The sequence below is a fragment of the Papaver somniferum genome, unplaced genomic scaffold (assembly GCF_003573695.1).
Source record: "Papaver somniferum cultivar HN1 unplaced genomic scaffold, ASM357369v1 unplaced-scaffold_99, whole genome shotgun sequence".
NCBI lineage: Eukaryota > Viridiplantae > Streptophyta > Magnoliopsida > Ranunculales > Papaveraceae > Papaver > Papaver somniferum.
Genome location: NW_020653081.1, coordinates 3,997,553 through 4,067,676, shown reverse-complemented (window position 1 = coordinate 4,067,676; position 70,124 = coordinate 3,997,553). Strand labels below are relative to the sequence as shown.

The 70,124-nt window shown below is 37.5% G+C and overlaps 4 protein-coding genes across 6 annotated transcripts; 1 reads left to right on the top strand and 3 right to left on the bottom strand.

Moving 5' to 3' along the window:
- The first annotated feature begins 32,734 nt into the window (after window positions 1-32,734).
- Window positions 32,735-40,839, top strand: LOC113346433 (ubinuclein-1-like). 3 transcript variants are annotated; one of them, XM_026589973.1, is made up of 13 exons: window positions 32,735-33,344; window positions 34,144-34,230; window positions 34,409-34,501; window positions 35,315-35,391; window positions 35,535-36,105; window positions 36,410-36,509; window positions 36,594-36,703; window positions 36,869-36,952; window positions 37,089-37,214; window positions 37,550-37,690; window positions 37,786-37,833; window positions 38,313-38,414; window positions 39,926-40,839. In XM_026589973.1, exons 1-13 carry the CDS (start codon window positions 33,000-33,002, stop codon window positions 40,514-40,516), a joined length of 2,475 nt encoding a protein of 824 aa, XP_026445758.1. In that variant the 5' UTR covers window positions 32,735-32,999; the 3' UTR covers window positions 40,517-40,839. The 3 variants fall into 3 exon arrangements, with proteins under 3 accessions (XP_026445758.1, XP_026445757.1, XP_026445759.1); XM_026589972.1 differs by having other exon boundaries at window positions 36,866-36,952; XM_026589974.1 differs by lacking the exon at window positions 39,926-40,839 and adding an exon at window positions 38,584-38,915 and having other exon boundaries at window positions 36,866-36,952.
- Window positions 40,840-41,005: 166 nt separating this feature from the next.
- On the bottom strand, window positions 41,006-42,905 carry LOC113346200 (BTB/POZ domain-containing protein At4g08455-like). The gene is made up of 2 exons (XM_026589772.1): window positions 42,425-42,905; window positions 41,006-41,703 (listed from the first exon to the last, which is right to left on the bottom strand). Exons 1-2 carry the CDS (start codon window positions 42,719-42,721, stop codon window positions 41,242-41,244), a joined length of 759 nt encoding a protein of 252 aa, XP_026445557.1. The 5' UTR covers window positions 42,722-42,905; the 3' UTR covers window positions 41,006-41,241.
- A 596-nt stretch (window positions 42,906-43,501) lies between these two features.
- LOC113346241 lies at window positions 43,502-46,011 on the bottom strand. The gene is made up of 5 exons (XM_026589800.1): window positions 45,806-46,011; window positions 45,309-45,690; window positions 44,811-44,931; window positions 44,102-44,695; window positions 43,502-43,998 (listed from the first exon to the last, which is right to left on the bottom strand). Exons 1-5 carry the CDS (start codon window positions 46,009-46,011, stop codon window positions 43,502-43,504), a joined length of 1,800 nt encoding a protein of 599 aa, XP_026445585.1.
- Window positions 46,012-55,582: 9,571 nt separating this feature from the next.
- On the bottom strand, window positions 55,583-57,188 carry LOC113346240 (fibrinogen-binding protein-like). Its single transcript, XM_026589799.1, has 4 exons — window positions 56,650-57,188; window positions 56,556-56,565; window positions 55,864-55,965; window positions 55,583-55,777 (listed from the first exon to the last, which is right to left on the bottom strand). The coding sequence occupies exons 1-4, from the start codon at window positions 57,186-57,188 to the stop codon at window positions 55,583-55,585; spliced, it is 846 nt and encodes a 281-aa protein (XP_026445584.1).
- Between the last annotated feature and the right edge of the window lie 12,936 nt (window positions 57,189-70,124).

Sequence of the window (70,124 nt, the reverse complement as noted above, 5' to 3'; positions counted from 1 at the left end):
CTTAAGAATTTACAGTGGGCTTTTGTGACAGAAAATAGAATTGAATTTGGACAGTGAACAGAATCAAAAGTAAACAGTAACTATGAACAAAATGAACTAAACAGAACAAAAAAACAGAACAATGAAACTAAACAGAATGGAAGTGAAACTAAACAATGAGACTAAACAGAAAACAAAAGCAAAACAGAGTGGAACAAAGTAAAAGTTAAGGTGACAATGAAAGTGACAAAATGTGAGACAATGAACAAGTACACTAAAAAAAAAACATCAAAGAAACTACTAGGTGATGACAGTGACAGGAAACAGTTACATACCAAGGCCTAAGCCAAGGGCAGTGAAGATGAGAAGCTAACAGTGAACAAAACATGAATTTAAACACAATAACATAACATGGGAAGCACATAACAGTGAAGGTGAAATGGTGAAGGTGAGCCTAGGCATACTACTAGAGTGGGAAGAGAACCAGCTTGCTCACAGTCACTAGTGAGCACTAGTTTCTCCCCACTGCTCAATCAATCCAATGCTCTAAATGATTTAGCCTAACATTCACACAAAACAGTAAACATGAGTGATGAAAGAACACTAGGATGTTGAATCCACCATTAACCTAGGGGATATTCTACTCACAGCTAAAATAGTTACCAAAGTACTAATTGTCTGATTAAAGTACAACTAGTCTAAGGGCTTAACAACATTGGACAAGAGCTGCACATGATGAAGACTATCTTATTGATTCATGGTTTCATCTAGTCCTAGCATTTGAGGTTTAGAACATACATAACAAGAACATTACAGAACATGATACAAACATTACAGAAACATAACATAACAGGAATATGGGAGTGACAGCAAAGAACAAACATAACACAACAGTGGAGTTCATAACAGGAACAACACATAACAACATCACAGTGACATAAAATGGAGAAAATCAAAACATTAAAATGGATAAACAGTGAACAGCAAAATGAACATTTAACAGAACTAAGTTCTGGACGCCGGCTATTCCAGGCATACTCTCTCACACACACCCACAGTCCCAATTTATACCCACAGACCCCATTTCCCCAAAATACAAAATTAGGGTTCTTCACCCAAATCCCAAAATCAAACAACACAGAAATTAGGTATTTGATTCTACCTAATTTGATAGTACAATTTGAACCCATGTTTCTCTCTATTCGTCTCCAGGCTTTCCCTAACAGAAATTAGGGTTTTCTATAAAAATCCCCAAAACCTAATTTGGACAGTTGAAATTAGGGTTGTTGAACCTCACCTAAATTGATGCAATTTCTTCCAATTGATGTCGACCCATACCTTGTAATCTCTTCCTGCTCCATTCCCACGCGCCAATTGCTTCATCTATCAACCTAATTCACCAAATCCAACCCTAACAGTGATGAGGATGGTGGAGTTGTTGAAATAGATTAATAGGTGATGGGGGTATTGAGGGATATGATGGATTGTGGTTGTTGTGGGGAGTTGTTGATGGAGAAGGAGGTGGCGATGGAACTGGTACGGCAGAGTAGGTGGTGGTGGTTCTGCAAACAGGGTATGGTGGTGAAGGAGAGCTCGATGGAAGAAAGAAGAAGGGGTAGTTTGTTTGGGTTATATGTTTCTGGTACTATGGTGTTAAGCGGGCGTATCGAGTTTGATGATCTGCGACGCTGAGCCGTGGGGTGTGGAGATGAAGATTGATCTAACGGATAAAAGTGAAGATGCTGGCAGCGACCGTTGGATGCAGATATACAACGAAATTAACGGCGCCAGATGGAGTTAGGTGTTGTAGTGTTAAGCGGAAATATCGAGTTTGATGATCTGGCAAAGAAGCGACCGTAGGATCTAAATGTGATCTAATCTGAAGGCTTGGAATTTAGGCACTATGGTGTTTTGCAGGAGCTTCAGATTTTGATGCACGATGAAGGAGCGACCATCGGATGATGAGATGGATCCAATCTGACGGCTGAGAATGGAGGCGGTTTTGGTTATAGAAAATGGGTTTGGGTAAGGGTTTTGGGCCTTGGGTATGCCAAGCCCATATCTTCTTTAAGAACAATTCTTCCTCTTCAAGCCCACTTCTAGCCTTTTGGTCTTGCGCTCCATTCTTTGCGGCTTCCTTGCGTAATTTCTTCCGGCTTTTCACCACTCTTCAACTCTTTTCCGCTCCGCAAGTTATCCAGACTTTATTTATTACCTAAAAATGCAAAATTAAGTAAGAAAAATATTTATTCTTGAAAACAATGAAAATACAGAATATGGGATAAAATGTAGAATTAATGCACAAAAGATGAGTTAAATGCCAACAAAAAGGGATAGATATATACAATATTTGGCACTTATCATTTATCTGTGGGAGACAGATTGATCCTTTGATAGACTTTTCTGAGTGAGACAGATTTGCTTATTATCAAAGCCTGCGATTTTGAATCGTAGCAACTCTTAGTTGTGGGTGAGATCATCTAAGGGAATCAAGTGCGCAGTATCCTGCTGGGATCAGAGGCGTGGGAGCATAACTGTACCTTGGATCAGTGGGAGATTGATTGGGGTTCAACTACAGTCCAGTCCGAAGTTAGCTTGGAGTAGGCTAGTGTCTGTAGCGGCTTAATACAGTGTGTGTTCAATCTGGACTAGGTCCCGGGGTTTTTCTGCATTTGCGGTTTCCTCGTTAACAAAATTTCTAGTGTCTGTGTTATTTCAATTTCCGCATTATATTGTTTTATCTTTATAATTGAAATAATACAGGTTGTGCGTTAGATCATCAATTAGAGTAATCCAACCTTTGGCTGTTGATTGTCATTGATTGATCCTTGGCTATTGGTCTTTGGTACCATCCAAGTTATTCATTGTGTTTGATTAAAGACTCGCTGATTTCTATTAGCTCGAGTAAATAAAAACAAGAGAGAGATATTAACTCCTCGATATACTTTAGTCTAGATTGAGTCTGACTGTCTAGTTGATTCTCTAGCAAAGTATATTGGAGTTAGTCCATACAAACTGCTAAGCGAAATATTGGGTGGTGTTGTTAGACCCCCGCTTTTTCAATTGGTATCGGAGCAGGCAAACACGTTTAAGACCTCAAAAGTCTGTGTTTGTAGCAATCTGACTAGATGGACCATAAAGTCTCAATTGACGCTTCACCAGGTTTAAAAACCAACAATAGAAAAAAGTTTGATTAACTGGTTACTCTTCAAAAAAGGTTGGATGAACAAATCCGGATCAACTCTGGTCTTGTTGCAGAAATTGCAATTCTTAAGGATTTGATATCTGGTAACAGTCCCTTAGTGAATCTGAGAAACTCCAGTCGTTCTTCTTTAAAGAATAGTCATAAATCATATAGTAATCAACGACCGGTTGTTGTTAAAACTGATATGACTAGGAACCACTCAGACAAAGTTCACGGTTTTGGCCCGTATTGTTGTTGTGATTCTTCCAATCACCTTCAACAAGTTTGTATGTTGTCTCAAAAGAGTCTGAATGTTGCAAGTAAACTTTCTAAGAAAACTAAACAACTTTTTGATACTCTGAAAGGACATACAAAACTATCAGGAAACTCTAAACATAAAAGTACTAATAGTATGGGTGCCTTTGCTTTAAGATTTACGTCTCCGTTTCAATGGTTTCTTGATAGTGGATGTAGTATACATATGACATGTGATCTCACATGGTTTGTTTCGTCTATTGACTATGAAGGAGGTCATGTAACGTTTGGAGATGGGAGTTGTTGCTACATCAGCAAGAAGGGAACGATCAAACTGACCGGTGTTCCAGAAATCCATGATGTAGTATATGTAAAAGGTATGACTGCTAATCTTCTTTATATTAGTCAAATTTGTGACAAAGGCCATCGAGTTGTCTTCAATGCAAATGGATGTGACACTGTAGACAAAACTGGGAAAGTAATTTTTCAAGGAACTCGTGGTAAAAACAATTGGTATCTACTTGATACTCAGTTTAGCAACCGTTGCAATTTGACTAAGGTGGAATCTACACATCTTTGGCATGAGCGTTTTGGTCACATCAATTATCGTCTTCTAACTAAGATCATTAACAACGAACTTGTTAGAGGCATGCCCAAAATCAATGCAAAGATTGAAGGTGTATGTGGTGCCTGTCAAAAGGGTAAGCAAACGAAAGTTCACCACAAATCATCTCGAGATAGTCTCACTAAAGCTCCACTTGATTTAATTCATATGGATCTCTTCGGACCAATTCAACAACCCACTGTTGCTGGTAAGAAGTATGCTTTAGTTATGGTAGATGATTACACCAGATTCACTTGGGTTGCATTTCTATCTCATAAGAATGAAACTCTTGGTGAATGCAAGATTATTGTTAAAAGGATCCAAAATGAACAAGGTCGCAAACTAAAGAAAATTAGAAGCGATCGTGGAACTGAATTCATAAACACCAAGGTATTTGAATTATGTGACGAACTAGGGATCATTCAACAATACTCACCACCTATCACTCCTCAAGCTAATGGAGTTGCTGAAAGAAAGAATAGGAATGTTCAGGAAATGGCCAGGTTAATGCCCCACAACAAAAACTTACCATTAAGATTTTGGAGAGAAGCTGTCTTTACAGCATGTTACTTGATCAACCATGTGTATTTACGGTCTAAAACCCTTAACACTCCTTATGAGTTATGGTACGGAAGGAAACCCAACCGACACTATCTCAGGGTGTTTGGAAGTAAGTGCTATATTCTGAAAGATCGAGAACAGAAAGGGAAATTCGACACCAAAAGTGATGAAGGTATCTTTCTTGGCTATGCTTCTGATAGTCGTGGTTTTCGAGTGTTTAATCTCAGAACAAGTCATGATGGAATCTGCTAATGTTATCATCGACGACATTAGTAAATTTCGTCATGATAATTCTCCTGCTGAATTGCCTCCAACCGAGAAAATTGAGAAAGTCAAAGAAATTCCAGAATCAGTTGAAGTTATCCCAACGGTTACTGATCCTGACATTTCTAGTGACAAGGAGAACAACACTGATCAAGCCATTCCTGACGAGCAAGAACTTGTCCCTCCACGACATCTCTGGGTTCAAAGGAATCATGATCCCAACAGTATTATTGGAGGAAGAGATTCTACAGCCAAAACAAGAGGACAACTTCAAAATATGTGCAATTTTGGTTGTTATCTTTCACAAATAGAACCAAGGAATTTTGATGAAGCTCTGAACAATCCCTTTTGGGTGAATGCAATGCATGAAGATTTAAATCAATTTCAAAGACAAGATGTGTGGGAACTTGTACCTTGTCCCTCCAATATCTATATTGTTGGTACCAAATGGATATTCAAGAATAAGTATGATGAATTTGGCATGACTGTCAGAAACAAAGCTAGACTTGTCGCTCAAGGATATTCACAGATTGAAGGGATTGACTTTGACGAGACCTTTTCTCTTGTGGAACGCCTTGAGTCCATCCATCTTTTGTTAGCTCATGCTTGTTTTCTTAAAGTTAAGCTGTTTCAAATGGATATAAAATCCGCATTCCTAAACAAAATTTTAAAGGAGGAAGTCTATGTCGCTCAACCTAAGGGGTTTGAAAATCCTGATTTCCCAGATCATGTGCTAAAACTCAAAAAGGCATTGTATGGGTTGAAACAAGCACCTAGAGCCTGGTTTGAAAAACTTACCACTTCTATCATTAGAAAAGGTTTTTCAAGAGGCGGAGCTGATAAAACTTTGTTTACCAAACGGAGTGGGAAAGATGTGGTTATTGCTCAAATCTATGTAGATGATATCATCTATGGATCAACTTCTGAAAAAATTTCAAAGGACTTCCAAGTCTCTCTTGCTAAGGAATTTTAAATGAGCAATGTTGGTGAATTAAAATTCTTCTTAGGATTACAAATTCAACAACATAAGGATGAAATTTACTTATCCCAAGAGAAGTATGCTCGAGACCTTGTGACAAGGTTCGGTCTGGATAAGTCTTCCCCAAAATTAACACCTATGCCCACTACTGGTAAATGATGAGTGCCAAATATTGTATATATTTGCACCTTTTTATTGGCATTTAACTCATCATTTGTGCACTAACGCTCCATTTTATCCTATATTCTGCGTTTTCGTTGTTTTCAAGAATGAATACTTTTCTCAATTAATTTTGCATTTTTAGGTACTAAATAAAGCCTGGTTAACTCACGGAGCGAAAAGAGCAAAGAAACGGCAAAGACTCCCGCAGAAAGGCAGCGAAGATTGATGTTTGCAAGAGCCGGATCAATTAAAAGTGGGCTTGAAGAGGAAGAATTGTTCTTAAAGAATATATGGGTTTGGCATACCCAAGGCCCAAAACCCTTACCCAAATCCATTTCCATTATCCATACCCATTTCCATGAGAGCCGTCAGATTGGATCCATCTCATCATCCAACGGCCACCTCATCATTGTGCATCAAAATCCGAAGCTCCTGTCAAACACCATAGTACCTAACTCCATCTGAAGCCGTCATTTTTGTTGTATCTCATAATCCAACGATCGCTACATACCTCTCCATCGTAGCCGTTCGATTCAATCTATATGGGATCATCCAACGCTCTTTACTCGTTGTGCATCAAAGTTCGCTACTCCCGCTCAACACCAAACGCCAAACACCTACACCACAAACCAAACACTCCCTAACCCATTCTCCATCGGGTTCTTCTCCTCTTCTCCCCAAATTCCTCTGTTCCATCACCTGCAACTTGCGCCACCACCATCTACTGCCATCATTGCCACCACCAGACCTCGAACCACACCACCACCACAACCACCCGGCAACTCCACCATCTCTCTACCTAGCCTAGGTGTTTCATCAAATTCACATCCCACTGACCTAGGGTGTGGAGTTGATGAGACGACTCGAGCTGGGGTTCACAGTTCACAAAGAAGAGCAGCAAAAGCAGCAGAACAAGTGGGAAGAACAGAAGAAGGTATGGGTCGAGGTGAAATCGCAAGTGGGTACGTAAAATTGAAAATCCCCAAATCAAATTTTAGGTTTTCAAAAATTAGGGTTTAGAAATTTGGGGATTCTGCACTATAAATATAACATGGTGTTTGTAATGTTAGGGGTATGCCTGGGTTAGCCAGAGCAAGCCAATAGAGGCCTGGACTAGCCAGTGCCCTCAAGTGTTTATGTCAGTTGAATTTCAGTTAGTGTAAAATGTTGTTAATGGGTAACATTTCAAGTTCAGTTATCTGTATGTATGTTATCTTCATGTTCTAAGTCAGTTGCTAGGGTTTAGATGAAGCCCTGATATGCTTCTGTGCATTGCATTCTGCTTATGTTACTCTTGAATGTTTAAATTGTTCTAGAATAAATTCAATCTTAGTGCTTCAATACTTTACTTTCACAATGTATGTCAGGCATCCATTGTAGTCAGGATAACACTGTGTTGATTGTGCTTCAGCTCATGCCTTAGAGATTGTTGTTAATCGCTTGACTAGTTGTGCTTAATTAGACAGTTAGTGCTTCGGATTGATACTTTAGTTGCGATTGAATTTTCTATCGGTGAAACACCTTAGATATAGGGCAGACTTGAATCTTCACCCTTATCTGTTACAAGGACAAGAGTCATATGATCAGTTGAATACATAGTGCAGGTTAGTGGTGGATTCGACAATCCGAGTGCCTTCACTCTCAGTGTTAACATCTTTACCTTTTACATCTTTGTTTTACTAGTCAGTCACTACAAATTCTGTTCTCTTGTTTACTTCATTTGTTCTCTGTTCTCCTGTGCATCTTAGTTTGTGTTATGTTCTCTAGCATTGCATTTTAGTTCAGCTTCACTGCACTAGCATTCCGTGTCTTCTTCACAGCCTAGGAACAATTCAGCTTAAGCCTCAGAAACTTCAACTTTTACAAACCCAAGTCCCTTTGGTTCGACCCGTTCTTGCATTGTTCTACACCTCGACACCGTGCACTTGCGGTTAACTATAGGCTTCTCATCTTTATTCTCATATTTTATTGCACAATCCCCAGCCTACCAGTAAACTACATAGAGATGAGAAATGAGCAAAAGTGGATCAAAAGTTGTATAGATATATTATTGGTATCCTTTTGTATCTTACAGACACTAGACCTGATATTTCTTTCAGAGTTGATTGTTGTGCCAGATTTCAGGCAAATCCAAAGGAATCTCATCTTGCAACTGCAAAAAGGATCATTTGATATATTAATCACACTTTCGGGTATGGTTTATCTTACACTTTTGATACTAATACTGATCTATCTGCTTATTCAGATGATGATTGGGAAGGATGTGTAGAAGACAGAAAAAGTACATCAGGGGGTTTCTACTATGTAGGACTAAATCTTGTAGATTGTCATAACAAGAAGCAAAATTCTCAATCCCTGTCTACATGTGAGGCAGAATATATTGATGCTGGATCATGTTGTACTCAACTCCTATGGATGAAACAAATGCTAGATGATTATGGAGTTGATACTGGAATAATGAAGATCTTTTGTGATAACTCTAGTGCGATTCGAATCACTGAGAATCCCGTTGAGCACTCAAGAACAAAGCACATTGACATAAGGTACCATTTTATTCGTGATCTCTATGAAAATGGTATCATAAGTATGGAATTTGTACCTTCCGAACATCAATTGGCTGATATTCTTACCAAACAATTAGACACTGCTACGTTTCAACCCTTGCGGTAGTCTATTCGTGTTGTTTTGGCTCATTAAAACGTTTCTATAATTATTGCCCCTATGCTTATCTCTATCTTTTGGGCAATTGAGTTTGAAACTCCAGTAGGTTTACTCCAGTTCAGTTTCTATAGAGTTGTTTTTGTCTTGTTAGTGTCGTTTTTGTTTCAAAATCCTTCTTTTCTTTTGAAATTAAGGTCGCTCTTGTTGTTCCTTCGGGAATGACATCAAATGGGGGAGAGTTCTTTTGAACTTGTGCTTGATGGTAATATCTTGAGGGGAGTGCGGCTGTGGAATATTAGAGGGGTTATCTTGTATCTTTAAACTCCTTGATGAATGCATTTAGCTTCGGCTTTATGATTGCATCTAAATTAGTTGGTATGTATTCTTGTTTTAGTCTATGAAACGTCCCTTTCGGAAATTTCATTATGATCCCGTTCTTGTACCTTTGCCAATTTTATTGACAAAAGGGGGGAGAATTAATATGTAGTTCATACTACAAATACATATGGTTTTCGGATCATTATGTAAGGGAGAGTGTTTTTCATGTGAGATGGAGTATTGACTAAGGGGGAGTGATACATATCACCATAGTATTATTGTTAAAGTTGTGATATAATTGAACTTTGATACTGTGTATAATACTATGACACAGTATAACAATGATCGAGACCGATGCTTTCTCATTGTTATAGCTACGGATCTTCAACAACGGTGATGCTAAACTTACAACCTTTGGGATCATTGGAGTACTTGGAAGTGACGAAGATTTCGAGGAACGTTGAAGATTAGACATGTGGAATAGGAGTTACTAAAGTTTCTTTATCTTTTTTGTATTCGATATGTATTGATAGTTTTGTCACTAAAATTGAAAAAGGGGGATATTGTTAGAGCATTGCTCGGTCAACCTCGCATGCGTTGCTATCTCAAGCATGTTTGTCAATGTTAGTGATCAAAACTATAAGTCTTGATTTCTAGTCTATTATAGGTAAGTATCGGACTAGGATAGAAAGTGTAATTGAGCTTAAGGACTTCATGGCGATTCATCGTACAAGCAGAAGAACTACTCAAGGAACCGGTAGAACTTCTCGACAAAAAAGTATGTGAAGACTTGAACTTATCTATCACTCAAAAGTCTATCTACTATATCTCCTACTCTTTGAGACAAGAAGTCGTATGCTATAGACTTGGATTATACACATTTGGTATTTCGAGCCGAGTATACCTCGCCTATCTATATCTCGAAATATGCGTTGGTAAGCTTTTCGCTTCGATCAAGTTTATCTTTACCTAGTGACGCAAGTCATGATATGTTTCAATAACTTTGAAAATTGCTTTGACGAGAAATGGTGTAACAACTATATAACGTCCTCTAAAAATGTTTCAATGATTGAAATGAGAGTTTTGATTACATTACCAATGATGGACATAAGCATTGTTGTGGAAACACATTTATGTATAAGTCTTATTCCTTGAACCAAAGTTTGCGGACTTTGTTGATCAAGAGAAACCGGAAGAATGGATTGTTGCCAAGTCCGCGAACCCAGTCCGCGAACTTCCGAACTTCTCATCTCGGGAAATTCTGCTTGAGTTGACAAACTAGTTGCGTGAGTACCAGTCCGCGAACCCAGTACGCTAACCGGCGGAAGGTCTTTTTCCGAGATTTTCTACTGGAGTTTGTAAACTCTGCCCGGTTGCTTAAGTCCGCGAACCTAATCTGCGAACTTAAGAAGGTTATATATCTGAAGATGATTTCTGAACTTAAACTTAAAAAGACTAAGGAATGCAGTTTGCAAACCGTGGCTATAAAAGTTCATGAACTGATTCAAGTGAATCAAATCATCTTTGCTTCAATTATGTCTTGTGTAGTACATAAGATTTCCTTGCAATTGAACAACTCTCTAACTAGTTTATTTGAAGTCATTTGAACTAGTTATGGTGTAGAAGAACATGGTTGATATGAAATGCTCATATGACTAACCTTTTGGTTAACTATTATTGAACCAACAAGTGCATACGTTTGGGTACTGTTAACAAACCTAGAAGCGTGCATTGTCAAGTGTGTGTAACAAGCTAAGTTTTCGATCTAACGGTTGAGAAATATTAGCTTGAATCTAAATAAGGTTTTCATCTAATGGTGGATATTGAATGCTTTGTTACTAAGCTAACATTGATTGCAAACCCTGATTTGAAAGACTATATAATGGAGACATCTAGTATTGTGCAAAAATAATCCCCACACCTTGCGTGTGATACTAGTTTGCATACTAGAGTCGATTCTCCTTTAACCTTTGGTTTTCTTCTTCGAAAACCAGGTTAACGACTTAAAGGCTTCATTGGGATTGTGAAGCCAGACCGATACTACTTTTATCATAGTTGTGTGATCTGATCTTGCATCTTCTATCGTACGAGTACAATCAGATTGATTGGCTTGAGATTGATATATCCGATAGGCAAGATATAAAAAGTAATCACAAACATCTTCGTCTCATCGTTTGTGATTCCGTAACATCTTATTTCACTATCATACGATTAAGATTGTTGTGAGGTGATTGATAACTCTAGGCTGTTCTTCGGGAATATAAGACCGGATTATCAATTGGTTCCTGTTCACCTTGATTATTATCAAAAGACAGAACAAAAACTTTAGGGTTTATCTGTGGGAGATAGATTGATCCTTTGATAGATTTATCTGTGTGAGACAGATTTGTTTATTGTCAAAGCCTATGATTTTGGATCGTAGCAACTCTTAGTTGTGGGTGAGATCATCTAAGGGAATCAAGTGCGCAGTATCCTGCTGGGATCAGAGGCGTAGGAGCATAAATGTACCTTGGATCAGTGGGAGATTGTTTGGGGTTCAACTACAGTCCAGTCTGAAGTTAGCTTGGAGTAGGCTAGTGTCTGTAGCGGCTTAATACAGTGTGTGTTCAATCTGGACTAGGTCCCGGGGTTTTTATGCATTTGCGGTTTCCTCGTTAACAAAATTTTTGGTATCTGTGTTATTTCAATTTCCGCATTATATTGTTTTATCTTTATAATTGAAATAATACAGGTTGTGCGTTAGATCATCGATTAGAGTAATCCAACCTTTGGTTGTTGATTGTCATTGATTGATCCTTAGATATTGGTCTTTGGTACCATCCAAGTTATTCCTTGTGTTTGATTAAAGACTCGCTGATTTCTATTAGCTCGAGTTAATCAAAACAAGAGAGAGATATTAACTCCTCGATATACTTTAGTCTAGATTAAGTCTGACTATCTAGTTGATTCTCTAGCAAAGTATATTGGAGTTAGTCCATACAGATTGCTAAGAGAAATATTGGGTGGTGTTGTTAGACCCCCGCTTTTTCACCTTTCATCTTAATAGGAATACCTTAAAATGGATGATAAGGATACCTTTGAGGAGTTTAACACTAAACTTTCTGAGATTGTCAATGTTTCTTTCTTACTAGGAAAGTTTATACCTGGAAAGGAAATAGTATGCAAAATTCTCAGATCGTTACCATCCAGATACGAGTCTAAGAAACATTCCATAATAGAAGCAAATGATCTTTCTATACTTTCACGAAACTCTCTTGTAGGAAAGTTAAATATCTTTGATAGAGAAATTTTGCTGAAGAATCAAACTGAGAAACGTCGCCAAGAGGACAGGGTACCTGTTGAAAAGGAGCTTGACTCAACAATTATGCTTCTAGCACAACGAATTAAGAACTTCTTATCTAATGATAAACGTGATCCTGAAACATTATCGTTTTGTCATAAAAAGGGTAGTGAAGAAGTCCAATGCTTCAAGTGTCGTAGATTCGTACATATGGCAAAACATTGTTCCAGCAGAAGAACTCATAAGTGCAACAAGGCTTATGTCTCTACTCTTGATGATATTCCGGAGGAAGAACCCTATGAAGGAATATCTAATTGTAATGCACTTCTTGCCAACTCTAACAGTGTTGAATCCTGTAAGTCTAATCAACTCCTAGAAAAACTTGAGTTGGGATATAAGGAAAATAAAAGGTTAAGCCTAGTACTTGAAAACCTTTTGAAAGTCCTTTCAGATAAAACCCGAAAAGTAAAATCTGAGCAAGAAAAAATGGTTGAAAAACCAAGAGGGTCAGAAACTAGTTTTTCTGATAATATACTAAGTTTTTCTTGTGGAGGAAATAACCATGCTGCAATTTTCGGTGGAAATCTCAAACAAAATAAATTTATCAAGGCTCTTCGCAAGGGGATAGAGATTTTGAAGACTGGTAAGTTTATTAGATCTCAAAAAGAAATTGCAAACTCTTGCAATTACAAAAGAAAGAAAGAAAGAACGTAAGGAAACACAATCTATTATGTTTATAAGTCATCCTAAGGATGTCTTTGTTACATATGGTGAGAATAATTCTCATCTCAATACACACTGATTTTGTTGTAAAATGCGTCCTCACTTGTTGCCCAAAATTCTGATTGTGAGGAAGCATAAATTTGGGCAGGATGTACATATGTGTTCCTTAAGTAAAAATAGTCTTAACCGATATCTTTTACTTTTGGGAAAAATATATTCAGTTTCCATAAACCAAATTATCCCTTGATTTTGTTCCATCGTATATATATATATTGTTCTTGTCCGAAAGTAGACTATATTGTGACAATGGAAAACTTGACAAAAGAAGGATCGTCTCTTGATGATTTAGCACTTTGTGCATCAGTTCTGACTGAAAATCATGGTGTATCTCAACATGATGATTCTCAAGATTCTCTAAGAAAACAGATTCTTAATGTTAGAATTTGCATTAGACATCATGAGCTGATGATAAAGGATTCAAAAGAAGTACTAGCTGATCTTCATTCTCAACTGTTTGATATGAACAAATCGTCTACTGGGAAAGGAAGTGCTCAGAAGAATTTGAATCCAGTTTTTGAAAGCAATCTTCACAAGAATTGAGATTAGAAAGAGAATATACATCAGTTTTTGATTTCTTTCAATAATTGTATAAGGTCTATTATGAATAAAACTATTATTTATGAATAAAATTATTAGTTTATAATTTTTCTTGTGATAGTTTTTCGATTACATAGACTGTGCTTGAATGCTTTATTTTTGCTATGTATGTTTATGGGATGTTTGATTTCGGTTTTCATAACCTTAGTATTCGATCTCATATGGTGTGAACCCTTATGGTTTGGGTGACTTTTTGGTTTAGTAGGATTAAGTTCTAGCCCATGTTGGTAGGCTTTATAAAAGGATCATAAGGGGTTCCGATTGAAACTAATATGTGAAAAAGTCACAATATATTGAATTGTTTGGTTTAGCATAAAAGCATATGTGTTTCGGGGTTTCAACTTTTGCATTGCATTAGTTAAAACCGGTTTTCAACCTTTCTCTGGTAAAGGTTGGTTTTTGTTGTTGTTCTTTTGTCTTGTGAGAGGATGACAACACAACGAGGGGGATTTCTAACTTGAACTTGCGCTTAATGATATATCTTTCAGGGGAGAAGAGGATGCGGAATTTGAGGTAACGAATTTGTTAGTTAATCGTTTTCCTGTTTAAGAAAAGCATGATTTTATTGCTTTTGCTTAACAAAATTTCGGTACAATTGATGTTTATTCCATCATTTGTGTATGGATGTGTGTGTGATGCCATTGTTTCGGTTAAGAAAAATTGTTGTTATCTTGCTTAATTGTACGGTATCAATTGTTTAGGCTTACGAATTTCGGTGCAATTGCGGTACTAGAATGTCTATGTTTGTTTCAATTGCTTCCGGTGGAGGTAAATAATTATGCAAGTTGATTTATTTGGTTTGTATGAATTGTTTATGGCTTAACAAAAAGGTTTTCGGGATGAATTGTTTAGTCCAATTCGATTCCGGATAAGAGAAACTAAGTTAATTCTGATCTTAGTTAGACTTATCAAAGTGGAGGTTTCGGTTATAAAAGTCTAATCGAATGCCTTAACAAGAAATGCTAGTTAACTAACCTAGTACTTGTCTTTTTTAAAAGTGAAAGGTCTAAGAGTTAATTCTGATCTTTATTTTGATATTATCGAACAAGCGATTGTATTTGTGCAATCAGTTTAGCAAAAGAACTAAGTTGCTTAGTCAATTTTTGATTTTCTAAACTATTAGGGAAAATTGCTTTGGGCAATTGTTTCCTTGGTAACATATCAAAACAAAGTTACTTTGTAGTTTCGGTTTTGATTTTGGTTATCTAAAATGGTGTGTGGAACCATTGTGCTTAACTCTTATAGGTTGCAAGTCTTATGAGATTTGTAAGATCCTTTCGGTTTGTCCTTTATTTGCTCGTACCTTTGTCATTTTTTGACAAAAAGGGGAGAAATATATGGAGTAAACAAGTGATTTGGTATCACTAAGGAAAGGACAATGGTGCTTAAACGTTATATCTAACGAAAGAGTAAAGCATAGACTAAGGGGGAGTAACATATCATATTGATACTTGTGGTTATCTTAACTACAAAGGCTTATTGGAATTGTTATTCATTGCAAATCTTTGGATTACCAATATGTGCGTTTAGTATAACCGCTCATAACTTGTTTATGTATCTTGGTAAAACTATTGACAATGCCTGACTTTTGTATTGGTGTGACTTTTATTAGTGAAACCGATCTTAAGTAATCACCTGAGATGGTATGATCGATATATTGTAATTGGTATGACCAACTCTAGACATTGGGAAACTGATCCTAGTAAGAGGTTCAACCGATCACAAGTATGTGGAATCGATCCTTGTAAGAGGTACAACAAGTCTTAGTAATTGGTAACCGATCATATGACTTGTGTAACCGATTACAAGTTAAATACCATAATTATGTGGTAACCGATCCTAGTACCTAGTCAACCAATTTTTGGAAAGCTAGTGTGACTGATCCTAGTATCCACATGGAGGTAGAACCGAACTTGTGTTTTGGTAGAACCGTGAAACCCATTAATGGTGGTTTGATAGGATAATCAATCACATAGTTCTTGGAAGTCAGATAAACCAATTCTAAACCCGTTTGGAAGTGTGGCAAATCGGTTCCAAGATTGTAAATATGAAAAATAATTTACAAAGTAAAGATGTCGACACACTTTGAACATGTGTAGTAATTCTTATCTTTTATTGTTCAAAGAAATTCCTTAATAACTAAAGGAAATTCTCGGATCGAAACAAACTGAGAATCTTTTAATTATTGTTTTTAGTTTTATATGCTTTTAATTTCCAGCAATTAAAATGCATATCTTTAGAAAATAAAAATTGGTAATGTGCATTTACTAATTGGAGACTGAAATTTCGGTCAATATTTGGACAGAGCATTTACAGGAATTATGAAAACCGAATTTGGAAATATATTGCATATCTTGAAAATATTTTCGGTTTTGGAAATTCCTTGGTGTCCAAACTTCCTTGGTCTATAAATATTGAAGTTTGCATTTCAAGCAAACTAATCCTCAGAGCCAGCAAAACTACCTAGTTGTGTTGTTACTGGTGGAGTCGTCTATTCGGAGAGGAAAGTACCCTAATTAGGCGAAATCTTTTACGACCGCTCGTTTTAAATACTTTTTTGGGATTGGGAAGCTCTACGAGTACCTTTGGTGGGAAACTAGATAATTGCAGTTTATTATTAGTTTTCGATTGATTTGATTGACTAACGGTTGTTGATCTTTGATTGCACCTAGTTTGTTTATGCTTGAGAATCTTCTCTTCTGATATAAGATTCACTCAAACTAGATCGAAGTATCGACGGGGATCTTTAGACTGTTTGTAGATCTAAAGACGTCTTGTGATAATCCATTTTTAATAGATTCTGTTATGTGTTTGATTGATCACAAGAGATTCAAGTTGATTGTGTGCAGGTGTTTATTGAAGATCTAAGAAGATTTAAAGACAAATAAGATTTCTTATTTGAGTTCATAATCTTTGGTGTACACAAAACTTGATCGGCTGGGGATCCAACTATAATCGGTTTATATTTGTGATAACCTTGATTGATTAGTTGAGTAGATCGGGATCAATACGTTTCTTTGTGATTAAGAGTATTGATTGCATAGTCTAGACAATTACTTTGGTAGTTGTTAATAGATTGATCTAAGAAACTGACATAGGAGTTTATTGGGATAAACGGAAGAGCCTTTTGTCAAACTCATATCACGTTATTTGAAAAGAGTTGCTACCGAACAGATTTGTTATTCCTTTACTGTTTGGAATGCGAACCAAAGAAATTGTTCCAAGTGTGTGACTTGTTGCAAGTTGGAGGCGCAGGGATACAAACAGAACTAGGTGAACTATAGGTTTAGTTGTTTGGTCTCAACCATACGAAGTTGGTTTAGATTTTGTATAGCGGCTTAATCCCGAGAGTATTCAATTCTGGACAAGGTCCCGGGGTTTTTCTGCATTTGCGGTTTCCTCGTTAAAAAAATCTTACTATGTCTTTTACTTTTCTATTTCGTAATTATAATTGTTTTTATTATAATTAGAAGTAAAATACACAAACGTTAATTCCTAATTACTTGATAGCAATCTTATTGTGTTTGATTAAGTCCGAACCTATTATCAAGTAATCATACTTCGTTGTTCTATTGTCTCGATCTTGTATCCGTAGTCAATCACGCAAGTTATCTTGTTGTCGTATTGTCTCGATCTCGTATCCATAGATGATCACACGATGTGTGAACCGATTCGTTGTATTGTCTCGAATCAGTCCATAGACAATCACTTTCGGAGAAAGGACTTATAGGTGAAAAAGTTTTAAATTGAGGTATATTTGGGTACCCTCGTCTTTTCAGGCATGGATCTTGTTTGTCTCGTATTTGTCGTAGGATTGTACATATTTATACACCATTATATTGTTTCAGGGATATATGAACTGTTATGTGGGAATGATAGTTGTTGTATCAAATTTTTTGTGGCAGTGTACATATTTGTACAACGGTACGCATAATGGTATACTGTTTCATGGATATATGGACCGTTTTGTGGGCTTGAATGTTGTTTTTCTCAGATTTGTTGTAGTGGTGTACATATTTGTACACTAGTATGTTGTTTCATGGGTATATGGAATGTTGGGAAATCATGTTTAATTGTAAGATTTGTTGTAGTAGTGCAATTATTTGTGCACATGTATTTATTTATTTTTTTGCTGAATCACAAGTTTTTTATTGATAGAGAAACTAAAACAACCAAATTACAGGACTGACCCAATAAGATTACAGGACAGACCCAAAAAGGAAAAACTAAAGGAGACATACCAGGCCCAATAAGGACAGAGCCCAACAATTCTAGAAACAAGGACAAATTTTAACAGCACAAGAGAGTGGACAAATCTCTCTTTTTTACAATCAATCTCTGTGATATGTTGTATGAGGCATTTCTACTTGAGCTAAAGAAGATGGCCTCCCATTATGAATGATAGTTACTCCTTGAGATAATCTTGTTCCATACCTTGATAAGATTTCAGTTGTAAAGTTAATTTTTTTATGACAATCTTCATACTGAATGTCAGCCAGTCTGCTAATTGATTTCAGCCATCTTTCCCTCCGATACCAAGGAACCACGCCTTTTCTGAAATTTTCCATTATTGTTTTGTCAGAAGATCTAATGATTATCTTGCTACATTGCATTTTTATATCCCATTCAATGGCACAAACTACTGACACAACTTTAGCAACAAAACTTGTAGCTAATCCAACACCTCCAGAAATGGTACCAATGACCTGACTTTGGTGATCTCTAGCAATTATACCATATCCTGCAGCTCCAAGATTGCCATTTGCTACTCCTTCACAACATAAAAGCATATATCCCAACATTGGAATATTCCACTGACATTCTTTCAGAGAGTGATTTTTATTTTTTTCTACTCCAGCTTGAAAAAGTTAAGAATATTTGTATCATAATATGACAACCATTTTGTTCCAATCATTCAATAACTTCCATAGAAAACTAGCTTCAGAATTCTTCTTTTAAAGCACTCCAGATTGGGAGGAATACCTTCATGAATCAATTTATTTTTCTGAAACCATAATTCCCTTAATATGGCACATGATGCTGTAATCCAAACTTGCTTAGCAAATGAACTTTTATTCTTAGCAAAGTGAAGAATATCATCCAAGGAAGAAGGAATTTGGAAATTAAAGATTGGTACTAATCCTTGCCATATATGAGTACTGAAATTGCATTGCCAGAGAAGGTGCTTCATACTATCTTGATTTTGTTGACATATACAACACTTGGAAGCTAATGAGTAACCTTTAGTTACCATTTTTTCATCATCCATGTAAACTCCTTGTTGAATCTTACAAATGTTGCTGGCAATTCCAGGATGCAAAAATGATTTCCATATCTGAGTGGGCCAATGCACTTTAGGTTCCTTGATTCTAATTTTTTCAACAACAACAGCAGTAGTAAATACACCCTTCACATCTCCACTCCACATAACCATGTTCTTACCTCCATTTACTGAAGGTAAAGAAGAAGGAATTATACTTTGTAATTCAGTGGGAATACTCCATTCACCATTTTCCAATAAATCTTGTACCTTAAGATGTATATTGTTTTTCACTATGACATTGTCACCAAATTTGTCAATTAAGGGACTATCTCCATTCCAAGTATTAAACCACGCTGAAATTTTGCTTCCATCACCAATACACCATCTTATATGATTTTTGAGCTCCATCCATGCCCACTTTAATCCTGGTCATATAGAAGATACTTCCATTGAGTACACCATACTCCATTTTTATCCTGATATTTGGCTTTAATTTTTTTTGCCCAATCCTCTTCTGAATTCAACAATTTCCACATCATTTTCATCAAAAGAGCTTTATTAGTTACTATCATTCTTATAATACCCAGACCACCTTCATTATAGGGAGTGCACACCTTATTCCAATTCAAAGTATCATACTTTCTCTCTTCACTATCTCCTATCCATAAAAAATTTCTTATGATTCATTCACAGATTTTGATGATTGAACTTGGCCATTTGTAGACTGACATATTATAAATAGGAATGTTGCAGAGAACAGACTTGATAAGTACGATCTATCATGAAAGTACAATAATTTACCTTTCCATGCTGCCAAATAACTTTGCATCATTTCCACCATTGGCCATACTGTGTCACTTTTGACTCTCCCAGGTTTTAGAATAACACCTAAGTACTTATCTGGAAAAGAAGTAAGCTCCATTTGCAGTAAACTTGAGATTTGAGCTTCCTTATAGATGTACAACCATCCACAAAACACTTGCTTTTTTGTTTATTAATCAATTGATCTGAGCTAACCTGATAACACTTGAGTAGGCCGAGAAGAGAATCTAAACTTTTTTTTTTGAACCATTGCTGAAGATGAATACATCATCTGCAAAAAAAACATGAGTAGGATAAATTCCTTTTCTAATTACCATTGGCTGTAATTTTCTTTTTTCAACTAGTTTAGTTAATCCTCTACACAAAACTTCTTCCATCAAGACAAACAAAATGGGAGATAGTAGATCTCCTTGTTTTAAGCCTCTCTCCATTGAGAAAAACCCTTTTGGACCCCCATTAACCATGACAGATACTTTGGCTGAAGAGAATAAAACCTGAAGCCATGCACACCAAGATTCTGAAAAACCATATTTTTGAAGAACTTGAAACAAAAAATTCCAATTTACTGAGTCATAAGCTTGTGATATATCAAGCTTAAGACCCACATTTCCTCCTCTTCTGGTATGTTTCATTTCATTGACTAATTCTGAAGCTAACATCACTTGCTCATGGATATTTCTACCTTTAATATAAGCAGCTTGCTGAGAGGAGACTAATTTTCCCATTAAACTACTCATTCTTGTTGCCAGAATTTTAGTGAATACTTTGAAGCTGAAATTACTTAGACAAATTGGTCTAAACTGATTTGGCTTCTAAGAATTTTGAGTCTTGGGCAATAATACTAAAAAATTTGAATTAAGACCTCTTGGTATGTATTTTCTCCTCCAACAGTATCGTATGGATTCCACAAAGTCATTATTTATGATTTCCCAACAAGATTTGTAAAAAATACCTGAAAAGCTATCAGGCCCTGGTGCTCCATCTGCATTCATTTCCCATACTGCTTTCTCGATTTCATTTGAATCTGGAACCATGTCAAGCTTATTTTAGTCTTCATCAGTTACTAACTGAGGGATTACTTCCAATAAGTTTCATCTATGTTGACTTCTTGAAAGTGAAACCTTCTATGAAAGAAATCAACTAAGATATCAGCAATTTTGTCTTGATCAACAACTAAATTACCATCATCATCTTCCAATTCACATATCATATTTTTTCTTTGCCTAATTTTAATGTTTGTATGGAAAAAATTAGTATTCGCAGAACCCCCTGTCACCCATTGAATTCTTGATTTTTGTTTCATCATAATACTGTGTTGAACTTCTCTAGAATTCAGTTCATTTTGAGCCATCGCCAAATCAAATAGAGCATTCTCATCTTGAGGATTTTCATATGAAATCAACATTTTTTCTTTAAACAAAGTTTCTGTTTCTTTAATTTTAACATGAACATTTCCAAAAAAAATCCAGTTCCATTCTTTTAATGTTGTTTTTAGTCTCTTAAGTTTCTGCATAAAGACATAAGCTGGATCTCCAAATATTGGTTCTTCCCAACAATCTGTAACCATCTTCGTAAAATCAGGATGCTCCAACCACATTTTTTGAAATCTTAAAGGAACATTTTTAGGCTTAGGAACATTTTCACATCCTCCCATTAAAGGTGAATGATCTGACACCACTCTGACACCTACTTTGTACCCCCAATCTTCATACATTTGAAGCCATCCCATGTTAAAGAAATCTCTATCCAAATTAGACAAAATCCTTTGCTGCCATGCTGACAATTTGACCATGAAAAATCCAATCCAACTTTAGGAGCTTGTATGAGTTCACAAGTATTTATACATTCGCTGAAATCTAAAATTGATCTTCTTGAAGGAGAATTACCACCAACTTTTTCTTAAGTATTGCATTAAAATCACCAATGATTAACCAAGGTTTGTTTAATTCACTAATTAATTGCATCTCAGACCATAGAAATCTTCTCTGCACCAGCTTAACATGAGCATGAACACCAGATACTAATATATTACCCACTTCCACTGTAATCATTTGACTTGTGATTGAAACAACTGAAGGTGTTGCTATAGAATTACTCCAAAACAACCATATATTACTTTTGTGATCAGTTGTAGCATTATGAATAACCATACTCTGCATACCAGGCAGATTTAACTTACTACAAAAAGAAGAAGAACATTTGATTTTTGGTTCTGCAATCCGAACTAATGTTCGATTAAATTGCTTGACTAAATGAAACAACTTCTGCTGGGCCCTAGCTCTTCTAAGACCCCTAATGTTCCAATAAAAGACTTTCATGGTTTTGGATGGAGGTTTGAACCCCTTTTTCCAATATTTTTCCTAAAGTTATATTTAGTTGGTGCTTGTTTAGAATACGTAACTGTTGAAATATTTTTAATAATTGAAGAAGTATTAGTTACTGCATTTACTGAATGTTCCATTTTCTTTTTCCTAGAAAAATTCACCACTGAAGCCATGTTGTGAATTGCACTGGTTCTGTAGTAACTTTTCCTGATCCTGCATCCACAAACTTAACTTCACTTTTTTCTAGTTCAGTTACCCCAGCCATTTGAATAAGCTTACGAGGTTCCATCTCTGCTATAATTTCTTCATCAATACTTAAATCATCATCTTCTTGTTGCTACATTTGATTTAGAGCATTAAATCTACCACTATTCAAATTTACTACTTCAGGAGTAATCTGAATATGAGGAGTTATTATACTTGAAATTATTGTATCTTCTACCAAAAGATTAATATTAGAACTAGAAGTACTCACCTGCACCACTTCCTTATTGTTGCAATTATCTTCATGACCATTACAAATATCAAAAGGAGTATGAGGAGTAACAACTTTAGGATTATCAGGAGTAACAACTTTGGAGTTTGCTGCTGAATAGAAGGAACTCCAGTTTTAGGAGATTGTTGTTGATTAGAAGAATTTCCATATTTAGGAGATTGCTGCTGAGTAGCGGTATTGCCTGTTTTGCTATTGTTATGATTATGAACTTCACTTACTGATTGATTCTTGTTTTTTTCCACTCTGCATTCAGTGATCAAATGTCCTAAGATTTTGCAGGTAGAACAGAACTTTGGACAATCTGGAATTTAAATATTTTGATAAAAACCTCCAAATTTTGTGCCAATCCATATCTTATTTGGAATAGATTTAGCAAAATCTACTTCAACTAAGACATTTGCATAGTAGCCAACTTCACATTTCTCTGTTGCAGCATCAAGTTTAACAGGATTACCAAATTCCTTACAAATCTTAAAAAGAATTTTCTCAGTCCAGAATTCAAGTCCTAAACCTAGAAATCTTACCCAAACCATAGCTCTTGATGTTCTTTGATTTTCAGGCCTAAAATTAGATATCCAATTTCTTACTTGAAGTACTTGATTAGGAACTTCCCATTTTCCTTCCTTGATGTATTGTCGATGCGTTGCATTGTCCAATATGATTGTGAAAAAACCGCTCCCTAATGGAATAAGTTTGCAATCTCCTTCTAACTTCCATTGTTGATGAAGAATGATAGCAGCATCAACAAACTTGATATGTTGTAAATTTAATCTCCCAATTAGAGAGAACCTCCAAGGATTTAAACTCTCTTCAAATAAATCATCAGGAAATTCTATGGAAGGAATTACTTGCGAAATTTTTTCATTACCTAAACCTACCATATTGACCTTATTTAAATCAACTTCAGTGGTTTTAGGACCAGAATCCATGAAACCACCTGAATTAACAGCTACTAAACATGAAAGAAATCATTAACTAAGAATATTTGAATGATTTTTCACCTGAGATTTAATGAATTTGAACACTGAAAATGAGAAAAATTGAGAAGAAAATTCGCCGAGTTGATCGACCGAGTTGCAGAGCTCAACTCACCCCGTGAAAAAAACCGGTTTTGATTATTCATTTGTGCACATGTATGATATCTCAAGGGTGTATGGATTATTCTGTGGGCATGCATGCCGCTTAGATTTATCTTAAATATCGATTTTTGAGATCGTCCAGTTTCTTCTTACTTGTCGGTGATTCTAGATTGTCCAGTTTCGTCTTACGATTAGATTTATCTTAGGTATTGATTTTTGAGATCATCCAAGTACTCTTCTAGACAATTATGTTCACAGACTCTATTGTCTAGACTTTATGTTTGTGAAGAGATGGAGATATAAACTCTTATACATATTATCAAGGATCATTAAGTTGGTGGTCTACTTGCAATTGTATTAGGTTTTGTCCATATAGTTTGTTGAGCGAAAAAGTTGATGGTGTACTTGGTACCCTCTCCTTTTCATAGCACATGAATTTTTATTGAATGTCCTAGTCATTTATACTTATCTTATGTAGGTGTGTACTTAGATATACACCTTTGTGATATCTCAAAAGGATATACAGACTGTTTTGTGGGAAATCATGTTGTTTTTGTTAGATTTATGTAGGAGTAAGTTCACCTTCGTGATGAAGGATATATGGACTATTGTGGGCATGCATGTTCCATTTGTTAGTTTTTTGTAGTTGTGTACATACTTATACACCGGTGTGTTATCTCATGTATATACATAACTCATCTTTATGACATTGAACAACTATGTAGACCCTTACATTTTGTCAAAAGTTGCATTGTTCAGCACTCCTTTATCAAAGACAAATGAAATTCATGAAGATCAAGAAGACCAGATACACCATGATAACCACGATACAATGAAAACGTTAGAGCATTGCTTGGTACAACTCACAAGTCTTGCTATCTCAATCTTGTTGTCAAATTTAGTTGTCGAAACTATATCTTGATTTCTAGTATACAATTAGTTAAATCTCGGATTAGGATAAAAGATGTAGTTGAGAAACGGACATCACGGCAGTCGTCATTGCGTTCTACCGTTTGAAGTTGAAGATCAAGCAAAGCTTTTGGAAAACTTCTTCAGCAAAACTAAACCACCTATTTCTCAACTTACATTCACCTTTTTATCTGTGAGACGTTGTCGCGTAACTAATTAGACTATCGTAAGCATATCAAGAATTTCGAGTCGAGAACTAATTACCATGTTAAGGAACTTCTCGAAATATACGACTAAGCTTAATGAACATTTATTCATACTTGATGAATTTCGGTTAAGGATAATTTTATTCATAATCTAAATGGTGATTTAAGATTATTATTCGAAAATAGCCTGGAACAGTGATCTGTATCATTGATGTTATTCGGGAATGTTTTCAAATCAATTTAGAGAAAAATATAGAACTATTGTAAATTCGGATACAAGACAGTATATATCAGTCTTACAAACTGAGAGAACTATTATAGGTCTGAAGCCGTAACATATGTACTCAGTATACGTGACGGAGTAGCTATATGTCGACAAACAGATTTTTGGTACCTTTAAAAGTCTGTGAACTCTAAATCCGTACCGGTATGCAAACCAGTACGCATACTAGAAAAGAAATATTGATCACGAAATCGGTTTGGTATCCATATCGGTACACGTACTGGGAAAATTATGTGAACTCCGAAAATGGTTGTTGTCTTAAGGTATCCATACCAGTATACGTACTGGAAAAGTTCTTAGAACTCCGAAACTCTGTCATGTCATAAGGTATACATAGCGGTACACGTACTTTGACTTAATTGTTCACGAACATGTTGAGTATTTGTACCTTGTACATCTACTTACCATGTCAATCAAATTCATATGCATATAAAATTATTTATCTGGGATAATTAGCATTTATATAATCTCTAAATATACTATAGACATATTTGATCACACGATTGTGACTCGAGTTAAGTCTTAAGTGTTTATGAAAAAGTTCAAGCTTACAACTTAGTTGGCTAGTTTCAACTAACCATTCATGAGCATGGTATTTGTACACAGTTCAGTTACGGTTCATCCTAACCAGAGTATATATATTGTTTGTTAATCAGATTCAAAGATTCATCTAACAGTGGATATTGTTTTCTTGGTTCCAAAGCTATTTTGGCTTAAACCGAAAGAAACTTATGCTTTGATAGTATATAAAAAGGTAACCTCAAACAACTGGGATCTTTGAATCCCCACACTACTTCTTTGTGTGTCCTAGTTGTAAAACTGAAGTCGTTCTCTTCCTAAAACCCTTATAGGATTTAGCGACTACAAAAAGACTTTATATGGATTCGTGAAGCCAGGTCCAGCTATTTTTTATCTTGATAGCTCGAGTATTTTGATGTTGTTTGATTACTCAGCTTGCTCCATCAATCAAGATAGATAGAAATCATCAAAGTTCTCTTCGTCTCAAACTTTGTTGATTCCACAAGTTTAATACTTGTGGGGTGAATAATAATCTAGGTTGCACTTCGAGTAGCATAAGTCCGGATTTTTAGGTTAGCTAGACTTTGTCTATTGCTATCGATTCTAGTCTCACCTTGATCTACGATCAAAAGGAAATCACACATATAGGCTTATCTGTGGGAGGCAGATTGAGTTGAATCAAATTTTAGGTGTAAAGGACGTCAGCTAAGGGAATTATTTGTGCGGAGTCTTGCTGGGATTCAAGAGGCGTAAGGAGCGCAATTGTAACTGTATTGTTGTGAGACTTTAATTCAATCTCAATTACAATCGAGTCTGAAGTTAATTGGTAGTAGGATAGTGTCTGTAGCGACTTAATACAATTTGGTGTTCAATCTGGACTAGGTCCTGGTGGTTTTCTACATTTGCAATTTCATCATTAACAAAACTTCTAGTGTCTGTGTTATTTCTTTTCCGCACTGTATTGTTTATCATTACTTTATAATTGAAATATGATTGGTTGTACGTAAATCAATCAAAGCATATACATCCATCCTTGTTTGTTGGATACGACTTAATTGATTACTTGGAAACTGATCTTTGGAATCACCAAAGTACTCTCATACGAGAATCAGGTTCACGTACTAGTCTCGGTAAACTTTCTGATTGTGAGAGAAAGAGATATAACTCTAGATACTATTTCTCCATTAAGTAGAACTCCCGAAATTGTGTTTAAGTTTGTCTATACAGATTGCCTTAGAAAAAGTTGGTGGTGTATTTTGGTACCCCCAGTGTTTTCAGAACACGACTGAAAATCCTGAAAAATACTTTAATCTGCCTTTGTTAATATAAGGTGAAGCCATATTCCAGAAGAAAAATAAAAATATCGAAGTTATATTGCTGATTGAAAAAAAAAATTCTCACACATGGAGAAGATTCGGGAAAAGCATCTGAAATAACAAAACAAAAAAATTGATGACATACTGGACAACTTGTCAGAATTTGTATTCGTGAAGCTTAAAACTGGTAGTCGCACAATGGAACCTGAACTGAAGTAAAATATGGCATCTGTAATCATTGATTGTCCGACCTGGTCATTTGGATTGAGCCAAGATAACCTCCAGAATAGTCGTCGCAAACATCATTTTCCAGTAAAGATGTACGAGAAACGATCATTGCAGTTCATCTAAGAGCATCAAAAAATATCAGCAGTCGAGAAGATAAAGAAATAAGTCTGAAAAGACGCCAACAAAGAAAAGAGCGAGGAAAAATCCTGAAGGAGAAATTTTGAAGACCAAAGAGGTTGGCAAGTTGTTCAAAATACCAATAAGAAAGAGAGTTTTAAAAAGAAAGGCGTCCAAAATACCAACAACACTTGTGTATGTATATCATGATTAAATTCTAAAATGTTTAAATGAACATCAAATTGCTTATAGTTCATTAGGCATACGCGCTAAAAAACCATCATCAAACACAGTCCCATAACCTGAGCACTGTGTATATTCTTCAATGTGATTTCAAGACAAACTTCTCACATGCTTACTTGAAAATATAATTAGAGTTTCATCTAAATAGAGAAAGTGTTTTCTTGAATCTCAAGTTATCTTAGCTTAATTTCTAAGAACCCCTCAGTCTTGAAAAACTATAAATAGAGATGCTCTTTCAACTAGAAAATTCAATCCCCGACATTTTGAGCCTTAGTTGATTGCCGGAGTGGTCCTCTTTCAGAAATATAATTAGGTATACGACTGAAAGAATTTTATTTGGGTATTCGTGAAGTCGGGTACGACTATCTTTATATTGATAGTTTGTGTATCCTGATCTTGCTTTTCCGTTATCGAGGTTCTCGTATTCTCTTTCAGGCAAGATATTTAAAAATCACAAAGTTCTCTTCGCCTCAGACTTTGTGATTCCTGAAGTTATATCCGAAAATTATTCTTAATAGATAAGTTGGATATTTTTTGAGAGGTGGTAAAGAATCCAGGATTCTCATCTAAGTGGGTGTAAGTTTTCCGGATTTGTGAAGTAAGCTAGATTTTTCTATTGCAAACAAATTTCCAAGCCTTGAGATTTAAAGGGAAATCAAGTAGGCTTATCTGTTAGAGGCAGATTGGTATCAAAAGTCATCACTTAGGTTGAAGCAACTCTTAGGATGTAAAGGAACGTAAATTAAGAAAATCAGAGTGTAGAGCCTTGCGAGGTTCAAGAGACGTAATGAGCACGACTGTAACTAAATCACTTGAGGGTGGATTCAGTCTCAGTTACATCCCAGTATGAAGTCTGGTAGTATGCTAGTTTCTATAGCGGCTTAGTACAATTTGGTATTTAAATGTGGACGAGGTCCCGGGGTTTTTCTGCTATCGCGGTTTCCTCGTTAACAAAACTTCTAATGTTTTGTGTTTTTCCATTTCTGCATTATATTGTTTATCTTTATAATATGAGTTAGACAATTAGTACATATTCAATTCTAGTAGATACGCCCATATAATTGTGACTGATTACGAGTATAGTTTCGTGTAAAATTTGTATCTTGAAATATAGATAACAAGTTTACTTACTGGGTAAAATTCTGATTGGATTATTTTGGATACGACTAGATTGATCTTGGATATTGATTTTTGAGATCGTCCAAGACTCCAAGTACTCTTCTCTATAAGTTATTATTGAGAAAAGATAGAAATACAAACTCTATATACATATTGCCAAGGATCATTAAGTTGGTGTACTTGCGTTTGTACTAGGTTTTGTCCATACAGGTTTCCTAACGAATAAGTTGGTGGTGTACTTGGTACCCTCTCCTTTTCAATTAGTATCAGAGCAGGAAAACACCTTTAGACATAATAAGTATGTGTCAGTGGCAATCTGAATTATGGACAATAATACAATCTCGATTAACATACCACCATATTTGATGGCTCAAATTACTTATGGTGGAAAATAGTTATGCAATCCTTCTTACAAGCTCGTGATTTCAAAACATATAGTAAGTGGATACATATAGTAAGTGGTTTTTGTTGTAAGTGGATACATTCTTCCAGTGTCTACAGAAGGGGTATCTATTGTTCTAAAATATATATATCCATACATATAGTGAAGCCGAAATCAGTAATGTGACAAATGACTTGGATGGGATGAATGTTATTATCCAAGATCTTCAACATCAGGTGTCTAAGTGCACTAGATCGAAGGATGCTTAGGATATCTTAGAAACAATATTTGAAGGGAATACCACATAGACAGAAGCAAGGCTTTAAAACCTAAAAGCACTTTGGTTGGAAAGTTAAAGATTTTTGATCTCGAACATAGTAAAAAAGTCAATGATCTCGGATTAAGTAATGTTGTTATTACTACTGAGGAGGACCCCGACTACCTCTGTCCTGAACTAATTGTTGAAAAAGATGAGAATATCTTAAACTCTGTTTTGTCATTGTTTGCACAACAGATTAAGATAACTTTTAGACAAAGAAAAAAAATCTTTTAAAAATTCTTCCCAAACAAAATAGGTTTTTGATAGTAAAATCGAATCAACAATGAGACTCTTCACTGTGCTAAGTGTCAGAGCACTGCTCGGTTCGAACTCGCAAGCGTTGCTATCTCAAGCTTGTTTGTCGAGTTTAGTTTCCAAAACTATAAGTCTTGATTTTTAGTCTATCAATAGCTAAGTCTCGGACTAGGATAGAAAGTGTAGTTGGGCTCTAGACTCCACAGTGTTCATCATGCAAAGACGAAGAACTACTCAAGGAACTGTTGAAACTTCATCGACAAAAAGGTATGTGGAGACTTGAACTTATCTATCACTTAAAAGTCTACTTTATCTCCTATCTTGAGATAAAAGTCGTATTGCTATACACATGTACTATTTCGAGCCGAGTTTATCTCGCTTATCTATTTCTCGAAATATGTGTTGGTAAGCTTTCTCTTTGGCTAAGTTCATCTTTACTAGTGACGAAAGTCATATTAGTTTCAATTACTTGAAAATCGCTTCGACGAAAAATAGTTTGTGAACAACAACTATATAACGTCCTCTAAGAATGTTTCAATGATTGAAATGAGAGTTTAGAATACATATCCATGGTTGGATATAAACATTGTGAGACAACTCATATGTGTGTAAGTCCAATATCCTTGAACCAAAGTATGCGTACTTTGCTGCTCAGGATAACCGGAACTAAAATCCGCGTACCAGTACGCGTACTACCGGAAGTTCACATCCCGTGAATTTCTGCTGGAGTTTGTAAACTGAAAACAAACTTAATCTGGGTACTTAAGTCTGCGTACCAGTATGCGTACTTAAATATGTTATTTTCTAAAAACAGTTAATTCGTAAACTAAGATATTTATATTTTAAGGAATGCAATCTTTGCAAACCGTGGCTATAATGTTCATGAATCAATTCGAGTGAATCAAAACTGTTTTTGTTTCGATTGTGTCTTGTATACTTCTACGAGATCTAAGCAATTGAAAAACTCTCTAACTAGTTCATTTGAATCATTTGAACTAGTTGTGGTAAAGAATAATAAGGTTGATATGAAAGTGCTCATATGGCTAACCTATGGTTACTACCGTTGAACCAACGACTTGTACACGTTTAGGTACGGTTACTCAAACCTAAATGAAGTTACATGTCATGTGTGTATAACAAGCTAATATTCGACCTAACGATTGAAATATATATTAGCTTGAATCTAATCAGGTTTTCATATAACGGTGAATATTGAATGATTTGTTACCAAGGTATCATTGATTGCAAACCCTGATTTGAAGACTATATAAAGGAGAACTCTAGCAACTGGGAAACCTAATCCTTACACCTCCTATGTGATACTAGTTGTATAATCTAGAGTCGATTCTCCTTTAACCTTAGGTTTCTATTGAGACCCTGTAGGTTAACGACTCGAAGACTTCATTAGGATTGTGAAGCTAGACCCAACTATTTTCTCTGTAGTTGCGTAATCTGATCTTGCTGTTTCTATCGTATTTGAGTACAATTGTAAGATTGTCTTGAGATTAATTTCTCCGATAGGCAAGATAGAAAAGTAGTCACATACATCTTCGTCTTATCGTTTGTGATTCCATAATATATAGTTTCGTTATTATACTATTTAGATTATTGTGAGGTGATTGATATTTCTAGGCTGTTCTTCAGGAATATAAGTCTGGTATATCAATTAGTTCCTGTTCACCTTGATTTATCAAAATATGGAACAAAACTCGTAGGTATTTATGTGGGAGACAAATTTATCTATTCCTGTAGACTTTTCTGTGTGATACAGATTTGTTTATTAAAGTCTTCGACTTTGGGTCGTATCAACTCTTAGTTGTGGGTGAGATCAGCTAAGGGAATCAAGTGCGTAGTATCCTGCTGGGATCAGAGATGTAAGGAGCGCAACTGTACCTTGGATCAGTGTGAGATTGATTGTGGTTCAACTACAGTCCAGACCGAAGTTAGTTTGTAGTAGGCTAGTGTCTGTAGCGGCTTAATACAATGTGTGTTCAATCTGGATTAGGTCCCAGGGTTTTTATGCATTTGCGGTTTCCTCGTTAACAAAACTTCTAGTGTTTGTGTTATTTATTTTCCTCATTATATTTTGTTATATAATTAAAATATCACAGGTTGTGCGCTGAATCGATCAATTGGGAAATCCAACCTTTGGTTGTTGATTGAAATTGATTGATACTTGAACATTGGTCTTTGGTACCGTTCAAGTGATTTCTCTTGTATTCAATTAGACTCGCAGATTTCTATTTGCTTGAGTAAATATTGAATCGAGAAATTGAGATATAACTCCTTGATATACTTTTTATTAAGATCGAGTCTGACTGTCTAGTTGATTCTCTTGAAAATATATTGGAATTTGTTCATACAGATTGCTAAGCGAAATATTGGGTGTGGTTGTTAGACCCTCGCTTTTTCACTAAGTGTCTTGGTCGTGGACATCATATATATGTTTATCCCAAGGAGTATTTTAAGATGGCCAAAGCCTTTATGGCCACTCTAGACTATTATTCAGATGATGACTTATCTTTTAAGGGTGAGCTTCATACTTGTTCTGTTGATGATCATATTCCAATTCCTAACAGTTCTAACTGTTCCATGCAAAACAAGCAACCTATTTCAGAAGAACATATCAGTTTGTTGATTGTAGAAATTCATTCAATGAGGATTAATTTTCAACTCGAAAAGGAACTTATCTTCAAAAAGGTTGAGGACATGAAACATGAGATAGATAAGTTGAGAAAAGAACGAATAAGGTCTAAAAACTTCTTTCTGATACAAAAATTCGTAAAAAGAAGAATCGATCTGTAACGAGAAATTCTAATAAGAACTATCAGCACAACTCCTCTAAACACATTTACTGGATTAATCCTTTTATCTCCATTCGAGAAAAACCAAATGAAGTGCCGATACCAAATGAAGTTGAATGTATATACCATGTTTATTTACTAAGATGCCCTTTATATCTGACTTTAGGATTTACATATCTTAGACATCAGGTCTTCCATCTATATAAATAGAGGCGTAAAATCTGTATTTACACGCATATCATATATAATTCTCTTTCCTTTTTTTCTTCTCTTCTACTTTGTTTCTTCTTCTTTATATTCTCTACTAGTTTCATAACAAAACGGTATTTTTGCTTTTGGTCCACAACTCGGCCCTGGATACTAGCCCATAGCGAATATTGAAGTGCCGATACAACCCAAAATCAAAATACTGTAGTGGGGAGTTCCTTCCAAAGAGAGAGGAATCGACGGAAAATTCAGTTGCACCGTGAGAGGCGATACACTGAAACTTTTTCCAGTATCCCGCCCAGACAGACTGTTCGTCTTCTCATCTCTCTCTCTTTCTCGTATTTATCTCCCCAATTCCTTCATCGAACTCATAAACAAAAACAATCTTCTTTTCTTCTCTCGACCCATTTCCACTTTTTCTTCTTCTTTCTTCATTGATTTCCTGGAATCAATATTTGATGCCCTAAAATACTTCCCCATCATGGTTGAGGAGGAGATTGGAGTAGGTGGTGGAGGTGGAGGTGCGAACATACCTAGGGTTTCTCCTCCATCCTCTTCCATCGTTGTTGCTCCTGCTGCTGGTTGTGCTGTTGTTGCTCTTCCTGCAGTTGAAGCAATTAGTAAAGGTAGACAGATGTTTTCGGTGGAGATTATACCTGGTGAAACTACTTTTGTATCTTGGAGGAAATTGATCAAGGAAGCTTCTGATAAAATTAAACCTATTAATTCATTACCACCGCAATCTCTTCTTGGTACTGGTGGTGCTGACGCTGGTGCTCCTCCTGCTGGGGCTAACCGTGCTCTCGAGTCGAGAATTGATCCTGCGGTGAGACAACAAACAATTTGATTGTTTTTCTTTGTATTGTTTTATTCTTGGTGAAATGATTTTTGGTTAATTTTGTTTTTGCAATGTGCATCAATAATATTTTTCTAGGGTTAAATTAAGGAGTTGTTTGGGGTTTTTTGTGTCACTCCGGTAGATGCATGCAAAGAAGGGAGTCAAGAAATGGTTATTTTGCATTTCTTATTCAGTCTTCAGCTTAGAATTGAATTCTCTTTGATGAATTTGTTTACCTTTAGACACATTGCAATGAGTTTTGGATCTGATGCTAGACGATCGAATCTTGTTTTACATATCTGATCCTGAAATGCTAGAATTTTCACCTTCTGTCTGATATTCAAAGCATACCCAATCAGTGCTTTCAGTGCCTCTTAGATGTCTAATACTTGTCAATGGTCTAGTGTATTTGGACTTTTATCTAGGACGGACAAAACCAGTTATATTGACATTGGCTGGTGTACTCTCAATGTTGTCGTCTATTCTAGTATTTTGGTGTACATCTTTAGCACAGATACCGTCATGTGCTAAACGAAATTTAATTTAGCCAGTTTGCCCTTGAATCCTCTTCAGTTTTTCAAAGATCATTCGAGGCACACTTGGTTGCAATTATAACATATTGAATCATGATACACCACTGCCTCTTTCTCATTCATATTCAAGTTGTTTGTTATCGTTTTGCGCTTGCCACTTCGGCTGTGGAACCGTGATAGGCATATAGCTCTTTTAACATTTTAAAATAATTTATCAACTCTCATGATTATATAATTGTGCTTCTCACTTGTAGGGTCAGCACGAGGATGCTGAAATGAAGGATGCGCCTACCTCCCATCGTTTTAGTGCCGTTATTGAGAAGATTGAACGACTGTACATGGTATTATTTGCGCATTTGAGTTTGAAGTCTTTTTGAAGCCTGTGTATAGATATTATGCTTACGAGATGATACTATGCTGTGCAAGTGCAGAAGATTATGGTGTCTTGCATTTGCTTATTTTATTTGTCAAATATTTGATTTAAAGTTGATAACCTACCTTTACAATTGATGGTTTCAGGGTAAGCAAAGTAGCGACGAGGAAGAACTTGACGATATTCCTGATGATGATCAATATGACACGGAGGACTCTTTTATAGATGATGCAGAGCTGGTTAGTTTAACATTTCTTATCTTTGGTGGCTTTACACTGATATCTATTTGTTGTATAATAGTTGGTGATAAACTGGACGAGAATTTGAATCGAAGTCAAAACTTAATGGACGGTGGTTTGTAGACATAGTTTACTGGATCTTGTATATTCTTGTATTCAGTTATTGCAACAAGCGGCTTTATGCCAACAGTACCTACCATGTTGGATTTTCTAGAAAAAATATAAGCTTTAGATTATTGCAAGTATGAAAAGATCGGGTTAGAAAAGTTATCTACTTATCCACCATTGTGTATTTATGTTTGCTTACTGGTTGGTGTTCTTGCACATCCTTGCTATTAAATTACTACCGAATATGACGTTTGAAAACTGTTCTATCTCATGTCACTGCGCAGAGTTGCAAACTTGCAATTTTATCTGTGCAAAATTGGTAGTTCTAAGCATGTGAATAAATAGACATAGAATTCTCACTCAACGGACCATAATCCACATTATAATCTCTCTCTCCCTCTTATAGTTTTCTTATCCTTATGGATGATTTGGTGCTGCAGTTTCACTAGGTTGTTGTGTTTGTGGCTTACTGGCTCTACCTCAATTATTTTTTATAAAGATAAATCAGTGTTTTGTAGTTATCTGCACAACGTTTTATATTTTATGAATCAGTCATATGCGACAAATAACTTATCATCCTTTTGTATTTCGAACCTTATATTGTATTTCCTAATCCTGGAAAATGAATCAGCCATTTTATTAGTTATTGCATGATAGCGTATTTTTGTTTGGTATGCTCATGTTTCTCTGTCTTTTGCTCCGCAGGATCAGTATTTTCAAGTTGACAAGTCAACGACGAAACACAGCGGGTTCTTTGTTAATAGAGGGAAACTTGAACGCGCGTGAGTCTCTCTCAGCTTCCCACACTCAATCTCTTAAAATGTTGCATGCCGAGTGTTTCATCATTTGCTCGGGTAAATAATGAAGTTGTCATCTTTGAGTACTCAAACTTCACATTTCATGCATTTTTTATATTTTCTGCCAGAAATGAACATGTATCATCGCCTAAGGTCCAACCAAAGAAAAGAAGACGGAAAGATGCAGCGAGAACTTCTGGGGAAAATGATGCTGAGCAGTTACCAAATAAACATGCCAAAGTGGGTAATGTCAGGATGAAAGCTGCAGCTAGGACACCAGCTTCTACAGGGAATAAATCCTCTCAAAGCTTAGCTGCAGTGACCGAACATATTCAAGATGGGAAATCACACGAGCAACTGAGTACTCCTATAGAGCCACCAATCAGAAAGAAGCCAGTTTCAAAGGCTAAATCCGAGCACATTGTGTCTTCCAAAATCCAAACAAAAGATGCTTCTTCAATTGAGGCAAAGGATACTGATAGGCAAAAACCTTTAGTTGTCCAGTCAAGGGACCTTGGTAGCAAATCGAAGGTTGCTAGTGACCCATTTGGCATTGCACATCAGATACATAGGGATTCGTCCACTTCGGCGCAGCTTGAGTCTCCATCCAGGAAATTCGAGTTAAGCCCAGCTAACAAAGTTCAGCAGAGAAGGAAAGACGGTAGTGATGATTTTCTTGAGCATCCAATGCGAAGGGTGGTGAGTCCTCATTCTGAAACCCTTAATTTACGCAAGGTGATGAGACTCTTTTTGAAATTTCTAGGGCATCCATGGGTACATGATTCTTGGCTGTTATACTTGATAAATTGAGTTACTATTGTCTTTTCTTCCCTCTGTCTCCTGCAAAATTGGTTAACAATGACAAGAGATGTAGGATATTCCAGTGTTTTCGTAACTGACCACTTTCTTCCAACTTCTTATTACGACAGTATATCTGATCAATGCTGCACTATATATTGTATAGCATGCTTTAATATGTATACATTTTATTTATTTTCGGCAGAAGAGTTCACCCATGCATCCAAAGGAAGGTTCCAGTATTAGATCAAAAGGCACAATGCTTGAGAGGGCAATTAGGGAGTTGGAGCTGATAGTTTCACAATGTAAGTGAGCCAAGTTTTGTGTATTCTAAGACACCATTTTTGAGGATCGAGGAAGTTCTAATAATTTATTTGTTTCTCTTACAGCAAGACCACCATCTGCAGAAACTCTGGATGCAGATAATTCGTTGCCTGGAATCAAAAGGAGGTTGCCTAGAGAAGTTAAACAGAAGCTTGCTAAAGTTGCCAGATTAGCGGTACTGGAAAATGCCCACGAGTTCTTTTAGTTCTATTGAACACTTACATGTTTCCTTCTCTGAAGACTGGTCTCACTCGTTCCTTACTGTTATATTTTGATTTCTCATCTGTGCTTTCACTGCCTTGAAGAAAAATTAAGCTAGTTTTTCTGGCAACTGCAGCAGTCAAGCCAAGGAAAAATATCGGAGGAGCTACTTAATCGCCTTATGGGTATTGTTGGTCACTTGATGCAGTTAAAATCGTTGAAGGTAGTGCCATAAAAGGAATAACTGTAATGCCAGCTTAAATGTTGGATTGATCTTTTTATTTGTAGTAGTGCTATTTCTCTTCTATTTTGTTACGTCAGTTAAATAAAACGAACAACCTTTTTTCTTTTTGTGATAGAGAAATTTGAAAGCGATGGTTGAATCGGGATTGTCTGCAAAACAAGAAAAGGATGACAAATTCCAACAAATAAAGAAAGAAGTAACTGAGATGATTAGAACTCATGCATCTCCTTCGAAGTCCAAGGTAAGTAACTCTTGTTTTTTTCCAAATTATTTATTGAATTATATGTTTAATCTTGGATCTGGTTGTTGAACCATGTACTGATTGCATATGATACACACCGTTGCTTTTCCACAATGTTAGAACTTGATGATAACACAAAAAAACAAAAAATCAATTTTCAATTTATACTCGAAGGCGTTGTACTGTTCTGTTGTGAAAAAGTGTTTCTATGTTCCAACGCAGTACTGTTCTTGCTTTCTGACTCCTCCCTTGTGGTGGTTACTTTTCGTCTTGTTGACCATACTTTTAGAATTGCTCCTGCTGAATTTGTTTTCAACTGCATCATGTGTTCACAGGTGTTTGACCAACTTGATGAAACCTTTGACGAGTTTAGGGAAGGGACGGATTCCAAGGAGAAGGGGTTAATTAAAAAGACATACAGTATGGATCATTCCTTGGAGGATAAGATATGCGAGCTCTATGATTTTTATGTTGACGTAATAATTCTGATATATCCTTGTTTCTTCCTAAATAATGAGTCGGTACTCTATATGTGACATGTGTTTTTGGTACTTACGTTTGTTGCTTCCAGGGAATGGATGAGGACAAAGGACCACAAATCAGAAAGCTATATGTGGAGGTAGGGGTCACATACAGATACGCAATACTTGTTTTTGCTGTTTATATTTTGTAAATTTCTCTATCCTTTAAGCGGGACACTGATACATTAGAAAGAAAATCTGTCGGATGTGCCCTGTCTGTGGCTTGATAACTTAGTATGTGGTTTCACGGTAGCTAATTGGCTAAGATGGAAGTCAGCTATAGGGATAAAGTGAGAGACAGGAGGTCCACTTCGGTTACTTTGCAGTGGACCTGAAGGCCATCTTAAAGATTAGTACACTCAGGGAAGAATTAAATCTTGTAAAGGACAAAACTAAAGGAATAGAATAGACTACTCTGACTAGTATCATTTTCAACCCACAAATTAGTCACACCTTACGAACAACTAATAAATACTTAGCTCGATAATTGGTACATATATGGAAATTACCTACAGTTACTGCAAATGAGTATTATCTTTGATGTTATGGGGTTTGGTTTCCGTGCCTTTCTTACCAGTTGGCAGAATTATGGCCTAGTGGATTGATGGACAATCATGGGATTAAGAATGCTGTTTGTAGAGCAAAAGAGCGGAAGAGGGAACTGTATGGTCGACACAAGGTACGGGAATGTTCGATACATTTATATGTTTTTCGTGGTGATACAGAATATATTTCAATGGTTAGAATAATGCAATCTTAATTAGTTTTCTTCTCCCTTCTTCATTTGGAAATCTCTTTTTATCTTCACATTTTTCTGGTGCTATGTATATTTTTGTATGTCCATATAGGTAAATACTGCATGAAATTGGGGATACATGGCTCCGAAGTCTCAGCTTTCTTCCTCTAGCTTAATGTGGTTGTAATCGTGTTTTCGCTGAATAACAAGTCTCAAAGTTACATAGATTTGCATGTGGTTGTAATTGCTTAAATGACAAATCGTAAATCCGCATTGATTGACACGTGGTTAGCACACAATTATGACGATAGCAAGCTGTGACATTTCTGTTGCCACGAGCATTTGCGTTCATTTTTCTTTTGAAAATAGTATTGGTTATTGGAAAACCAAAAGAAAAGCCATGTTTCATTTGAGCATAGAAGTATGGTAGGTAATAAATAAACTTGTAAGACAGACGTTATCTCAAAAATATTCTAGTAGGAATGAGAAGGAAGGCCGATTTTTCTCGTACTCGGAATTGTGAACTGACAATAGAGTTCTCATAAATAAACTTGTATTGACAAAAGAGTTCCTTTTTTAGAAATAATTCCATTATTATGTTAAGTGTGATGTAAAAATAAAAAATCCAACAACTGACATACATGGTAGAGGAAGTTCATCTGAATCTTTTGGAGTCCCTTGGCTGCGCATTAAGAATGCCTCGTGTCATATTGAAACAGTCATGTGTTATGGAGTTTAAAGCACTTGTGCAGCATAGACTCATCCGATTCACTTTATTTTCTTAAATATAGATAGTGAAATTGCATTTTCATAGCTTATGAAACATTAATGATGTATTATTTAACTACAATACATACATTTTCGGTGAACGCGTGTCTTTCATTATGTGGTCTCAGATGGCATTAAGTTTTTTAAAAAACGAGTTTGCCCAGTTTTCCCAGCTTTAAGTTACTATAATTTAGCACGTGGTAAGTTTGTTCTGTACTTTCTCGTTTAGAAATAATTTTATGTTAATTGTGATGTAACATACATGGTAGAGGAAGTTCATCTGAATCTTTTGGAATCTCTTTTGGAATCCCTTTGCTGCGCATTAAGAATGCCTCGTGTTATGGAGTTTAGAGCACTTGTGCATCATAGACTCATCCGATTTACTTTATTTTCTTATAAATATAGATAGTGAAATTGCATTTTCATAGCTTATGAAACATTAATGATGTATTATTTAACTACAATACATTTAGTCGGTGAACGAGTTTGCATTATGTGGTCTTTCATTAAGAATGAGTTTGCGTGTCTTTCATCATTAAGTTTCTTTAAGAACGAGTTTGCCCAGTTTTCCCAGCTTTAAGTTACTATAATTAAGCACGTGGTAAGTTTGTTCTGTACTTTCTCGTAGAAAATAATTTTGGTTTGACGTTAACGGTGTTCCATATGTGAATGTTAAATGATTGCAGGAGGAAAAGATCAAGAGGAAAAGGCTGTCTTCTACCACCCCTAGAGCAGACCAAATAGTATCGGGAGAAACCAGTTCTGTTGCTCAACAGCCAAGATCTGTTGTGCCTCTTGATAAGATACATTCTGAGACCAACAGTGAAACTTTAACATCAACCAGTAAGATGACTTCTACTCAGACACCAGCAAATCAGCAGCATTTCTCCAAGATGGATAGGAATGTATCATCATCCAGTGTGACAATGACAAAAAGTTCATTTACTACTGATTGGCTAAAGCAAGAAAAAGTCAAATGTAGTTCAAGCACCTTGTCCAGCACCTTCTTGGACAAGGCAAGGAAAACTTTGGACGGTATTCTGAATCAAAAAACAAAGAGAAGGTCTGAGTCAGACTCAGGAGACAACAATTGTCGTACTGTATTAGAGAAGCCATCTTCCCAGCAACAACAACATAACCAACAGCAAGGGAAGGAAAGAGAAAGGCAGAAAAAAGTGTCTCAAAAACAGGCAGTAGTAGGTAGTCAAATTCAGAAACCAAGCCTTCAATCTTCTGCTGCTGCTGGTCTGCAAGGTAATCAGCAACCTAGCAACTGACATCAGTATATGGATAGCGCTCAATTATCAGTTTTCACACCAAAAGTTACAGAAATCTGATGCATTTTGTTTTGCCTTTTTATTTTTATTTTGTGCGGGCGGGGGTAGTAATTTTATCCACACAAATTATGCCTTGTTTACTTTCCTCCATTATACCTTAAGTGGTATGGGTCTCTTATCAATCATCATATTTTGTAATACAACGATGTTTATGTGGTTATTTCACTCATAAACTTGTACTAGATTAGTTTTAACTTTGGACTGGGCAGATTTGAGATGTTTAATGAATCCCTTCTCACTGCAATTGATCCTTCTTTTCTGAATGTCTTTCCTGGGCTGATTAAGCCTCCATTTTCTGTTAGGATAAGCCAGAGGTTGGAACCATTCCTTAGCAACGTAAACTCTTTCTCTTCTTTCTAGTAAGTAATACGTAGTTTACTTTAAAATTATAAAAAAAACAGGCAGGCAGCTGAAAGTAACTCCTGCCAGATAGAAATTGTGTTCAAACTTAAATTTGTTGTACCATGGGTTCGGCTTTTACAATTAACTAATAAATAAGCACGCTGAGTGTGGCATGCTGAAACGCATAAATGCTCATTGCAATGTTAACTTCAAAACAAAGTCCGCATGTTTTAATAGAAATAATTACATTTGTTATATACCAAGTTTCATCCTAAGCTTCAATATGATCATTGCCTTGCACTGAATGTTCTTGACAAACTTACTCATAAATATTCGTTGGCAACAGCAGCAGTATTGACCTGCTTAGAGAGATATGCTTCGTATATCTCTACAACGAGGCGAGGGTCTTTTTCCACGAGCTCCTTGTACTCATCCTGCTTTGTTAGTTTGTCCATGTTGTCCATCACCATAGAAAGTGATGCTTCCATTAGGTGCTTGGCATTGTGCTGGTTGGCAAATGCGAAACTTATTAGCGCGTTTTCTCCATTAACTTTCGATGTCATGAATTTCTCACAGTACGCCTTCAGGTGCTTCACTTGATATCTTTCTGCTAGCACCAAAAGATCGAGGGCCATATTCTCATCAAGGGTTGCCTCTGCAGTGTACAAGTAATGCACAAAGGAGCGAAGCACGTTGTAAGAAACATCACTGATCTTTATGGTTCCACTTCTGCTCTCTTCCATCTCGCTTTCTAGCATCACTTTGAACACCGGAGATCTGCTGACCTGTATTTGTTAACAAAATGAAAGTGCACAAGAAAAATCAATAACGTTAGTTATCAACAAGAGTAGGATGAAGTGATTGTGATTAATCAAGTTAAGACACCCACTTAGGCTAAAAATTAATTAAGTCAAGAAGTTTAATCTACACGAAATAGGTACCACAATAGATTACTTAAGAATTTATGACTATAGAAAGACATGTAAGGTGATTTCCGCCCATCATATTATACGCATTCTACCATGTCACTCAAGGATACCTCTTCATATAATGTGCGAGAAAAATCACAAATGCAAAAAAGTGAGAAGAAATTGTAATGGGAAATGACAATTCCTTTAGCAAGAAAAGTTGTCCATCAAAAATCAATTGGTCATTTTCACATAGAATCCTTCTAGAGTTACAAATCAAACATGTATGACAGTACATCATCTAAGCTGACCTATGTCCCTATGGTAAGTTATAAAGCCAACAAAGTCATTATCATGCCTACAACCACGAAGTGACACTGGGTATTCTAAAAAAACCTAAATCAATGGAAGAAATACAAGATTGATTTGCAATGCTGCATCAAATACGCACACATGACAATCTGTAAAAGGGGACCGTGAATCATCTAAAAATTCTCTATGACCCAATCTTTTCCAAGTGGTGACAAACATCAAACAGTTTACGAGCATCTCATTAGTAGGAAGTAAAGTGTAATTTAGGGTTGATATTTGATTTTACCAAAATTGCCTTGTGAGCAGGAACAGGAGGAGATTGATCATCCGTAGCAACAAGAACGACATCAGTGAATGATAAAACGGAAGATGGACGGTGATGATCATCGACCGGAGATAACCAAGTTAAAAATGAGATCTTAGATTTGAGGTCTTCAATCTCTCTCTTCAATTCTTCCTCAGTCTCACTTGCTTCCTCGTAACACTCTTTGCAGGTACCTGCATCGGAAGCCAGGTATTCATCTCTACATGATATGCAACGCATCTTACCAACACTGGTTACTGGTTGTGACCTCTGAGCCATTCCTCAAGAACACCACCAGGACAGAACGGAATGGAACACTTAAAACGGATGTTACAAATGTGGACTCTAGTCCACCTGAATCCACCTTGTAATCCTGTATACACGCTCTGAATCCTCTGATCAGGGTGGGGGAAGCTCAACAGATACCTTTTAGTTCTAGTCTTTTGCTCCCAAATCCTAATATTATTGCCACCGCACCACATCATAACACAGGCTTGATTGGTGTATCCCCAGATTAATTGGAGTATATCTAATGAGACAAAACCTGAATCATTTAGAAGTAAAATAAGCCATCCCTTAACCATATATTTTCTAAATGGTTAATACATCCTTGTTTAATTAACACTAAAAAATTTGATTAGCTTAACTAATTGAGTTTAGATTAAAATTTTGAAAATAAGAATTCATTAAATTATACCTTTGGTGTGTCTTATGAGTTCGATTTCGATCAAAAAATTTGGTTCTCAAAATATGAAAAGTCGGCAAGGTCGAAGATTGAATAAGGTGTCGACTAACTTGGCCGGCAAGGTCGACATTTGAATAAGGTGCGGACTATTTCTGGCCGGAATGGTCTATGAATGAAGAATATGCCGACTATCTTGGGCCATCTATGTTATGGTCGGCATATAAACATTTCTTACAATGCCGGCTATCATATAATTTTTTTTGTTTTTTTTGAATCACATAATTTCATTTATCAAAGGAAAAATTTACAACTCAATTAACAGAGCTCATTGTTCAAACAAATAGACTGAAAATGAAATAAAAAGAAAAGATATCCTAAATCAACAGAACCTGTAGTAATACATTGGGCATCTCAATTCTAGGCAAAAATTGAGGTCTACCCATATGAAGCTGCCTTTCACCCGCATCAAGTGAAGTACCCCTTTTAGCAGTATTGTCAGCAGAAAAATTGACCTCCCTGTAACAATGCATATACCTTATTTGCTTGAAATGCTTAATAGCTTTCAACCATCTACCTTTAATAAACCAGGGAACATTTCCTTGAAAAAATTCTGCAATTACTGTTTTTGAGTCCGACACAATTATGATGTACTTCATCTCCCATTGCACTGCTAATTTCATTGCATTTATGACACCATAAGTTTCTGCCAGATAATTTGAGGCTATCCCAATACCCCCAGATACAGTAGCAACCACCTGACAATCTGAGTTTCTTACAACAATTCCAAATCTTGCTGCACCAGGATTCCCAAATGAAGAACCCATCACAGCAGAACATAACAAAACCAATTTCAGGTGGACTCCATTGGCATCTTTTAATGACCCAAAATTTAGAATATCTAGGTCCCAAATCAAATATTGCTATCATTTCATTATCATAAGATTGATTCCATTTGGTCCCTGTCATTCTCAAACCTCCTTCATTCACTAACTTGAGAATTCTGCATTTAAAAGCCCGAGCATTTGGCTTTATATTATCAAAGAATTTCTTGTTCTTTTGGAACCATAATTCCTTAAGAATGGAACAATCAACAGTTATCCATACCTGTTTAATCAGAGAGCTGCAGTTTGAAGCACATCTCCAGATATCATCAATAGATTTAGGCATAACAAAATTGAATGTTACACAAATCCACCTCCATATTTCAATACCGAAACTGCATTCACATAGCAGGTGCATCATACTATCTTGTTCAGACTCACAAATGCAGCATCTTGATACAATTTCATAACCATTACTTATCATAGTAGTATCATCTTTATAAACTCCTTGAATGATCTTCCAAACGTTACTAGCAGTAGAAGGATGAAAAAAAGAATTCCATATATACTTTGACCAATTAACTTTCTGTTCTTTATGTCTAATTTTATTTAAAGCTTCAGGCACAGAAAATTTACCTTTTAAGTTCCTTGTCCATATTAAGACATCTTCTCCTCCACAAATTTCAGGTAATTGCCCATTTGAAATTATCTGTTGAAACTCAGTTGGCAGAGACCAAACACCATCATCTATGATATCAGAAATTTTTAAGTGGATATTGTCATTCACAAAAGATGTATAACCAATTTTATCTATTAATGTGCCTCCCTCAATCCAATTATAACCATACATATATTTGTTTACCATCACCAATTCTCCATCTAATATCTTCTTTGAGGGTTTCCCGGGCCCATTTCAAACCTGGCCACACTGAAGATAACTGCCACTTTGAACTCCATTGCCCATTTTTATCTTTATATTTAGCCTGAAAAAACAATGCCAATCTTCTTTAGAATTATTAACTTTCCACATCATCTTCATGAGAAGAACCTTGTTCAAAGCTTCAAGTATTGGAATGCCCAAACCTCCTTCTTTTATAGGAGTACAAACTTTTTTCCATGAAAACTTGATATATTTTCTTGTATCTCCATCTCCAGACCAAAGAAAGTTTCTTATGATTTTTTCACAAGTTTTAATAATTGATGCATGCCATTTGTAAATTGCCATACTATAGATTGGAATGCTGCAAAGAACTGATCTAATTAGCACCACCCTCTCCTGGAAAGATAACAATTTACCTTTCCATGTAACAAGTTTCTTATGCATCAGTTCTACCATTGGCCACACTGTTGAGACTTTTACCCTTCCAACACACAGAATAACACCAAGATATTTATCTGGGAATACACTTCTTTCCATTTGAATCATTTCTTTAAGTTGATTTTTCCTCAATTCAGAAGCACCATCAATGAACATTTTACTTTTCTGTTTGTTTATTATCTGACCAGAACTCTTTTGATAATCTTCAAGCAACTTAATCAAGTTAAGAATGCTCTTCTTTGCACCATTACAGAAAATGAAAACATCATCTGCAAATAGTAAATGAGTTGGATGAATACCCTTTCTTACAACCATTGGAAATATTAAGCCTGCTTTCACCATCTGAGTTAATCTTCTACTTAATGCTTCCTCCATTAATACAAAAAGAATGGGAGACAAGGGATCCCCTTGTCTCAATCCATGCCTACTGAGAAAAAACCACAGGGACCCCCATTAACCATCACAGAGATTCTTGCAGACTGAAATAGAATATGAATCTATTCACACCACTCCTTTGAAAATCCAAACTTCTTAAGTACTTTAAAAAAAATTCCCAGCTAACTGAATCATAAGCTTGAGAAATATCAAGCTTAAGCCCCACATTGCCACATCTTCCCTTCTTTGCCATCTCATTTATCATTTCAGAAGCAAGCCTAATCTGATCTTGAATACATCTACCCTTGACATAAGCAACTTGTTGAGGAGAAACTAGTTTGTGCATAAGATGTCCCATTCTTGTTGCCATTATCTTGGTGAAAATATTGAAACTCACATTGCTCAGACCAATTGGTCTAAATTGATTTGGACTTCTTGCTCCTTCAGATAGTCGGCATGCAAATAATTTCTAACATTTGAGGAGAAACTAGTTTGTGTCGGTTATCATATAGTCGACATGCAGATAATTTCTAACATTGCCGGCTGACTTATAGTCAGCATGCAAATAATTTCTAACATTGACGGCTGTTGAAATTTCGGCAATGTAACCTTGCCGACCTTTAGTTATACCCAACATAAAACAGTGAGAAGATGTAATTCACTTTATTCATGCAATTTTGGTTACTACATTGATTGAAACATAAAATATAACTCCTTGTCGACGGAACACCGTATGCACTTAGCATGTGCATCAAGCCTTTGAACCCCTAGGCGACCCTAGTGGACGAGTTATAGTCTCGTGTGGGTGTAGATGGTGGATTTTCAACAAGGGTTAAAATCGTAAAACCATAATCGTAATGCTCCTGATCCAGCAATCAGCTGAGTATTGAGGCTCATGTCTCTCGTGGAAAGCATGAAAGCTCATGCCCCAAAATCTCTGACTGAGAATGCTGTCTCTCAGAGTATATGTAGATGTGTAATCTTTCAGCTGAGGCAACGACACATCTCATGAATACTGAGCAATTGCAGTAATTATTTCTATATAGAATCAAAAGATTGGACGATTCCTAGACAGCATACCCGCTAGTACAGAGCAACAACGTCTTCAGGATACAACAAGGTGTTCCCTGACTATATAAAAGAAATATGACATTTCAACAAGCTCATGTTTCTCAATTCTCAGATAATTAATGCTCCTAGACAGCATGCCTGCTAGTATAGAGCAGTCAGTTAATTATCTATAATCGTTAACTGAATATTCAACAATATTCTGCGATTCTTTGTAATATTTCGTCACTTCAATTCGTGGTTCTTCTCAATAGAATTCCACGGATTAGTGATAAATATTCAACTTACGGGCATCTGAGCAGCTCTCGAGTAAGCCCCTACCAAAATGGTGCAAGTGTACTCAGCAATAATGCACAAACGAACACTTGAATGTGCAAACGAGCATTCCAAAACACGAAGGAACGATGAACCTATACAAAATAGGAAAATAATAATAATAATAAAATATTAGCAAAGGCACTAGGGGACTGGGATCACCGGCCGGCCAGTCACGCCGTGACCAGTCCCACGCCCAAATTTATATTTTATCATATTTTATTATTTTCTCTGATCTCATGAAAATCCCTTCATTTGAACAAATCTCCTTCGTCTCAAGGAAACTCCCCAGTGTTTCTTCGTATCAAAGAAATAATAAAATTTAGGAAAGGTGTCGTGGAACCGGGCTCACTAGCTGGCCGGCCATGCCCTAGCCGTGGCCGGTCCCATAACTCATGACTCCTTATTATTTTATTATTTCCCTCATCCCATGAAAATTCCTTGATTTCATGATATCTCCCTCAATTCATGAAATTATATAAATTAGGGAGAAAAACGCACGGGACCCGGGCTCTTGGCCGGCCATGCCCTAGCCGTGGCCGGTCCCACACGCCCATATCTTATTATTTTAATAATATTTGTTTCCTCATCTTATGGAAACTCCTTCACTTCAAAGAAACTCCCTAGTTTCAGCAAACTCCGTGAATTCATGAAATCTCCCTCAAGTCATAAAATAATATAAAATTAGGGAAACCCGTGGGACCTGGTCATAGCCGGCCGGTCATGCCCTAGCCGGTCCCACACGCCCTTTATTTATTATTATTATTTTTTATGTTTCCCTCATCTCATGGAAACTCCTTGGTTTCAACAAATTCCTTGGTTTCAACAAACTTCTTGATTTTATGATATTTTCCTAAAATCATGAAAATATTAAAAATTAGGAAAAAGTGTCTTGGGACTGGCTCCTTGGCCGGCCGGCCATGCCTTGGCCTAGACGGTCCCACACTCCATGAATCCTTTATTATTTTATTATTTATTCCTTCATCTCATGAAGTTTTCCTGGTTTCAGCAAAAATCCCTGATTTCTTCATATTTTCTCAAAATGTTGCTCAAACACGCATCAGAAAATATTGAAACTCTCCGGACTAAGACACGGGTATTATGGTGACACGGGCATGTCTCCTTAACCGACCAAGGCTGGCCCTGAGATTGCAAAAATCCGGTCCCATGTGTTTTAACAATTTTGACCTAATTTGCTCAATTGCTCATACTGGGTCCAAACTCTTCTCAAACAACTTGGAGTTTTCTCACACGACCATCAGCTGGTCCCATGACCACCAAGGGCCGGTCCCATGACCCCTTGGTCGGTCCCTCACCTCTCCATAGTCAGGTTCTACTACCTGACGCTCACATGAGCATTATTTTGAAAAATGATTAAACCAACATTTAATCATCCTTTCACCAACTGATCTTCAAGAGATTTTGGTATTTTGCTCACTTGAGCATCTGGGCGCTATATGGTCAGTTCATCATCCCCTGTAGCCGGTCCCTACTTCATTTCATGAATGATTTCCAATAAATTATCAATTTATCATCAATTCGGCAATTGATCAAAATTAGGGTTTCGAATCCAGAGCTCTGCAAAAACATAATTTTGAGCAGATTCAAACACTAATAATTTTACGTTGATCCCGTGATCAACACTTTAATAATTATTCTCGGCTCAGATGTCAGCATCTTAAATTGACGTCTGCTCAAACGAGCAATATTTGCTCAATCAAAAGAATATTGGTTCAAATATCAATATTCGACGATGTCAAAAATTCATTAAACGAGCAACATTTGCTCATACGAGCAATATTTGTTCAAAAAATGAATATTGGTTCAAATGTCAATATTCAATAATTCATTAAATGAGCAACATTTGCTCATACGAGCAATATTTGTTCAAATCATGAATATTGGTTCAACTATCAATATTCATAATTCATCAGATGAGCAATATTTGCTCAGACTAGCAATATTTGCTCAGACTAAAGAATATTGGTTCAACTATCAATATTCAACGATTCAGCAGTACAGTTTGCTCGGGTTATCAACATTTATTCGACAATGATATTTTTGTCTCAGCAGACATGTTAAAATCATGAGTCTCAGGACATTTGCAAATTATGTTCAACTCGGCAATACAAGGACTCATCGTCCCATAAAGTCAGCAACTGACTAACTAAATACACGTCTGCCTTGCAGACTCCACATTCACGAGACATCAATCGTGTCTCATGGGGGGATATTAACTAGGGTTTTGGTCTGCAGTCTATGGCACATGTGTTCATACACACGATTAGAATGTGAGCAAGTCGTGCAATCAGTTGGAGGAGTTAGCAAAGTAGTGGGTGGAAAGTTAACCAAGTCTCCGCACGATGAGCAACTGGTTTCAACACGATTTTCCACTTCCCCACTCTTTGACTCCCGCAACTGTCACACTTCATGGGATCATGGTGTTTTCAATTCAGCAATATAAAAAGTCTCTGAATCCTGATTGAAACAGACAAGATTTTCTCGACAAGTTCACACAGACAATCTTTCGTCTACACGAACTCATGGTCTGAGTAATCACTCTCAACTGAGTAAAATTCAATCATTTAGAACTCTCTTACGCATAATACACAATAAACCTACAATCTCGATCACCATTGATCTCACACATTTCTTAGCTTCCCTCCTACAGATCAGCCAATCCTCTCTTGTGACCGAATTGACTCTGGAACGGCCATTGTCTTGGTTTAGGCCGGAGTCCGATAGATTGATCTCTCGAACTTAAAGCACCCCCTTCTTGCAGTGCATCTGTGTGAGGTTAAACATTTCGCTCGGTCCAAGGAGTCTCCTCCGCACGGTCGTCTCCTCAATCCCGTAAAAACCAGCAAATCGTTTTTCCCCATCTACAGATTGGCGACCACAGTGGGAGATTAATCTCTCGGTTTCAACCCCACATTCTCACAAGATGGTTAGTGTTAGGTCTACTTCAGCAACACCAGGTTCTCCCCGGAGTCTTTCAAATGGAAACTCTCCTCATACTCGTTCAAACGACCCTGGTAACGTTCACCATTCTTACTTCACTACCCCCTTTCTCTCCATTGATACCTCCGATAGAGAAATCCTGTCATTGGAGGAATTAGCACGAAGGCAAGGAATTTTAGCTGAAAACATCAATCGTTTAAAAGAAGCGATTGATAACCTCTTCACCTGCATGGTGGAATTGACGAGGCTCTTGGGAGCAGAAATTGTGGAACGACCAAATTCTACTGACGCTCCTCACACCAACAGTTTCACTATTTACGAGAAGCCATTGGATCAGGAAGTCACAAACTTGATCGAGAATCTATGTGAACTCCTGCACTTCTCAAGATATCAACGTACGAACACGTTCGCTGCACTCAACCGAATATCGTCAGACGTGCAACTAAATCCATCATGCCTAGCAGTCGAAGAAACATCCATGATGTCTGAGCATTCGATCAACAATATTACATTCGGAGAAGAAGACCGTATGGCAGACGAAGGGCATAATCGAGCCATGTACGTGACTGTTTTTATCAGAGACTCCGAATTTAAAAGAGCTCTTGTCGATATGGGCGCTTCCACAAATATTATCACTATGAAGACTCTCAAAGCAGTCAAGTTTCTGCAGAGTAAAATTGTTCGCCATCCCATCTTGATGAAAGGCTTTGAAAGAAGCCAGATCCATACATATGGATACGCATACATAGACCTGAGGGTGGGGCCTATTCAATCAAAGGCCAAATTTCACGTGATCGAACAAGAGCCTGATTATCACATGATACTTGGAAGACCGTGGCTCCATGACAATAAAGTGGTTCCTTCAACATATCATCAATGTATGAAAACTTTGCTCAATAACAAAATCGTTCGTATCGCAGCTTCATCATCTCCTTACGCTCCGGTCTATGACACTGAATTCTTTGAATCTCAAAAGGACATCCCTGAACCTCCCAAGAAGATTTACAGCATTCCACTCCCAAGCTGGAAATCCATTGAAGAAGTTGTTGACAAACCATCATCCTTAGGTGCTAAGCTGATCAATCCATCTGCTATACCGGTCAAGCGCCGCAAGGACCAGGTCTCAACTTCGGGGTCTAATTTCATATCATGATGCGGAAGGGAGGATCATTTACCACCGAAGCAAGGATTAGAAATTAACATGGGAGAATGATGAAAAGTCTCGCCGCCCAGAAGGAATATGTCAGAGCGAACCATCACTCGATGGGGAAGTCCAAGATGTTCCACGACAATTGCAAGACGACACTGATTCCACAATTGATGACCTCGAAACAATTAACATCGGGACAAAGGATGATCCAAGGACAGTTTTAATTAGTTTTATGCTGTCACCAGAAGAACGGACGGAATTGATAAATCTACTGAAAGAATATTAGGATCTTTTTGCTTGGACGTACGAAGAAATGCCTGGACTTGACGACAAATTAGTTACTCATCATCTGCACATCACTCCTGGATCTAAAGCTGTCAAACAACCGCCTAGGCAGTTCAGACACGAATTTGAGGAGCAAATCAAGGTTGAAATTCAGAAACTACTGGCAGCAGGGTTTATCAAACCCATCCAGTATCCGAGATGGCTGGTGAATGTTGTTCCTGTCAAGAAGAAAATGGTCAAATCAGATGTTGTGTTGATTTCAGGAATCTAAAAATATGTTATACGAGGGATGATTTTCCCTACCCAACATTGATATGCTCGTTGATGCAACCAGTGGTCATGGTATGTTCTCGTTCATGGATGGTTACAGCGGATACAACCAGATTAAGATGTACGAACATGACGCCAACAAGACCGCCTTCCGCACTCCTATTGGGAACTTTCACTGCACTGTGATGCCCTTTGGATTAAAGAACGCCGGTGCTACCTATCAACGAGCCATGACTACCATATTCCACGACATGATGCACAAGCAAGTGGAATACTACGTCGATGATGTGGTAGTGAAGTCGAAGACTCGAGCATCCCACCTTGAAGTTCTAAGAAAATTCTTTGAAATATGCAGAGAATACAAATTAAAGATGAATCTTTTGAAGTGGATTTTGGTGTTTCTTCCGGAAATTTTCTAGGGTTCCTGGTCACAGCAGAAGGAATCAAAGTCGATCTAGACAAGACTAAAACTATCACCACCATGCCTCATCCACGCACTATGAAGGAACTCCAGAGTTTCATGGGCAAGGTAAACTATATTCGAAACTTCATTCCTGGATTAGCTCAACTCATTGCTTCGTTCACTCCTCTGCTAAAGAAAGGAGAAAGTTTCACATGGACGACAGTCCAACAAGAAGCATTCTAGAAGATACAACAGATATTGCTATCACCTGCTGTCATGAAATCTCCGGTGCAAGGACAACCATTAATATTTTGCACAGATTCCAGTGATGTGGCTATCAGAGCACTTCTTGCTCAAGAAGACGAAGAAGGTATCGAACAACCGATCTACTACTTCAGCTGTACAATAAGAGACGCTCAACTCCGATACCCAAAACCCGAGAGGGCATGTCTAGCATTAGTGCATGCAATCCAGAAATTCAGGCATTACTTGCTATCCAACAGAGTCTTGCTTGTTTCCAAAGCGATCCTATAAATTTTTTACTATCAAAGCCAGCCTTAATGGGAAGACCAGCAAAGTGGCTATTTCAGATGTCATAATTTGACATAGCTTGTGTACCACCCAAAGCAATCAAGGGTCAAGCAGTTATAGACTTGCTCGCTGCTTTTCTAGGGGAAGATGCAACAATGTTACATGAAGATGTGCCCGGTGAGTTTCCAGAGGTCTTGATTATCAAGGAAGAAACGTGGCTCTTATACTTTGACGGATACGCCACCCCTAGAAACGACACTGGAGGAGTAGGCGTGGTGCTAGTATCTCTATCTGGTGAAGTCTTCTCACATTCATTCAAAATGGATTTTCAATGCACCAACAACTCAGCGGAATATGAGGCTTTCTTATTAGGTTTGTCCTTGGCCAAGCAAGCAGGAGCAACACACCTTGAGATAAGGGGAGATTAAAAGCTACTGGTCAATCAAATGAACGAAGCATATTCTCTCAAAGAAATCACGCTCGCACCATTCAGAACAGAAGCTCAGCGGATCTTAACCCATTTTGCTGATGCCATAATCGTCCATACTGGACGAACTAACAACAGGCATGCTGACTGTCTAGCAAATCTTGCTTCTAAATTGCAATTCGAAGGAATGGAGAAAACAATCACGGTACAAAGGCATGCTGTATCATCTACCTGGCTTGCTCAAGTCGAAGAAATTCAGACAAATGATTGGCGAGCACCTATTATTCATGAATTGACCAATTCTCTTTTAGAAGGGAAAGTCAGCCTCAAGGAACTAAAGAACTACTTCTTGCTTCATGGAGCATTATACTATCAGAATCCTGATGGGTCTTTATCCCGATGCCTCGGAGACGATGAAGCGGGTGAACAACTCAAACGCGTACATGAAGAAATCTGCTGACAGACGTTGGTGGTAACACTTTATATAAATCTTCAAAGGATGGGATACTATTGGCCTTCCATAGAATCTCAATCAAGAACTCTGCAAAGATCTTGTCCCAATTGTCAAACGCCTCCTCATCACTTAGAAGCTTTGACAGTTCACCACGCTGGGGACTGGAGGGAACCTTACATCAAGTACCTTAGGGACAATGAGCTGCCATTGGAAAAGAATGAAACGATCAAGCTCATTCAGAGAGCTAAAAGATTTACCTTTCTGGACGGAATCTTATACCGCAAAAGTTTTGGTGGGAACCTACTGAGATGCTTAGATGGGCATGAAATCCCAACAATTTTAAAGGAAATGCACGACGGAGAACATCAAGGAAAGATGAAACTATTTCTCCAGATTCACGAGAAATACTATTGGCCGACCATGGAAGACAATGCAGCTTCACACGTTCAGAGGTGTCATTAATGCCAATTCCATGATAATCTCATCCATGCTCCTTGTCTCCCGTTGAATTCTGTGAATAATCCATGGCCTTTCTATAGCTGGGGACTGGATATCATAGGGAAAATCAATCCAGCATCTTCGAAGCAGCATGAATACATCATCACTGCAACTGAGTATTTTACTAAGTGGGTTGAAGCTATCCCTTTTTGAAGCACTACTGGAGTCACGATCGCATCCTTCATCAAGGAACACATAATATGCAGGTTCGGCGTTCCTAAGCACATCATCACTGATAATGGAACTCCTTTTGCCAACAAACACGTGACAGAATTTCTCGAGGAATACGAAATCAAACAAGTTTTCTCCACACCATACTATCCCCAAGGAAACGGACAAGCAGATAGCACCAATAAAACTTTGATCCGAATTCTTATCCGAACAATTCATGATAACCCTCAGACGTGGCATGAACAATTTCCTATGGCTTTATGGGCCTACCGGACTGCACCAAGGATCTCAATCGGGACTTCACCATACTCTCTTGTTTATGGAGCTGACGCCATACTCCTAGCAGAAATCAAGATTCCTTCAGCAAGGATCGCCACATCCAGTGGACTACAATGGGTTGAAGCAGAAGTGTCCAACTCAAGGATTTCTGAACTGGACATGCTTGAGTCAAGGAGGGCTAAGGTAGAAAAATACGTGGAAGCATACAAACAAAGGATCTCCAGAGCTTACAACAAAATGGTAAGGCCTCGAAGATTCAAAGTACGAGATTTGGTGCTAAAGACAACAAAACACATTCAACAAGATATGTCTGCTCCCAAGTTCTCTCCAAAGTGGCAAGGACCATATGTGATCATCAAGGCAGTGTCCAGTGGATGTTACAAGATCTTGTCCATTGATGGAGGAGTGAAAGGAAATATCATCAATGGTAAATGGCTCAAGCATATTATGCCTGATCCGTAGAAAACCATTACCTTTTCATTATTACAGGCATTTCTCAAAAGGAAATTTACATTCCTCCAAAGAGTATGCAAAATACTCCTTTGATTCATTAAACCATTTCATAAATGAACAAAAAATTCTTTCCAATGATAAATCGTTCTACCTAAGAAAAGCCTAAACCTATTCGAAAACAACAATCATAAATGCTCACTCAGAGTAAACCATCCAGCAGAGAATAATTCTTAAAAATAGCCATGTCGAGCTTCTTCTGAAAGTTTTTGGTCTTCACTTTCAAATCCTAGACAACCTTCTCAACTCTTGCTGACTCTAAGGCAAGTTCCTTCTCCTCTTCCAAGAAAGAGTTGTGGTAGAAATTGAATTAGCATCAGCCGCTTCCTTATCGATTTTGATCATCTCGAGTCGACGGTGGAGCCAACTCACGTTGAACGGAAGGGTCCCGCAATTCGAGATCATGTCATCCCACCTATGAAGTTCATGATTCTTGACGTCCCGCAGATTCATCTCGTTCATCTCTTCAACGATCGGTAACAGTCCGTCCACCGTAGTCAGAAAGGTTGGGAGAAAGCCTCTCCATATTTCTGACGTAGCGATATGCCCGTACCGTCTCCAAATTTTAGTGTACAGAGGTGCGTGACATTTGGGAATGACGAATCGACCGACAACCTCATTATTTGGGGATAGTGTTGATCATGGGAGCTTCAAAGGGGAGTCCAGCTGTTGGATATTCATGAACATGAGCTCTAATCACAGCCTCCGCGGAATCAGTTAAGTCTTCGTCAACACGGTTATTTCTATTATCAACCACGACCATGGACTCCCCATTCCTCCTCTTTCCAGCATCAACAACAACGCGTACATCAACCTGTGGTAAAGAGGTTTGCAATTTCAGATGAAGATTGGATAAAATATTGAGTAAAACTTCAATCAAGAAGTTATAGAATCACTCACAGATGTGCCGACTTCAGTATGAGTTGATCTATACCGAGCAGGGGATCTAACAGTCTGCTTAGGTCTCGAATTATGAGAAGGAGACAGATTCTTCTGATTATCCTGCAACAAATTATTTTCCTATGATCAATAACTCTGATCAAATGGAGATGAAGAAAATATGCAACTTACTGAGACGGACGCTTCCACTTCATGCTTCGACTGAGATTCGTTTCGAGAGACATACTACTGCTGGACATAGTAACATAAGGTATGATAATCAAAATTTTCTCTGCGCGATGAAACTAACTCAGGAGCAGAAGAAGTATTTGCATAAATTCTAAACCCTAAGTATTGGATATATATATGAGATACGGTGGGTGCTTATCTTCTGCGGATAGTCAATTCAGTTGCGAGTTTTACTGAAACCCTAAGTTCCAAACAAGATCAATACTGGAGATGCGGAGGAAAATAATACACTGGGGACTGACCAAAGATGGATGTGGTCAGAAATCCACACATCCTTGTTTATGTTATGTGTCTTCTCGGCATATGTGGCGCGTCTGTATATTTTCACAGATAGAATCCGTTAAAGCAAGTAAAGGGAATTCACAATGGTTTAGAGCAAGAGCATTGGCTCATTCTATTTGGTTCAATCAAGAAGAACCGACATTCATAAAATGATTTCTCTTTCAAAAATAAAATATTAATACTGAAGTGAAGCTGTTCAAAATAATCAAAGAAGATATCTATTATGAAGAATAAGAAAACATTCAAATGTTTAAATAAGATCAGGAGTAAAGCTACTCGGCAGATTCGCCGGAGTCATCAGATTTGTCAGATTCATCATCATCTTTATCAGAATCCTCTTCTTCGTCGGAATCACTGTCAGATCCATTGATGAAGTCTGGGTGGATATCAAGATCGTCCGAATCCGAGTCATCTTCGGCTTTATACTCAGCTTCGAGTTCATCTTCAACTTGTTTTGCGATCTTTTGGAGATCTCTGGTACGCCGATCTGGCTTAATCTTGCGCTCCGATAACACCCAATCGGTTTCCTCTTCAGAAGCATCAGAGTCAGAGGGCACACCGTCGACAAATCGACGTTTCTCCTCAGCTGCTAGTATTCTGTGCCGGATTCGATCCTTTCTACGCTGACGATCCTCTGCCTTATCATCCTCAGCTTTTCTCTTCATGATCTCGGCATAAGTGACTGTACTATTATTAAGAGGCGTACTCGGCTTTGATCCCTCGGCACGGTTTGTCTTAGCACACATTTTAGCCGCAGGGATCCTCGAATCCTCCTCAAAGGAGCTGAAAGAATAATCACTGCTAGAAGACACCATTTTCTGGAACCAGGAGCACAGAATCACGTATATGTTGATAATAAATTCACTCCAAAATGGTAATCCTTAACTCTTACCTTTTTACAATTCCACTAACAATAGTGATGGCAATGCAAGAGTTAGTACTTCAAAACTTGCTCGTTTCCTGCAAAAGCAATCAAAGTTCAGGTTTTCATAAAATCATGAACATTTACATCATACAAGCATTAATCACTGGATTATGAAAACTAAGAAAATATTTCATCATAAATAATTGTTTACTGATTAATATTGTTTAAAAGTTAAGCTTTGATTTTCCAATATATATACGTATATATTAATAAATAAAACATGATCAACTCACGTAAAAAAATTTAAATTTTTTTTGACATGATCCCAGGCTCACGTGATTTTATCAAAAAAATAATAATCTTTCCTTCGTACGAGCATTCTTTCTTTGAAAACGAAGGTTTATTTCAGCTTTGTGAAAAGTTCGCATTTTTTAAGATAAAGTTTTGGTTTTCATGAAAGTTCATAAACAAAATTTTATCACTGGGCACAAGTTTATTTCAAAATAAAAATCTCTCTCGAGTTGGGGAGTATTGCTAGTCTCTTGAAATAATGATCGAACGAACATACGTTTAATAAAACAAGGGTTTTCAACAAAACTCACGCTCATATATACACATGTATAAAATTTTAGCATGATCAAAGCATGAAAAACTCATGAACTCTGCAAACTTAAAAAAAAAATCGCACTTGTATGCCGGCCGGAAGTTGGCCGGACGGTGAACGGTGGCGGTCGAACGACACTGAGCTCCGGTGATTTTTCCTGCTCCTCCTTGATGCTGGCGTGAAGATGATGGAGAGGTGAAGGTGATGGTCGGCCAAGGTGAAATAAAAAAAAAGAGGGGGATGAATTTCCTTTTATATCAATTTTATTTCCAAAACCTAATTCCACAAGGATTTCTTTATTTGGTCCCGACCCGTGAATCCCAAACCAACCAAGGTTCCACCATCAAATCAGCGTCTCTATACCAATTTATGCTCGTTGGATGACACTCTATTATGACACTGGAATTTCATTCGAGCCATGGATTGCTCATTCAGTCAAAAATCTGGTAACGTCTTATCTTACGACTAAGTTCAATTACTTATTTTGTCTGGAAAATCACCATTCAGTGCTGACTGAGGAACATGACTGTCCCTCACTAAGCAGGAGACTTAATATAGATGGTGTATTTTCAACAAGGGTTAAAATTGTAAAACCATAATCGTAATGCTCCTGATCCAGCAATCAGCTGAGTATTGAGGCTCATGCCTCTCGTGGAAAGCATGAAATCTCATGCCGCAAAATCTCTGACTGAGAATGCTGTCTCTCAGAGTATATGTAGATGTGTAGTCTTTCAGCTAAGGCAACGGTACATCTCATGAATACCGAGCAATTTCAGTAATTATTCCTATATAGAATCGAAAGATTAGACGGCTCCTAGACAGCATGCCTGCTAGTATAGAGCAATAACGTCTTCAGGATAAAACAAGGTGTTCCCTAACTACATAAAGGAAATATGACGTTTCAACAAGCTCATGTTTCTCAATTCTCAGATAATTAATGCTCTTAGACAGCATGCCTGCTAGTATAGAGCCATCAGTTAATTATCTATAATTGTTAACTGAATATTCAACAATATTCTGCGTTTCTTTGTAATATTTCGTCACTTCAATTCGTGGTTCTTCTCAGCAGAATTCCACGGATTAGTGATAAATATTCAACTTACGGGCATCTGAGCAGCTCTCGAGTAAGCCCTTACCAAAATGGTGCAAGTGTACTCAGCATAATGCACAAACGAACACCTGAATGCACAAACGAGCATTCCAAAACACGAAGGAACGATGAACCTATACAAAATAGGAAGAAAAATAATAATAAAAAAATATTAGCAAAGGCGCTAGGGGTTTGGGCTCACCGGCCAGCCAGTCACGCCGTGACCAGTCCCACGCCTAAATTTATATTTTATCATATTTTATTATTTTCTCTGATCTGATGAAAATCCCTTCATTTGATCAAATCTCCTTCGTCTCAAGGAAACTCCCCAGTATCATGGTGTTTCCTCGTATCAAAGAGATAATAAAATTTAGGAAAGGTGTCGTGGAACCGGGCTCACTAGCCAGCCAGCCATACCCTAGCCGTGGCCGGTCCCACACCTCATGACTCTTTATTATTTTATTATTTCCCTCATCCCATGAAAATTCCCTGATTTCATGATATTTCCCTCAATTCATGAAATTATATGAATTAGGGAGGAAAATGCACGGGACCCGGGCTCTTGGCCGGCCATGCCCTAACCGTGGACGGTCCCACACGCCCATATCTTATTATTTTAATAATATTTGTTTCCTCATATTATGGAAACTCCTTCACTTCAAGGAAACTCCCTAGTTTCAGCAAACTCCGTGAATTCATGAAATCTCCCTCAAGTCATAAAAAAATATAAAATTAGGAAAACCCGTGGGACCGGGCCCTAGCCGGCCGGTCATGACCTAGATGGTCCCACACACCCCTTATTTTATTATTATTATTTTTTATGTTTCCCTCATCTCATGGAAACTCCTTGATTTCAACAAACTTTTTGATTTTATAATATTTCCCTAAAATCATGAAAATATTATAAATTAGGAAAAAGTGCCTTGGGACTGGCTCCTTGGCCGGTCGGTCATGCCTTGGACTAGTCGGTCCCACACTCCATGATTCCTTCATTATTTTATTATTTATTCCTTCATCTCATGAAGTTTTCCTGGTTTCAGCAAAAATCCCTGATTTCTTCATATTTTCTCAAAATGTTGCTCAAACACGCATGAGAAAATATCGAAACTCTCAGGACTGAGACACATGCATTATGGTGACACAGGCATGTCTCCTTAACCGACCAAGCCCGGCCCCGAGGCTTGCAAAAATCCGGTCCCATGTGTTTCAACAATTTTGACCTAATTTGCTCAATTGCTCATACTGGGTCCAAACTCTTCTCAAACAACTTGGAGTTTTCTCACACGACCATCATCTAGTCCCATGACCACCAAGGGCCGGTCCCATAAACCCTTGGTCGGTCCCTCATCTCTCCATAATCAGGTTCTACTACCTGACCCTCACATGAGCATTATTTTGAAAAATGATTAAACCAACATTTAATCATCCTTTCACCAACTGATCTTCAAGAGATTTTGGTATTTTGCTCACTTGAGCATATGGGCGCTATATGGTCGGTTCATCATCCCCTGTAGCCGGTACCTACTTCATTTCATGAATGATTTCCAATAAATCATCAATTTATCATCAATTCGGCAATTGATCAAAATTAGGGTTTCGAATCCAGAGCTCTGCAAAAAGATAATTTTGAGCAGATTCAAACACTAATAATTTTACGTTGATCCCGTGATCATCACTTTAATAATGATGCTCGGCTCAGATGTCAGCATCTTAAATTAACGTCTGCTCAAACGAGCAATATTTGCTCAATTAAAAGAATATTGGTTGAACTATCAATATTCGACGATGTCAACAATTCATTAAAAGAGCAACATTTGCTCATACGAGCAATATTTGTTCAAATCATGAATATTGGTTCAACTGCCAATATTCAATAATTCATTAAATGAGCAACATTTTCTCATGCGAGCAGCATTTGCTCATACAAGCAACATTTGCTCATACGAGCAATATTTTTTCAAATCATGAATATTGGTTCAACTATCAATATTCAACGATTCAGCAGCACAGTTTGCTCAGGTTATCAACATTTATTCGACAATGATATTTTTGTCTCAGCAGACATGTTAAAATCATGAGTCTCAGGACATTTTCAAATTATGTTCAACTCGGCAATACAAGGACTCATCGTCCCATAAAGTCAGCAACTGACTAACTAAATACACGCCTGCCTTGCAGACTCCACATTCACGAGACATCAATCGTGTCTCATGGGAGGATATTAACTAGGGTTTTGTTCTGGCGGTCTACGGTACGTGTGTTCATACACACGATGAGAATGTGAGCAAGTCGTGCAATCAGTTGGAGGAGTTAGCAAAGTAGTGGGTGGAAAGTTAACCAAGTCTCCGCATGATGAGCAACTGGTTTTAACACGATTTTCCACATCCCCACTCTTTGACTCCCGCAACTGTCACACTTCATGGGATCATGGTGTTTTCAATTCAGCAATATAAAAAGTCTCTGAATCTTGATTGAAACAGACAATATTTTCTCGACAAGTTCACACAGACAATCTTTCGTCTACACGAACTTATGGTCTGAGTAATCACTCTCAACTGAGTAAAATTCAATCATTTAGAATGATGAGTGCTAAAAATTGTATATATCTATCCCTTTTTGTTGGCATTTAACTCATCTTTTGTGCATTAATTCTACATTTTATCCCATATTCTGTATTTTCATTGTTTTCAAGAATAAATATTTTTCTTACTTAATTTTGCATTTTTAGGTAATAAATAAAGTCTGGATGAATTGCGGAGCGGAAAAGAGTTGAAGAGTGGTGAAAAGCCGGAAGAAATTACGCAAGGAAGCCGCAAAGAATGGAGCGCACGTCCAAAAAGCTAGGAATGGGCTCAAGAAGGAAGAATTGTTCTTAAAGAAGATATGGGCTTGGCATACCCAAGGCCCAAAACCCTTACCCAAACCCATTTTCTATATCCAAAACCGCATCCATCTTCAGCCGTCGGATTGGATCCATCTCATCATCCGATGGTCGCTCCCTCATCGCGCATCAAAATCTGAAGCTCCTGCAAAACACCATAGTGCCTAAATTCCAAGCCTTCAGATTAGATTGTAGTTGAATCCAACGATCGATTCTTTGCCTGCGCATCAAACCCAGATACTTCCGCTTAACACTTCAACACCTAACTCCATCTGGCGCCGTTAATTTCGTTGTATATCTGCATCCAACGGTCGCTGCCAGCATCTTCACTTTTATCCGTTAGATCAATCTTCATCTCCACACCCCACGGCTCAGCGTCGCAGATCATCAAACTCGATACGCCCGCTTAACACCATAGTACCAGAAACATATAACCCAAACAAACTACCCCTTCTTCTTTCTTCCATCGAGCTCTCCTTCACCACCATACCCTGTTTGCAGAACCACCACCACCTACTCTGCCGTACCAGTTCCATCGCCACCTCCTTCTCCATCAACAACTCCCCACAACAACCACAATCCTTCATATCCCTCAATACCCCCATCACCTATTAATCTATTTCAACAACTCCACCATCCTCATCACTGTTAGGGTTGGATTTGGTGAATTAGGTTGATAGATGAAGCAATTGGCGCGTGGGAATGGAGCAGGTGAACAAGGAAAATAATGGGTCGACGATTGAAGTGTCAAATCACATGTTTGGTGAGTAAAATTCGAAACCCTAATTTCAACTGTCCAAATTAGGTTTTTGGGGATTTTTATAGAAAACCCTAATTTCTGTTAGGGAAAGCCTGGAGACGAATAGAGAGAAACATGGGTTCAAATTGTACTATCAAATTAGGTAGAAAAAATTTACCTAATTTCTGTTTGATTTTAGGGATTTTTTGTGTAGAACCCTAATTGTGCTTGTAACTATAAATAGATACTGTGGGTGTGATGTAAAAAACTTATGCTGGACTAGCCAGTGTCCAGGACTTTCAAGTTCTGTTAATTTTCAATTTCAGTTCAATTTCATTTATTTTCATATCCTGTTAATGTTCCTGTTAAATGTGCATAATCCTGTTAGTATCCTGTTTAGGTTTAATTCCATGTTAGTTCACTGTTAATGTTAGTTTAAATGCTCACTGTTAGGATTAATTCACTGTCATGTAATGTTAGTTTGATGGAATGCTAGGCTAGAAGCCTTTGAAGCACTGAATTGATTGAGTAATGGAAGAAATCAGTGCTCATAGCAAGCTGATTATCTTGCCATTCCATTTTTGTATGCTTAGGATGCAATGTGTTGATTGAGCATTGGGAGAAATTAGTGCTCATAGCAAGCTAATTCTCTTCCCATTCTATTTGTATGCCTGTATTCTTCCCTTGGCCTTGCATTGTCACCATTTCAGTTTCACCATCTCCCCTTCCCTTGGCTTAGGCCTTGGTTCACTTGCACTATTCTCTGATTGTTGTTGTTTAGTTCTTTGCTGTTTAGTCATTGTTTTGTTTAATTTTCTTCATTGCCTTGTTTTGCCCTGTTTACTTCCCTTGGCTTGCTGCAACCCTGTTGCTGCTGCTGTTTGCTTCCCTTGCTGTTGCTGCAGCTGCCTTTTCCTTCCACTGCCTTGCTGTTGCTGCTGTTGCTGCAGCTGTTTTTTCCTTCCTACTGCTGTTGCTGCTGTATTCTCTGCCAAGCTGTGCTGTGCTGCCTTGTTCACCCCTAGCTGCCACTGCTGCTGTTGCAACTGAGCTTGGCTCAGCTAAGACCACAGTTCATTTCAAAGACTGCCGAAGCCCAGAGTCATTACTAAAGCCACTGTAACAGTTCACTTTCTAAAAGCCCATCAGTCCACTGAACAGTTACAAAGCCCAGGTCATAAGCTACAAAGCCCAAGGTTTGGTTCACAACAAAAGGCCCAGAAATAGGTTCAGAACAAGAAAAGCCTAGCTTAACCTGAGGCTCATCCAACTGAGCCCAAGGCTCAGTTCACTCCATTGAACCCAAGTTCAATTCCAAGCCCAACAGTTCCAAAGGGTATTCAAAGCCCATTGATATTCAAAACCCACTAAGCCCAAAGCAAATTTAGAGCCCAATAGCAACTAGAGCCCAAATAGCTAAACACAACAAAACACTCCCAATCTCTGTGGATCGACCCGTACTTGCACGAGCTACAACCGACGACCGTGCACTTGCGGTATTACTGTAGGCCCGCGTTTTTATTACGCTTAATTTTCACGCTTTCCCGGGCCCACCAAGTTTTTGGCGCCGTTGCCGGGGAACATTTTTGCATTTAAATATAATATCTTTGAGGCCTACCAAGTTTTTGGCGCCGTTGCCGGGGATTGGTGCTGTGTTTTTCTTGTTGTTTTATTAGCTATTTTTGCATTTCACTGCATAGCATTTGCATCTGCATCTGCTTCACTTCATTTGCTGTTGGACCTGCTGTTCTAAACCTGTTTTTCCTCTGCTGGGACGCCACCAAGGAAAAGAACCAAAACCCAACTGGGTTTTTGCAACAATATCAGAGCAGCTGGGATGTGCTTAAAAGGTAACCCATTTAAGAGAACCCGAATTGTGGGCTTCCAATTTTTTTTAATTGTGGGCTTGTAATATTAAAGCCAATTTTTGGGCTTCTCTTATTTTCTGTTGGGTTTGTAATAATTTTTGTGGGCTTGTTTGTTTAATTTGTGGGCTTGTATTTAATTTTTTTGAGCTTGTTTAATTTGGACTTGTATTTTGTATTCTGGGTTTTTAAACCCAGCTGAGCTTGTAACCGATTGTGGGCTTGTTTCCACTCAAGAGTGGACCTCGAAACCAAAGTTTTAAAACAAACGTCGGGCCTTAACCAACTGGGCCAAATTAAACTTTCAAAATTAAAACTTAGTGTTTCGTGGGCCGCAGCCTTCCTTCCATTCCATTAGAGGACAAACAGTGGGCTTGCTCCCATACAAAAACCAAATTTTATTTTATTTTTTTTTTTTAAAAAAAAAAAAAAAAAAAAATTTACTTTTCTCCCATTCAAAAACCAAAATTTTCTTTTGCTCCCAATTTCAAAAAAATTTCTCCCATAAAAACCAAAATTTTTCCAAAAAGTTTTCATTCCCGACAAAACCAAATTTTTTCTTCCCAAAAAGTCCAATCCCATTAAAAACCAAATTTTCTTGTAGATAATGTGTTAGTTAAAATTCCTTTTTGTATATATTTTCTGCTCATCCAATATGATCTCGGCTGAAATATGTTGGATTTTTGCCTTGAATAACGGAGTTTTAATTCTGCTTTCGCCGAAATCGGGTATTCTCTCTCCTTTTACTCTACTCAGCATGTCCCTTTCCATATGTTGCATTTTAATTCTTTCCATATTTTGAAACATTGAGGACAATGTTTAGTTTAGGTTTGGGGGTATAGAGTAGATACCATGATAATTTGCCATAATTGAAAACGAACTCCTTCTTCTTTTTTGAAAAAATTGAAAAATCCAAAAAAATTGAAAAATCAAATTCAAAAAAATTAAAAAATTAGAAAAATCATAAAAATGGAGCTCATTTACCTTGAAATGTTGACTCTTGTGCAAATATGTATTTTTATTAGGAGTCTTAGTCTAGATATTTAGGCACCCTGATTCTAGCACAATTCACATAGTGATAAGAAATTTGCACGCGCACGATCTACCAATACATGTATGGCCTCGATCTTCAAGGTGTTTGATAGGAAGTTACGATTGCCAATCACTTTAGAATACTGAACGAAACTTGACTAGCTTGTTCTTTGGTTGGTTGGGATAGAAGGTGGAGGTTACATTAAGAAAGACAACCATCGAATTTAACTGGGTGCATCAAAAAGGGCTACCTCTTGCAAAGTGTCATGTAATTTTTTGTTTCCTTTTGTATATGTATCAAAAGTGTTTCCTTCTCAAAAAAAAACAAAAAAAACAAAAAAAACAAAAAAAAAACGATGATTAATTCAAAAAAAAAAGAAAAAAAAAATCAGAAAATACAAAAAAAAAAATCAAGTATTATCAATTCCATCCTCTCTTGTTCCAAAAATAAAAAGAGAATAGTCAATGTAAATAAGAGTCATGTAAAGAGTCATTTTGTTGTTTCATTGTAATAAGCAAGGAGGGTGTATGCCATTGATGTACAACGCGAGTAATTGTGAAATACCTCCAACTCATTCACAATTCTCGTAAAGTCCGGACATCTAGCTAGATTTCGACCTCAGTTCTTAGCCTGAGAAACTATCTCTTGGTGATTAGTAGTCATAACTTCAGATCTTTCTTTACACATGTGTAGACACACTTTACACTCTTATCACATGTCTTTTTTTGTTATCAGTGCTAGGATTGTGCCTTTGATAGCTAGATTGACATCTCCATTTTGCTGTGAGCTTAAACTATTTTGCACATGTCACATTTGATGGAATCTGAGCTTATATTTTGACCTAGAACTTTGTAGGTACGTTCTAAGCAAACCTTCACGAGACTTCAACTCGTCCACTAGGGACACTTAGTGGTTTAAAAGGCTTAGTGCATACGCTAAATGCATTCGAGAGACCAGCGACAGTGGTATAGTTAGGATTTCCTTAGTTTTGTTTTACTTGAGGACAAGTAAAATTCAGGTTTGGGGGTATTTGATGAGTGCTAAAAATTGTATATATCTATCCCTTTTTGTTGGCATTTAACTCATCTTTTGTGCATTAATTCTACATTTTATCCCATATTCTGTATTTTCATTGTTTTCAAGAATAAATATTTTTCTTACTTAATTTTGCATTTTTAGGTAATAAATAAAGTCTGGATGAATTGCGGAGCGGAAAAGAGTTGAAGAGTGGTGAAAAGCCGGAAGAAATTACGCAAGGAAGCCGCAAAGAATGGAGCGCACGTCCAAAAAGCTAGGAATGGGCTCAAGAAGGAAGAATTGTTCTTAAAGAAGATATGGGCTTGGCATACCCAAGGCCCAAAACCCTTACCCAAACCCATTTTCTATAACCAAAACCGCATCCATCTTCAGCCGTCGGATTGGATCCATCTCATCATCCGATGGTCGCTCCCTCATCGCGCATCAAAATCTGAAGCTCCTGCAAAACACCATAGTGCCTAAATTCCAAGCCTTTAGATTAGATTGTAGTTGAATCCAACGATCGATTCTTTGCCTGCGCATCAAACCCAGATACTTCCGCTTAACACTTCAACACCTAACTCCATCTGGCGCCGTTAATTTCGTTGTATATCTGCATCCAACGGTCGCTGCTAGCATCTTCACTTTTATCCGTTAGATCAATCTTCATCTCCACACCCCACGGCTCAGCGTCGCAGATCATCAAACTCGATACGCCCGCTTAACACCATAGTACCAGAAACATATAACCCAAACAAACTACCCCTTCTTCTTTCTTCCATCGAGCTCTCCTTCACCACCATACCCTGTTTGCAGAACCACCACCACCTACTCTGCCGTACCAGTTCCATCGCCACCTCCTTCTCCATCAACAACTCCCCACAACAACCACAATCCTTCATATCCCTCAATACCCCCATCACCTATTAATCTATTTCAACAACTCCACCATCCTCATCACTGTTAGGGTTGGATTTGGTGAATTAGGTTGATAGATGAAGCAATTGGCGCGTGGGAATGGAGCAGGTGAACAAGGAAAATAATGGGTCGACGATTGAAGTGTCAAATCACATGTTTGGTGAGTAAAATTCGAAACCCTAATTTCAACTGTCCAAATTAGGTTTTTGGGGATTTTTATAGAAAACCCTAATTTCTGTTAGGGAAAGCCTGGAGACGAATAGAGAGAAACATGGGTTCAAATTGTACTGTCAAATTAGGTAGAAACAATTTACCTAATTTCTGTTTGATTTTAGGGATTTTTTGTAGAACCCTAATTGTGCTTGTAACTATAATAGATATTGTGGTGTGATGTAAAAAACTTATGCTGGACTAGCCAGTGTCCAGGACTTTCAAGTTCTGTTAATTTTCAATTTTAGTTCAATTTCATTTATTTCATATCCTGTTAATGTTCCTGTTAAATGTGCATAATCCTGTTAGTATCCTGTTTAGGTTTAATTCCATGTTAGTTCACTGTTAATGTTAGTTTAAATGCTCACTGTTAGGATTAATTCACTGTCATGTAATGTTAGTTTGATGGAATGCTAGGCTAGAAGCCTTTGAAGCACTGAATTGATTGAGTAATGGAAGAAATCAGTGCTCATAGCAAGCTGATTATCTTGCCATTCCATTTTTGTATGCTTAGGATGCAATGTGTTGATTGAGCATTGGGAGAAATTAGTGCTCATAGCAAGCTAATTCTCTTCCCATTCTATTTGTATGCCTGTATTCTTCCCTTGGCCTTGCATTGTCACCATTTCAGTTTCACCATCTCCCCTGCCCTTGGCTTAGGCCTTGGTTCACTTGCACTATTCTCTGATTGTTGTTGTTTAGTTCTTTGCTGTTTAGTCATTGTTTTGTTTAATTTTCTTCATTGCCTTGTTTTGGTTTATTCCCTGTTACTGTTGTTGCTGCCCTGTTTGCTTCCCTTGGCTTGCTGCAACCCTTTGCCTTCCACTGCCTTGCTGTTGCTGCTGTTGCTGCAGCTGCTGTTGCTGCAGCTGTTTTTTCCTTCCTACTGCTGTTGCTGCTGTATTCTCTGCCAAGCTGTGCTGTGCTGCCTTGTTCACCCCTAGCTGCCACTGCTGCTGTTGCAACTGAGCTTGGCTCAGCTAAGACCACAGTTCATTTCAAAGACTGCTGAAGCCCAGAGTCATTACTAAAGCCACTGTAACAGTTCACTTTCTAAAAGCCCATCAGTCCACTGAACAGTTACAAAGCCCAGGTCATAAGCTACAAAGCCCAAGGTTTGGTTCACAACAAAAGGCCCAGAAATAGGTTCAGAACAAGAAAAGCCTAGCTTAACCTGAGGCTCATCCAACTGAGCCCAAGGCTCAGTTCACTCCATTGAACCCAAGTTCAATTCCAAGCCCAACAGTTCCAAAGGGTATTCAAAGCCCATTGATATTCAAAACCCACTAAGCCCAAAGCAAATTTAGAGCCCAATAGCAACTAGAGCCCAAATAGCTAAACACAACAAAACACTCCCAATCTCTGTGGATCGACCCGTACTTGCACGAGCTACAACCGACGACCGTGCACTTGCGGTATTACTGTAGGCCCGCGTTTTTATTACGCTTAATTTTCACGCTTTCCCGGGCCCACCAAGTTTTTGGCGCCGTTGCCGGGGAACATTTTTGCATTTAAATATAATATCTTTGAGGCCTACCATAGAAATCTCTTACGCATAATACACAATATACCTACAATCTCGATCACCATTGATCTCACACATTTCTCAGCTTCCCTCCTACAGATCACCCCATCCTCTCTTGTGACCGAATTGACTCTGGAACGACCATTGTCTTGGTTTATGCCGGAGTTCTACAGATTGATCTCTCGAACTTAAAGAAATCCCTTCTTACAGTGCATCTGTGTGAGGTTAAACATTTCGCTCGGTCCAAGGAGTCTCCTCCGCACGGTCGTCTCCTCAATCCCATAAAAACCAGCAAATCGTTTTTCCCCATCTACAGAGGGTTTATATAGAGATCTACCCACAAAACCTACACTAAAACTTCTAAAGCCATCAATCTTCGTCTGAAGAATCCGACGATGATACACCCTCCATCATCTTCGGGGCATACTCCGAGATTTTGGATACCATGAATTGATAGCTTGCATCGAATGTGAATGCTTCCCCTTTTCCTCAAAGTAGCGCGCATTGACGACTTCATGCTACGAAAACACAAACTTACTTTGTTAGTGCGGTTTAAGTTGGAAGATCAAACAACTTGGATTACGTAAAATAAACCACGAAAATACTTACAAATTTTTCAATGGACAAGTTGAAGTGGGTAGCGTGAAAATTGGTTTTTGGATAGCTAAATAATAAAGTATCGCATTTTCGATGACTAGGTGCCTATATTGAATTTTTTGAACACTTCTTCCATTAGGATTCCCAAACTCTTTCCTATATTTGTTGTGTACCCTATCCCAAAAGGTTACGGCATCCACCCTTACGGATGACTTCCTTCTAACTCGAGTTTCCGCGTACCTAGCTTTGGTGATTGCCAAATCTTCATTTGAATCAAATGATGCCATTGTTGTTTGTAGAGGTATTGGGAGAGTTAGATGGAGTGTATGATGATATGAGCTTTGGAGAGTATATGCAAATACGTGTGTGGTTTTTTCTAGAGAGAACTAGTGTATTTATAGGATGGT

Bases quoted from the DNA above. Each gene is read 5' to 3' on its own strand.
- LOC113346433 (XM_026589972.1), top strand. From the start codon at position 33,000: ATGGTTGAGGAGGAGATTGGAGTAGGTGGTGGAGGTGGAGGTGCGAAC. The intron at 36,953-37,088 runs GTAGTGCCATAA...TTTTTGTGATAG, and splicing joins TGCAGTTAAAATCGTTGAAG to AGAAATTTGAAAGCGATGGT. The intron at 38,415-39,925 runs GTACGGGAATGT...AAATGATTGCAG, and splicing joins AACTGTATGGTCGACACAAG to GAGGAAAAGATCAAGAGGAA.
- LOC113346240 (XM_026589799.1), bottom strand. From the start codon at position 57,188: ATGGTGTCTTCTAGCAGTGATTATTCTTTCAGCTCCTTTGAGGAGGAT. The intron at 55,778-55,863 runs GTGAGTGATTCT...TCTTTACCACAG, and splicing joins ATACTGAAGTCGGCACATCT to GTTGATGTACGCGTTGTTGT.
- LOC113346200 (XM_026589772.1), bottom strand. From the start codon at position 42,721: ATGGCTCAGAGGTCACAACCAGTAACCAGTGTTGGTAAGATGCGTTGC. The intron at 41,704-42,424 runs GTAAAATCAAAT...TAACAAATACAG, and splicing joins CTGCTCACAAGGCAATTTTG to GTCAGCAGATCTCCGGTGTT.
- LOC113346241 (XM_026589800.1), bottom strand. From the start codon at position 46,011: ATGGCAACAAGAATGGGACATCTTATGCACAAACTAGTTTCTCCTCAA. The intron at 45,691-45,805 runs GTACTTAAGAAG...TTTTCTCAGTAG, and splicing joins AGCTGGGAATTTTTTTTAAA to GCATGGATTGAGACAAGGGG. The intron at 44,932-45,308 runs GTAAAAGTCTCA...TTGTTTTTTCAG, and splicing joins TTATTCTGTGTGTTGGAAGG to GCTAAATATAAAGATAAAAA.